A 72,089-nucleotide genomic window follows, 5' to 3' on the forward strand; every position below is an offset into this window, starting at 1 on the left:
ACTTACATTATGAGAAATGGTCTCCAATCCTACCTTCAAATTGAGTTTTCATTCAAAAGATGTGTTTTCCCCCCAAGAAGAATGAAATGCTGGACACATAAAAATGTTCTTGTTACATAGGGGTAACCAACGATTTTTTTGCAAAAAGATTATCCCCATTTTCACTGAATTTTTTGCTGATCACAGGACTGACACACACTTTTTTTTATAGAATGCATATATCCAAGTCACAAGTTATCCTAGAGACTTATGAAATAATTCAATTTCTTAAGAAAACCACTAAAAACATCTTATTTCATCCACTAAAAACTTCATACTTTTATCCAATCAACTTATGCCATATATTCTTACAGTTTTCCCTGCTGTTTTTTCCCAGCCCAACGCTAGCCATGTTAATACGATAGTCTGACCGTAATACAATCTGCATTTCATTTAGAGAATAATAAAGTTTAACACACAAGTACTGACAGAACATGTAGGCCCTCAAAGAGCCTTTATATCAGTTATTATGAATCAGATATATATAGACAGGGGCCTCATATTACAATATGAAATGGAGAAATGTATAGCTTAACAAAGTACAAATCACTAAAACGGGATATAAAATTATCATCATATGAAAACACATATATAATGCCTTGATTTCTTTGTTTAAAAGAGTGTAATAATGAAATATTGCTACATGATGATGAGTCTGACTGACTATATGTAACATATATACCCCATTTATAAAATATACATTTAATCACTAGTACTCAGAATGGGAGAAGGTGCCCTCGTGGTGAAGGTGTTGGGTTCATGGCCACAACCAGGAGTCCTCGTATGTCTCCTGATACCGGTAAATTCCAGGAAGCAAAAATATACAAGGTTTATATAAGTTGCAAAAAATCTGTTTAACAATCTATCTTTTATATCATATATACATATGTTAAAACTAATACTCCTTTTCAACAACTCATGAACATTTGATGACATAAGCCATAGATAAACAAAATATTGTATTAAGCTATCAATCATGATTTATATAGTATATTTAAACAAAACCCTCAGTCATGAATAGGTTGCCTATATTTTATACTCTTTTAAAAACTGAACTTTTCAAGACAAAGATAAATAATAAATCATGAATAAACTTTTTTTTATATTAAAGGCACATTATGCTTCAGAAACCAATAAATTTTTACTTTAGAAAGAGCAAATATGAATTTTATAATGTTTAAATTATGGTTTTAGGGCATGTAAGATACTTGTTACCTGAAGAAAGTAGCTCTAAAATGTGAAATAATTTGTCATTTAAGTAGCAAAATGTAAACAAAGTAGTATTTTGACTTCCATACAAAATACTTAATCACTATAAAAGCAACAGGAGGGAAACGATGGTTCATGTAATTGGCCAATGATTAGCTTTTTGTGGAAAAAACGTTCATCAAAAATAAAAAGCTTAAAAAAATAAAAGTCATAAGTTATTTCAGGGGCATAATGGGCCTTTAAAATTCGTTGTTATTTGTTTAAATACATGCTATACAACCATGGTGCACATAAGTTTCTTTAAAATAATCCTTTGGAATGTAAGTATGCAAAGGGACTGAAAATATAAATGTAAAATACAGTATGTTAGGTAAAGAAGTTAGTTTTTTTATTTTTAGCTAACAATAATGTACATCTTGTCACTTGTAGTATATTACTGTAAATAAATAAAGTTAACGTTTATAAGGTATAATATTTATAAGGTATCTGAACTGATTTTACTGTATAATTTACGGTCACCAATGTAAAAATAAAATCATTATCATTAAGCCTAGTCCACATATAAACTTAACAGTGTATACAGAAATGATGATGTGTTGATAACTTACAAAGGAACACACAAAAAAACAACACAAAAAAAAACATCACAAAAAAAATGAAAGGTGTAAATACAAATTAGAAAAAATATGGACGGAACACTTGTCATAGACTCTGGGACAATCAATAAATACATGTATATCATATAAATAATACAAGGTAAATATACACAAGATAAAACTATTCATTCTACTGAGCAAAATATAAAATACCGTCTTTAAAACATATTCCACATCAATATCAATTTAATAGTTTTTTTGTTACAACAAATGCTTATAAAATTAAATTTGGATCAGATTAACAATAACAGATTATTTCACTACAATAATGCAGGTGTTGGTATAAATCATGCTTAGACAATTGGAATGGGTGTATACCATACCGGTGCCGATGCTTATCATGATCACTGCCTACATTAAAGAATTAATAAACTGAGGAAAAATATTACAGATCACATGTAAATCAAATCAGGTAAAGAGATTCTGTTAGAAACATTTAAATTCAAGAGTACAATTTCCCAGGGTCTTTCAAATAGATTTGGAAGGAATGAAATATCATTCACTTGTTTTTTTTCCAGTGTTTTCTCATTGTCTATTCTGTTTAATTCTATAAGAATTCAGATTAACTTTTCTTTCAATGATTTACAAAAGCTAGGAACTGGTCCAGCTTTAAATTTATGACAATCTACAGTTATATTTAGGGATAATTATATGGACGACCTATACTTAAAGTTCAGTTCTACCTTTATATATACTAGTGGCATTTTTTGCTGCCAATATTAAGATCTTGTAAATCTGTTTAAAAAACAAACCTAAGTATAGTCGAAAAAAGTTTAATAAAGTTATTAACACTTTGTGCTTCACTGATTTCCCGATGCTAATAAAAACAAACAAAAATCATGTGGTAATTAATAGTAAATAAATAAATCCCATGTAAAAACACTGAAATGACAGTCACATCTTATCTTATACATGTATGCTACATCTGATAATGTAAATAGCCAATTAGTCATGTAAATTACTAATTATCTATGTAAACAGACGATTATTCATGTTAATTACTCACACTCTATGAGAACACCCAATCATTCATATAAGATATTTATGTAAACAGACAATTATTCATGTAAATTACTCATTATCTATGGAAAAAACCATCATTCATGTAAGATATTTATGTAAACAGACAATTGTTTACAATTATTCATTCAAATTAGTCATTACCTATGGAAACAGTCAATCATTCATGTATGTAAACAGACAAATATTCATGTAAATTACTCATTATCTATGGAAACAGCCAATCATTCATGTAAGATATTTATGTAAAAAGACAATTATTCATGTAAATTACTCATTGAACAATTAAGGCTAAAGCATGAGAAGTAAGCTAACATTATTCATTGAATTCACAAGTTTCTGGCTGTCATTACAAATAATCTGCCATGTGACTGACAGGTTTTACATTTCACTACAATGCTTCAAGTTCTGGAACAGGTTCTTTGGATTTCTTTTTCTTTTTTCCAGAAAGTTTATCTGCCATCTCCACCTCCTCGTAAGATGGTAATTCATCTTGTGGAGGACTTGGAAGATTGTCAAGGTCTGGTGGAGCTTGACCTTGACCTTGAACTGGTGGTAACTTTCCGCCACCAAGTTTGAATGGTAACGGAGGAATGGTCCTTCCAAATGGAGTAGGCAGTGAGGATAAATCCCCAGCTTTCTTCTGAAGCATAGGTTCTCCAGGTGGAGGGTGGAAAGTTGGAGTCGGTGGTGGTTGATCTGGCTCTTCTCCCGGTGGTAGGTTCGGTAAAGGTGTTTCTGGGATTTCGTCTCTGTTTGCCCGGAAACCTGGAACCGGTGTTTGTGATATATCTGGAGTTGGTGGAATATCTGCTTCGACACCGGTGGATGTTGCTGCACGGCTCAAAGTACCTGGTGCTGGACTTGGACCTACTCCAGATCTGTAAGGTTCCGGTTCCTTCACATTAGCTGGCTGCTTAGCGTGAACGTCCTCGGCTGGTGGTGCTGAAGGTTTATTCTCGGCTTGTTGTTTATCCTTCCATACTAAACTATCTCCTACCTGAAGAGCGGCGGCCATTTTGCTAGCAATCTCTTGAACCTGTGTAAAGTAAATAATTATTGAATTATATAATTCCCAAACCTTAATTAGAGTGCTACTGAGATTAAGTTACATAAATAACATGAACATAAACCCTTACAGCAAAAAGAGTCAACCGCTATAAAAACAAGAGGGCCATGATGGCCCTAGATCGCTCACCTGAATTATCAAACTCATCCAAACAATTACCTAGACAAGCATTCTGACCAAGTCTCATGACAGGTGAGTCAAAAATGTGACCACTACAGTGTTAACAAGGATTATCCATATTTGAGCAGTGCGACCTAGTTTTTTACCCAGGTGACACATATTCAAACTTGACCTAGAAATCATCAAAACAAACTTTCAGACCAATTTCCAGGATACTTGGATCAAAACAGTAGCAACTAGAGTGTTAACAAGATTTTTCTATTTTTAGCTCCGGTGACCTAGTTTCACATGCGATTTCGAACTCATCCAAGCAATTACCTAGACAAGCATTCTGACAAGTTTGATGATAATGGAGTCGAAAATGTGACCACTAGAATGTTAACAAGGTTTTTCCATATTTGGGCGGTGTGACCTAGTTTTTCATCCAAGATGACCCATGTTCGATCTTGACTTAGAAATCATCAAAAAACAAACTTTCAGACCAATTAACAGAATATTTGGATCACAACAGTAGCCACTAGAGTGTTAACAAGATTTTTCTATTTTTAGCTCCTGTGACCTAGTTTTTCATCCGAGATGTCCCATGTTCGATTTATTCCCAGCAATGACCTAGACAAGTTTCCTGACCAAGTTTGATGACAATTGAGTCAAAATTGTGACCACTAGAGTGTTAACAAGGTTTTTCTATTTTTAGCTCCTGTGACCTAGTTTTTCATCCGAGATGACCCATGTTCGAACTCATCCGAGTTATTACCTAGACAAGCATCTTGATCAAGTTTGATGATGATTGATGCAAAAATGTGACCGCTAGAGTGGTCACAAGGTTTTTCTATTTTTAGCTCCGGTGACCTACTTTTTCATCCGAGATGACCCATGTTCAAACTCATCCAAGCTATCAACTAGATAAGCATCCTGACCAAGTTTGATGATGATTGATGCAAAAATGTGACCGCTAGAGTGTTAACAAGGTTTTTCTATTTATAGCTCCGGTGACCTAGTTTTTCATCCGAGATGACCCATATTCGAACTCATCCGAGCTATTATCTAAACAAGCATCCTGACAAAGTTTGATGATGATTGGGTCAAAAATGTGACCACTAGAGTGGTCACAAGGTTTTTCTATTTTTAGCTCCTGTGACCTAGTTTTTCATCAGAGATGACCCATGTTCGAACTCATCCAAGCAATTGACTAGACAAGCATTCTGACCAAGTTTGATGATGATTGGTTCAAAAATGTGACCACTAGAGTGTTCACAAGGTTTTTCTATTTATAGCTCCTGTGACCTACTTTTTCATCCGAGATGACCCATGTTCGAACTCATCCGAGCTATCACCTAGACAAACATCCTGACCAAGTTTGATGAAGATTGGGTCAAAAATGTGACCTCTAGAGTGTTCACAAGGTTTTTCTATTTTTAGCTCTTGTGACCTAGTTTTTCATTCTGAGATGACCCATGTTCGAACTCATCCGAGCTTTCAACTAGATAAGCATCCTGACCAAGTTTGATGATGATTGAGGCAAAAATGCGACCGCTAGAGTGTTCACAAGCAATTGTGGACGGCCGGACGGACGACGGACATTCATCGATCCTAAAAGCTCACCCTGAGCAAGCTCAGGTGAGCTAAAAACTAGATGAAAGTTACCTGAACAACATTTAACATGACTGTGATAACAGAGTGTGTAGTAAAAATATCTTATATATAATTTTCATATAATATTCTGATATGAAATAAAACTTACCTCAGGATCTGTATTCAAAGGGTTGGCATTGCCCTTTAGTCCTTTCACTTTTGATTCAAACTTTGCAAATTGTTTCTGAGACATTTTTCTGTCATTGTTATTATATAGGAACACAGAGTAATTGAGGGAAATCATTGGGTCCTTGCTGGAAATATAAAAATATAGTTTACATTATAATATAATGACTTCTAAAATTGTAATGTACATCAAACAAATTGTGAGACTTTCATTCTTACTGAACATCTAATTGTTTTCTTATGCTTTTAGATATTAAAATATCTAACGGTTTATTTAACTTTTCTCAGTCTTTCATAATAAAATATGGCCACACAGGATATGTTAAGGTTCACAAAAAGGAATATTCATTAAAAATTTATTCTATATTTATGTGTTCGATAATGATCCAAAGTTTCTCTGAATTTGTTTAATTCACTAACTTCACTGATAAGATTTGATGACATTCTGGATCTAAGCGACCTTCAATTTTGATCCCATATACTTGTGCGAGAAATATAAAGTGAATATCCCCAGTGGTCATTGAAATATTTAACTGCATGCAAAACATTAAACAAGTGGTAATACAAATATAACATTAAAGTTTTCATCCTGATAACAAGTTAATAATGAACTTACTCATCTATCTGTAAAGCTTGTTCGTAGGCCTGTCTAGCATTGTCGGCATCTTCAAGGTGTGTTAATGATACTATAAATATACAACATTGGATGTATATTATATATCGGATATTCAATGAATGTAAGTTCAATACTGAATTTATTAAACAAGTAGAATAAATTTGTATTATGTGATCCACGAGCCTCTGGCGAGCATGATATTTTTTTATTCAAATTCAATAAATTCAATGATGAACCTACGCTAATATAGTATTCTATTTATCACATACCCAAAATAAAGACTGTTTAAAGTGAAAAAGAATAATTTTTTTCATTGACATGCCTAACGTGTTATGTTAACATGTAGTGCCTCTTTATGATTTGTTTGTATAACACAAAAGATATCATGTCAAAATATATACACAACTGTGCAATACAATGTTTACAGAGATGTAAAAGCAGCACAGGTATGTGATAAATTACACTAACAATTACCAATAAACCATATACATGCACAATCTATAATTTATAGATGCTCAACATACTAACAAGTAACTACAACTGTAACTGAATAAGACAGAAGTTGTAAATTCAAGTAGTTTGCAGCAAAAACATAAACTGAATCAGTCAACATGCATAAAGCTTCAGGACATCAAGTTGAATATTAAAATGAAATAATTACTACCATAATAATTTAAACCATTTTTAATGAAGAAGTTGTCAAATACATATGTACAATGTACCATCCTTAAATAAAGTGTGAGAGAACTAGATGTTCAATATTGCTGCATTAATTACAAATTTTAATTTCCTTTTCTCCCATTATTTTGTTTTTTAAAAACATACATGCACACACACATTCATGCATGCACTTTATTTTGTTCCTTCTACCTTCTAATTAAATCTAGTATGAAATAAAATTTAAAATTATTTTTTGTTGTCAAGTTTACATAATACAATTACACATACCAGCAAGGAGCATAAATAGTTGAGCCATTTTAGGTCGAAGGTTAATGGCGGCACTCAGGAAGTGGAAAGAGGAGGCATACTGCTGCATTGTCAGATGAACAAGTCCTAGATTATATAATATCTTCCAATCAAACGGTGCCAGGTAATTTGCTCGCTTCAAACAACTGATTGCCTGTAAGAAGAATGATAATTATAGACATCAAAAGTTGTAATTGATTATTGTTATAACTTTTTTCTATCAGCATGTAAATTTGTCCGTTAAGCCCATTAAGCCTCTAATTTGCCTTTTTATTATTTGATAAAACTTTTATTTTCAGTTTCCATATTGGTACTTATAAGCCATAATAGACAAACCATCATATGCTTTTTTAATGTTTCGGCCATTAGTTAAGTAATAGGAAATGAAATTATTCTCGTATCGGATATAGCTTGAATGTGCGTTTATGTATGGTTTCATGGAGTGATACCTTAAATATTTTCTTTTAACGTTGCACCTGTATTTCGTGGGTTAGTGGGGTATATATATTGTGTTTTCGCAGTTTTTCTTCACTCCACGCTTGCATTTGGTAGTGCATCAAGAACTTGTTTAAATACACCCCACCCGACCCCATCCCTTCTTACAACAACCGTTTTTGTAATAAAATATTTTAATACATATTCTTGCCGAATATTTAGGCTTTTTACATTATTATTCACATGACACACAAGAATCGTTTCTTGAAATATAACTTTTTAAAGTTGCATACATTGTAATTTAATGAATTTTCTTTGTTTTAATGAACATAACTTGTTATTAAATATTTTACAGATTACACAATATTACTCTATTTGAAATATTTTGTAACCATGTATTCAGATCTGTTTTAGTTTTCGTTTCAGAGTTTCGGATACAACAACAATGCTATACATCTGATGAATCCCAAAAACAAGAACATAACAGATACAGATAAATACCGATTGATTCTATTGATTTGTAATATGTACTACCAAATATTAAGCGTTATTCCTATGTATTTGTTGTTGTTTCTTGCTACAGTAGATTACAGAATAATTGATTTACTCTCGACATAAGCTATATGAGAGTAATTTAGTTTTGTGAGGAAGTCATAATACAATTTTGTTAATGATTTACTACTTTATGAAAAATTATTTCTCATTCAGGGCTACATTCTTTATGTGATAAAACATCTTACGTTTTCTAAACCCATCATTATAATAATATAAATTGTGTTTTTGCCTTTTTGTGAGAGGAAAATTATAATTATTTCTAAGGCTTTAATGGGCCTTAGGCTGCGAAAAAGAAATTTCATTGTCAATTGTCTTTACAGTCCCACAAGATTTATTGTTTTTTTTTTATATAATAATTTTTCTTTTACATAAACAATCATTTACTTACAGCTACATATTTTTTCTTTCCAAAGAAGCACATTCCAATATTGTTCCACAGTGGGGGACTCTCAGGTGAACTTACGGCCGCCACACGGTACTTGGTGAGAGCAACATCGAAATCTCCGTGACTTTGCATCATACTTCCTGCAGCCATGATGGCCTTCACATGACTGGGGTCATAGGTCATAGCATTACCTAGATTCTCAAAGGCTTTCTGATACTGTCCAACCTGAAACAATTATAATAAACAACTATGGCTGAAATCAGAACTTTTCTATTAAAGGGACTCTACCTGGGTTTTCTGTCATGACGAAACTGGCAATTTTTTTTTGAGAGTTATGTACCATTTGATATAGATCTAGAACAATAACTTGTATGCAAAAATTCAGATCATCCATGCCAGTACCTTGAGAATTTAAAAGTAATAACAACTTTTTTCAATCATTATTACAATTAATAAAATTGCAAGATTTTGTTCTAGTATCATAGTGAATTAATTATTTGAATAGCTATTAAACACTGCTGAGACAAATATTATTTCTTAAAAATCACTACATTTTTGTTTCTTTTTTTGTATGGCTTTCAAGGCAAATACTTAAACTATTTCCCAATAAGGCAAAATTATTGTACGAATAACAAACCTGCATGTAAAGAAGTCCAAGGGTTGTTAACATATCTGGATGCTCAGGTGAAAATCTGGAAATAAATACATTTCTTGTTTTACACATCAGATTGTAAATTGTATATATACCTGATTTATATTACAAAATGTATATTTCAAGTACCATTATTGATGTGTTTATGATGAAATTGACTGATCAGTATTTTGTTTCCAGAGTTCTCCAACAAAACCTTCTGTATCTTAATCATAAATTTTATTTAAAACAATCCAATAAACTTAATACAGTGACTTTCCAACTTTAAAGGGACTCCACTGAGGTTTAAAAGCCTAAAAAACATAACATTTGAATTTCTTACATAAATGAGCTGGGGCACTTTAAACAGAAATATATGCAAAGATAGTTAAGAAATATATGTTGAAATAAATTGAAAATCGTATTTTTATGCTTTTCTTAGCCCTTTTTTGAGTGAAAAGCGTTTAAACGCTTTTCATTTTGTTCTATTTTTCACAATTTAAAAAATTATTCTGGAAAAACGAAGTGCACAAATGATCTGAAATCTTGCACAAAAATTACTGGTTTAAGCCTACATCAAAGGGTACATTTATCTGGAAATATTATTTTCAGTTCCATTATGTCAAAAAACCTCAGTGGAGTCCCTTTAATAATGTATCAATATTCAAAAAAATGTAAAAATTATTTCAAGCAACGCTGGTTCATGTTGAGACCTGAATAAAACCACAAACCATCAGCAGGATGCCAGATGAATGGCTACCTCACAAGAAAGAATCTAAATTATTCAAATGATTCAAACCTCAAAATATGACAACAGACATTGAGTAAAGTCATTAAACATTTGTGGTGATTTTATCTAACCTTATATGAAAACAATTCAAATATATACATAAGAACTTACTCTACTGCCCCCTTGTATACTTCAATAGCTCCTTGTATATCACTATTGATGAGATATACCTTGCCTAACATAACATACGATATCTCGTGCCTCTTAAACCCTATAGCTCGCTGTAAACATTCCTTCGCCTGAAATATAAAATGTTTTCATTTGGGTAAGGCTTCAATCTCTCTAACAATGATATAGTCTACAAGCATAATTTCTTTTTAAATGAAGACATGAGGTGTCCCTTAAAGGGACTTCACTGAGGGTTTTTTAACATCACAGAAGTGGAAAAATGTTTCCAATATTTGTGTACCATTTGATGTATGTCTAAATAAATAACTTTTGTGCAAATTTTCATATCATTCCCTCTCCCCTTTTTTCTATAATCATAATTCATTATGCAAAACAACCTGAAACTGCAAAGCATTGTTAAGTATCGCGCACAAAATAAATGTTTAATTAAATTCTGAGCATATTTCTTTATCATTCTTTGCAGATGATTCCATTTTAAGTGCTTCACATGACCTATGTAAGAATTTAAATTTTATGTTTTTAGGATTTTTGACCTCAGTGGACTAGCACATAGGTAGAATAAATGACATTGTGTAAGCTATGATAGCTTTCTTACTTAAAAATATTTAATAACTTTGAAGAGATTCAAACCAATAATGGTAAAAGGCAAGTCTACAGTCTTTTAATTTATTTTTACCATTTATAATATAATCCTTAGTCTGCTATGGTGGGGAATGGGCCCGTGGGGGGCGTTTGAGGCAGATTCTACCCATGCAATGAATGCAGACTAAGATCAGCTGGCACATCAGTGTCATCTGATCATGGTCTGCAATGATCAATAATTAGTCAGTAAATATTTTGAAATTTGACCTAATATGATGAATAATTTTGTCCCAACTATATTTAACATAGCAACAGTTAATAATTTCACAAGGAAGTTCAGTAAATTATACAAGAAAGATAAAATACATATATATTGTTTACAGTCAAAGAAAGCCAAATAATAACAATAAACCAAGATTTGACAGTGTTATCTCCCATTAGAAAACATCTTACCTTATCCATTTCTTTCAGATACATGTAACAAACACCTTTATTGTGGCAAATTTCCTGCAATATAATTAGACAAATTGTTAGCATCGACATTCTGAAAACTGTAGGTAGAATAAGACTTGTTAATCTCCTAAAACACAGTTTCTACTGTATGCTGTAAGTAGGATTCTTATATACTAGTATATCATTTATTTATAACAACTGTCTTCAATACATGTACCCAATTTTACACTTTTTCAATAAGACACAATATCAGATCATCAGTGATGTGTGATAAATGTTCAGATTTCCACAATGACACTCAGCATCTTGACAAGATTTATTGTCTAGTTTATTTTATATTTATTTTGGTATAAAATTTCATAGTTTCTGATAAAAGCTTGACTGAATTAATTAGAACTTTATAAAGTATTCTGTCACTTAAAGAAGTAAACTTCGACAGAAAAATATTGATATATTTGACGGAATATTATCAAGCGAGCCAGTTGCTGTATTATCGGCGTCCGCTCCATTGGCCATAAGCTTGTGAGGCATAGCAACAATTACTAGGGATTGTGCAATTGTCTGATATTATCGGACAGACCATACTTACCCAGTCATTGACACTCAGTTTCTCAGCCTCATTGTACACATCTATAGCTGCTTTATGTCTTGCCAACAAAAATCTAGAAAATAAATTACAAAGCTTTATAAATCAACTCTAGAAAAATGAGACATAAAAAATTAAAATTTTGTCCTAAATGACATCATTCTTCATTTTTTTGCTACTCTCATTAACTTTCCTTATTTGTTATATTGATATACACATAAAAAATTTGTATAACATAATCAACAATTTATAGCTGAAACTATCTTAAATATCTTTTCATTTAATGTTTTCTTTTCAGTGCTCTCAAAGAAATCTTTGGTGATTTGAAATAAATATATAAATGGTGTACACACTTACAAAGATCTAGCCACTTGTTTAAGGTTCTCCCCAATGCTTGGGTTTAGCAAGGCACATGTTTGAAACAACTCTAAAGATTCTTGAATTTTACCCTCCATTCTTAAAATCAATGCTGAAAAATAAATCAAAACTACATGTAACAAATATGAGACAAAAAAGGATTTTTTACTGCATTTCATCCAACAAATCAAATGTCTATAAATTATTTTATTGTTTACAGCTAAAGGTCCAAATGCCTAAAAACATAAAATTTGAACATCTTAATAGAATAAGCTGGTTCACTTAAAGATATACTATGGTCATCTTTTAGTAAAATATTTTAATCGAAGACATTTATTAAAACCTATGAAATTCTTACTGAATATGTCTTATTTGAATAAATAATGAATAAACTATGTATTGGACGTCACGTTTTTCTATTATAGGACAAGTAAAGTTGGTCTTTTCTTAAAAAAAACCCTGCCAGTTTTTTTAACGACACTATATATTCATATTGTGACCACCTATAGTGTGTAGAGTTTTAAACATGACATAGAAACTTTGTGTGAAGTCAAAACATGTTTATTTCATATTTACAAAGAGACTGTGTAGCAATTATCAATATTTTCTGATATCAAATTTGAGCAAAGTATATCTTTAAAACAATAAGATATGCAAAAGATTATTATAAAATTTACTCAGAAATAAATTGAAAATCGATGTTTTGTGCTAATCTTATTTTGATTTGATCTCTGTTGAGATTTTTTAACATGACTGGAACAGAAATAAATTTTCGATGTTCCATTTAATGTAGGTCTACACCAATAACATGTGTGCAGTATTTCCTATCATTCACTTTTTATGTTTTTCCAAAATCATTTTTTAATAGTGAAAAATAACCCACAATTGTAGAAAAGAGTTGCTTTTCATTCAAATCAAAATAAGATTATTTTTACTGAGAAAAAATATGGGAAGGAGATTTAATATGTAATGAAATAAATGAACCCGGTTATTCATTAACGCCAATCTTACATATGAGTAGACATTTCTAAGGTTTAAAATTTATTTCAGATAAGAACTAAGTTCTAACAGACTTTTACCTGAATTATTTCTTAACAGTTACTGTCAATTTAACCATACATATTAGCCAGGAGATATTTTTGAATGAAATCTTTCTATTTAAACTTCATTCAAAATGTCTTACATTTTTTAAATTGGGTTATTTTCAAAATTTCCAGTTTACTGCTAGAGGATAACCTCATGTGCCCCTTTTCTGGGATAAGCTGGCACTTAAGTTGAACCACAAAATCTCCCATAACCTACATGTAGCTGGACATATGATAAAAACCCACAGCTATAACAGTTATAGTATTTATATATATATACATACCTTGAACATATACAGCATATTCACAAATTCCCTCACAGGGTTTGATATAGTGTTTACATACCTTGAACATATACAACATATTCACACATTCCCTCACAGGACTATAGTGTTTACATACCATGAACATGTACAGCACATTCACAAATTCCCTCAGATTGTTATAGTATTTACATACCTTGAACATACACAGCATATTCACACATTCCCTAAGATGGTTATAGTGTTTACATACCTTGAACATATACAGCACATTCACACATTCCCTAAGATGGTTAAAGTGTTTACATACCTTGAACATATACAGCACATTCACAAATTCCCTCAGATTGTTATAGTATTTACATACCTTGAACATAAACAGCATGTTCACACATTCCCTAAGATGGTTATAGTGTTTACATACCTTGAACATATACAGCACATTCACAAATTTCCTCAGATTGTTATAGTATTTACATACCTTGAACATACACAGCATATTCACACATTCCCTAAGATTGTTATAGTATTTACATACCTTAAACATATATAGCACATTCACAAATTCCCTCCGATTGTTATAGTATTTACATACCTTGAACATAAACAGCATGTTCACACATTCCCTCAGATGGTTATAGTGTTTACATACCTTGAACATATACAGCATATCCACAAATTCCCTCAGAGGGTTACAGTGTTTACATACCTTGAACATATACAGCATATTCACACATTCCCTCAGAGGGTTATAGTGTTTACATACCTTGAACATATACAGCATATTCACACATTCCGTCAGAGGGTTACAGTGTTTACATACCTTGAACATATACAGCATATTCACACATTCCGTCAGAGGGTTGCAGTGTTTACATACCTTGAACATATACAGCATATTCACACATCCCCCCACTTTCTCCAAGCTGCTCTTTGATTAACTGTTTACATTGTTCATATTCCTTCCTCACATAATGTAAGTGAATAAGCCAATTCCGACGCTCAAATATTGGAATCTCAGGGGCTAAATATAGAAACAGTTATTCTTTAGATAATATGTATACTGGTAACATAAGGTGAATGTAAAATTTCAGATGTCAGCAATTTTTTTCCATGCAACTAGTATTTTGATACACTTTACAGCACTAACTAATCACTGTAATCTATAATGCCCATATACAGTATAATGATATGAATCTAGAGCCTTATAGATGCTCTTCAGCATTTATCAGCATTATTAGCATTTATTTATTTTACTTGTAGGCTATTGTAATGCAGTCTACACTTTAATTATCATCTCTTGTTACTGTAAGTGATTAATTTCACAAATAAATGTAGAACACTTCTAATATGCAAACAAAGTCTAGTACTAGCCAACCTTACAAGAATTAACTAACAAGTCCAAACTAGAAATGTGTTCATAGTACATGTCACAGTGCAATATGTACTTACTTATAAATGCATGTTTTATAAAGGTCAAGTGTTATAAAATTAATACATAATGATCTTGATCTTTAACCTTTTGACCTCAAAATACATAGGGGTCATCTACTAGTCATGACTGACCTCCACATAATTATGATAATATCTTAGGACTTTAGGCCCTCTAGTTATTGGTTAGACAAACTTAGACTTGTCTTGACCATTGTGAGCTTTGACCTTTGGCCCAAAAATCAATAAAGGTCACCAAATAATCTTGACCAACCTTCACACCAAAAATTAGGACTGTAGGTCAAAATGTTTCCTTAGTTACTGGTTGGACAAGGAAGAAGGGACTCTTTACGTTCAGATTGATATACAGAACCAACCCATCCTAAGTTAGGGTTCAAAGTAAACAAAATCAAATGGATGATAAAAGAAGCATGGTTTTAGGTGGGAAAATGCCCATTTGTGAAAACTGGCATATGAACACAAAGGTTTAATAACAACCATACCTTTTCTTGGCTTAGGTTTAGGCTGTGCTGGTATCTGAGGTATAGAAGGTGGAGCCCCAGGACCCTCTTGACCAGAGGGTGTGTCTACAGATATAACAGTCTGCCTCTCCTGTAAATAAATAATGAAAGATTTTTTTATGCAAGATACCTTTTTTTGCCATTAGCATCACTTTTATTGTGTCACAATATAAACATGAATCATGAAATGTCTTTTTCAAACTTGTTCATAGCATTTTTTTCAGAAACAGGATTTCAAGTTACAATTGTACAACACTTTATAGTATCATTAAATAAACTATCATTGTGAAAGTAGAATAGTAAACTGACTTTAATATAAGAACCAATGTTACCATCACATAATTTTTATTTTAAAGTGTATTCTGGCTTTTTCTTTCTGCTTTTATTCCTCTGTAAAATATCTTTTTGCACATAGCAATACCAGGCCTTTTCCCCCCTATCCCACAGGTCCAAATATCAACCCCATTCCAATTATTCTTTTTTCCTAATCCAAATAAAAGTATTCCCAATTCCAAGGACGGCGATTTGAAAAAAAAGGTACAACACATTTTTGGTGTTGCGTTAGAATCAGGGTCAGTCTGGCCCTAAAACGGCCTGTGAGTCAGCTCGGCCCTATTCCAACTCGGCACAGGTCAACTCGGCCCATAATTATGTATTACTGGTAATGATTACTTTTATTACTTTAACTTTCATGGTTTCACATTTTCACAGTAACAGATCTCTACTCAAGGATATTGAAAAGTTTAATTGATGAAAGTACCAATTTGTATGTGAATTTGTAGAGAAAGAAAGAATTTACAATTTATATGCATGTTTTGCCAACTCCAGATTTTTTGTAAAAAATATCGTTAAAACACAATGGTTGTATTCAACAGTATTAAATACAATTACATTCATTGTCACAAAAATTCAATCCGAAAATTCTATTTATAGATCAATATTTAACATATATTGTCTTGATATCTCTTGTTAACAAAGATAATTTCAAACTATAAGTACAGGTACACTGCCAACTGTTTCAATTTCTGTTTGTAAGTGATCATACTCCTGAATAACATTATAGTAATTTACTCCTTAAATTTTTTATTAAGTAAACAATCTATATCCTAATATATGTTTTTATAGAGGGCCTGTGCTGAGTTGGTATAGGGCCGATTTGACCCTTTACCTAGTTCTGGCTTCCAAAACTTTATAAGCCGCTATTTAACATTTTTGTTTTTCATCTGATGCGGCATTAAAGTTTTGGATTAGACCCGTTACGAAACCTAACAAGAATAACATAAGTTGATTTATTCTTATTTTTCACTTGCAAATACACTTGACCCAATCAATTCTTGTGCATTTTACGATAAAACAATTATTTTAGTATTGTTCTATACCAATTAAAGTATCAAAATATTAATACCGTCATTAAAATTGCCTTTTTAACTTTAAAACATCAATTTACGCCGACTACGTCGGCCATGACATTCAGGTTCCACGCGAGATCTCGTATGACGTCATTCGCGGGAACAGATTTGAATAGAGTCGTGTACTATATTTATAACATTTTGTTGACATGATTTCGATTTTTTTATTCAAGATAATGTTTTTATTTATTTTCATTAATCTTTTAGTACTTAAATATGATTTTATTGAATATAAAAGTCAGTAAATCACCTTTTTCAATATCTTTCAAAAAAAAATGTATAAAAATATTGGAAGCACATGGGTTCGTAAAGGTCAATCTCGTAATCACGTGGTCAAACATTTCGGCAATATGGCGGCCAAGTGCCGAAATTTTTACCTGTCGGAAACTATTAGGTAGTTCAAGTTCATAATAAGATTTTTATTTGTCCATCCTTGGCTTATCAACAGATTATATATAGTTCTATCAAGGTAAGCTTCACTTTACTTCATGGCATGTTTGGTGAATGAATACGAGCGTGCCAGATTCCTGGCACGATTATTGGTGGACTTTCCCTACAGGGTTGTCTTCAGCGTTCACGTCATGTCATAGTATATAAACAGGTACGCTGAAGACCTTAAGCTACCCTTTACCTTGCGTAATAGTGTTCGGGAAGCTGAACAGTTTAAGTAAGATTTATTTAGCTTTATTTAAGAGTTTAAACATCTTGAATGCTAGCATATTTTCCTAAATTGGTAAATTTGAAGTTGAAAACTGTAAGTTCATAAAGTTAGACAGTTGCATTTTTCATATTATTTTTACTGTTAACTCTAGTCCAATAGATTAGACGTTACAGGCTTGTTATAGTTTTATGTTGGTCAAGCCTGACGTCTAATAGTTATTGCTCTTAAACGCGTAGCATTTTGAAAAATTTAAAAAATGTCTGTTGACTTGCCTTTCAAGCTTTATTCAAAAGCCTATCTTCTGTTCTTTCAATTGCATGGTCTATCATTAACAAAAACTTTCAAACAATGTACTTATCAATTAAAATAAAATATAAATATCAATCTATGTCGCTCATCGGCCATACTGGTTAAGTAAAGTGTTTTACAGATTGATTCCAATTTTTTGAACGGAAAAATATATTCGAACACACTGATGGTGCATGGGCAATTATTTCGTTGAAAAAATATTCCGTTAGACACTTCTGGACTCATTTAAATGCTTGCATTTGAAATTAGCCAATCAGATCTCGCGCACTGTATGGCGGCCATTTGTATATCGGCTGTACAAGGTATTTAATTAAATGAGAGGATTAAATCATGACTTTTCGGATGTGACAGTTCAATTATTTTGTTAAAAGATATTTATTTTTCAGTTTTGTTCATAAATAGGTCAAAATTAATGTAAATACACGCTGTTTCAGACTTCCCGAAAGTTAAAAAAAAGTGTCAGACATTCGGTCTGACAAACCATGAAAATCTGTCGGACCGAAACGAAATATGTCAGACCGGATAAAATTAATCAAAATCAAAGGAAAACTTGTGTTTGTATTTCTTAAACACTTTTCGGATTTAAATTTTTCGACGTTAAAATCGGCACAGTCCGTACAGTGCATTTTCAACTCCTCCCTGTCATACACAAACAATTCAGTCCTGCTTCCATTTTTCATTAAAGTTTGTCTCGGGTCTATTCTTTTCATCCTTTAACTGCTGTTCTGCGCCCTCCTCTGATGTAGATTTTCATTTTTTCCCAGGTTTGGCACCTTTAGCGATGCCATTTTGTATACATGCGACTTGGATAAAAGCTGGACAGTCGGACCGATCCGGAATAAAAAATCGTTGGACCTAATCAAAATCTATCGGACATGTCCATCGGACCGACGTATTTCGGGAAGTCTGTGTTTTAATTGTTTAAATGCATTAGATCTAAATCGATGTCTAATGTCAATTTTTTTGTTACACATTGTTAAGATCTGTTAAGACCTAACGTAACATGGAAAATGAAAAATGTAAGATATCAGATTAATGAATGATAAATACAAGGTATTCAATTAAATGAGAGGATTTAATCATGACTTTTCGGAGGTGACAGTTCAATTATTTTGTTAAAAGATATTTATTTTTTAGTTCTGTTCATAAATAGGTCAAAATTAATGTAAATACACACTGTTTTAATTTTTTTTCAATGCATTAGATCTAAATAGATGTCTAATGTCAATTTTTTTGCTACACGATTTTGCAAAGATCTGTTAAGACCTAACGTAACATGGAAAATGAAAAAAGTAAAATATCAGATTAATGAATGATAAATATGAAATAGGTTACGTATAGGTCTTATAATTAGGATAGTCCAACTTATTAGACTTGTCAAAGAGACACCGAGATAATTTTGGACGGGCGCTGTCTTTTTCCAAGTCCAACCACGAACTGCATTTTTATGCACGGACGCTTCCCAATTAGAAGTTGTTGGGAGCGAAAACTAGAAAAGTTTCAAAGAAACGGTCTACATTACCTGAAAGAGAATCGTTTTTTATGCAAGGTTCCAAATTATCATACTTCAAAGTCGAACAGAAGTCTAAATATTCCACTTTAATTTTTTTTAATCATTGAAAATTATTGATGCGGCCATATTGGAAAGCGGTGTCATGGTAAAATTGTAAACACTGGTAAAATCCATGGTGTAACACAGGTATCGGCGGCAATCGATTGTATTTGCCAAGCTTTATTATACAATTTGTTTATGTTATTTATATGAATTATTGCAGGAAAAACTCTTTTATTCACACACAAATATTTCAGCATTAAAAAGAGAATGTGTAAAGGAAATTATGATAACCTTACTTAGAAATTAAATAGTTTATGATGTCCGATGTCAGATCATACTGCATTTAAGTCCGTTTAAATTGTCAAATTAGATATTATTAAGTTGGATTTTTTAACATCTGTGATCATTAGGTGAAATTTCTGAACTACCTTTTTATTTTATAACCCTGCCATGATTTCCCACATACGAAAATACAATGTAATTGTAGGTACATCTTAATGAATTATAATTATACTATACATGATGAAGCAAAGAAGAATTTCAATTTATATTACACTCCATATCAATTTCTAGTTTATAATCTTTAAAAGAAATTGAGGACGGTTGTGTATGGGAAGAAGTTCAAAACAACCAAAAATAACTTGAAAACTCTGAAAAAAAATCTTAAAATTTCAAACTATAAAATGGAATTTCAGACAGTCCTCAGTAAAATACAATTGTCGCACAGATTTGACGGGTTTTATGATAAAAACACAGCAAGCGGAAATTTAGTGACCGTTATTTAGATGTTGAATAGCATAACAATGTAAGACAGATGGGAGAAATGTTGAAACGACTGTCGCAAAAGGCACCAAAACCTCTGATACCCATTAAAAAATCCATGTTATCTAGTTCCCGTTGAACGACACCTCGAATGTGTCACATTGAAAGTTCCATGATTACCGCCATATTATGTACACATCTGTGGATGTTGATTAAAAATTTCAACATTATTATGTTTAAGTGATCAATTCTGTTTAAACCGGCGAAAGGGAGCACTTGAACCTACCAGAGCCGTCTTTGGCACTACTGTGTATTTATGTTTCGATTTTGCAGTTTCAGGCGTTTTTGGTGGTTTTTATTGGAGGATGGATTCATGAATGTGGATAAGTTTTTTCTGTTTCTTTACATTTCTTTGCTTGCTTGCCAAACCTTGTATTGATAATCATTATCTGTTTGTTACGGTTCGGTATACATGTATACAATATGATAAACAAGATGAACAAGGAAAGGCAGCGTTCAATGAACGCAAACCCCACACGACCAAGGAACATGAACCATTGGCAAGGAACCCAGGAGGATCCTAAATTAAAACGGGAAAGGGCGCAAGGGAGGCTTATCACTAAAATGTAACTGAGAAGGAAATCAAAGAAAATAAATAAATGAATGATTAATAGGACCACTAAGTAAATAAGCACAGGGGAAGGGGATAGGAAATTCGGGGAGGGGGCGAAATAAAGAAATAAAACTAGGGGCAAAGGGAAGATACTTACCAAAGACGAAAAAACAACAAGGGACACAAACAAAAGTGTCACCAAAACAGTATGAAACAGGACCACTAAGTTAACGGGCACAGGAAAAGGGCAGAGATCTGCCAAGAATTTGAAAGTACTGGGCCCTGGGCCCATTTGGTCTGAAAATGATGGGCCATTTTTACCAAAGTATGGGCCTTGGGCAAATAAGTAAACATTGACCTAAATAACTGTTAAAAAGTTAAAAGTAGATAATTGAATTTCCCTGGTAATAAAACTTAATAAATCATATTTTATGACAAGTGGTTCACTTATGAATATGATTCAGTACTTAACCAATAATTAAAAATTATGCCTACATGGTAACTTTCTAATATTAATTGCAGACATATTTTTTAAATGGCTGCTCAAAAATTTGATATGCAAATTTATTCACATAATTGCTGGTTGTCTAATACTGTGCATTATCCATTGAATTATTCCACTTTGCACTAAATGTCCCTTACCACTGTATATTGACGAATTTTATTGCCCCTTGTATGCCTCTGTGTAGACAGCATACATCAAAGACACTTGCCGACAGACCTTTTGATCATGAAAAAAGTCATGCACAATGTTTCACTGATTGGTTAATCACCCTGTCAAATATTCTGATGACGAAATTAGACATCTTTTTTTTTACAAAGCTTGCGTAAACTTGAGTGACCTTAGGGGTGCTCATGTTGTACACCTGTCAGATTATGCTGTAACTTACAGCATTTCTAACAAGAGCTGTCCGTAAGACAGCGCGCTCGACTTTTTTATTGCTTGCCAATAAAAAAAGTTTTTGCAGTAAAAGGCAATACAAGAATCTCTGTATTTTTAAAGTGAACAATGGCCATGAGCATTAAGATATTTAGTGAAGAATTATTTTACTGAATTGTGTGATACCCTTGAACACTGCAGGTTCAGTGGATAGGAATGAATTTTTTTAGATTTTTTAAGTTTTTTAGTGCTTGCCTATAATACAAAACATTGACAGTTAAGGGCCATAATTCAAATAAAATCTTTGACAGAATTACCTTCTCCTGGACATGTTTGGGAATCATGATTGTAAACAAGTATTCCAACTTTCAAATTAATATCTCAAACAGTTCAGTCAAAAAGTGGACTGGTACTAAAAACTTAACCAAGATTCTAAGTCGATAAAAGCCTTAATTTTTAAAACAAATCCTTGACAGAGTTACCTTCTCTTGCGTACAGATGGGGGTAATGATGTGAATAGCATTAAAAGTTTCAAAGCAATATCTCAAAGGGTTAAGGCAATAAGTGGATTTTACCCATATTCAATGTATTTTCTAAGTCAAAAAGGGGCATAATTCTGTCAAAAACCTTGACAGAGTTATGTCCTCTTGTCTGTTGATGAAGGTCGTGATGGTAAACAAGTATGGTCAGTTTCAAAGCAATACCTCCAATGGTTTTGAAATAAAGTGAGGTGGTACAAAAAACTTAACCAAGCTCAATACACTTTCTAAGTCAAAAAAGGGCCATAATTCTGTCAAAAACCTTGACAGAGTTATGTACTCTTGTCTGTAGATGGAGGTTATGATGGTGAACAAGTATGGTAAGTTTCAAAGCCATACTTGTAATACTTCTGAAATAAAGTGGGGTGGTACGAAAAACTTAACCAAGGTGTGACGCCAACGCCGACGCCGGGGCGAGTAGGATAGCTCCCCTTTTCATAGAAAAGTCGAGCTAAAAATAGCAACACTTTTTTTCAGTTACCGATAATCATTTTAAATATTAAGTAGTTGTATAATTTGTTTGTTTGTTATATTGGATTAAATTTACGTAGTAGAAATGAGTATCTGTGTGGGAAAGGAATAATAAGAAGAAATGCGGTAAGTAGATAACATGGACAAAAGCTATAGGGGAATGGATAAACTCAAGAATATGCGTAATTACAGGGGAATGTTGCTGTTGGTACCAGTTTTGACTGGATGACTAAATAAATCGGCAGACAGTTTTGTTTTCTTATAAGTCTGCCACAGATTTTAGATGCACCCATGGCCCTTTGCTGCCGATTTTCCTGCGCCATTCTCATTTTTTTAGCGCCAATGGCGCAAAATCGCGTCCTCGGCAGATCTCTGAAAGGGGATAGGAAATTTGAGGGAGGGGGCGAAATAAAGAAATAAAACTAGGGGCAAAGGGAAAAACTTACCATAGACGAGAAAACAACAAGGGACACAAACAAAAGTGTCACCAAAACAGTATGAAACAACAAGACATACACCTTATACATTTATAAGTCTCTTAATCTGTTCATTTGAAAATTCTGATCTTCTCAATGACTTTTTTTTAATATCCTCTACTTAAAATTTATTTCAATTAAAATATGTGACCCTTCCTTTATAGTTACACAGCATATGTCTGGATCACAATAAAGTTCCTTTTTAGTAAATTAATAAAGTATGTCAAGAACACATTTAACTTTATCAATAGGTTTAATATGGTATTATATATCGGCAATCGTTGAAAATGAGCTCTTGAAATATTATTTGTACAAATACTGAATAATTTGAAGTGTATTTCAAATAGTTTCCTTCAATATTTCTTTTACGTTCTTAATTGTCATATAAATATGCATGTATAAATGAAGTCAGTATTTTATCCCAGAGTGACATTTGGCAGTCATTAGCAGTAAACAAGAAGGCAAACCACCAATTGATAAATGTTGAGTATATATATTAAAATATTTAAAAAATATTAAACAACAGTACTTGTACAGAGCCTATTTGCGACCATTGCATTTTAGGTTAAATACAATGATACTTTTCAATAGTATTTAATAATGCACACATTTATTAAAAAATAATGAATAGATTTATTTCCCCCGATATTTCGTTTAATTTAATCTTCATGCGTAACCCACACTTACCTGCTAGACATACTGGTAGCTACTACCAGCTTTCACGGAATCGATTTTTTTACGATGACGTCATAACATGTCCGCCGAAGATAGAGTAGACAGTACAAATTTGAAATAAATCGCATGTATGCGTTAAGACAGGTACAATCTACTATTTTTTCTAGGAGAAGTTAGTACTAAAATTTATATTCTATTGATCTTTAGAGGTAATTGAAGTTACTTTCAGGTTTAAGCAGTAAAAATTAGTCCAAACTATCGATAGTGTTACCGGTAGATTTTCCGTGCGTAAAAATGACAGTTAAAATTAGGCGTAACGGTTTGACAGTAAGAAAAAAAAAGTCTGTAAAATGGGTCAAACCGTTCACGCCAAATTAATTAGGCTAATAATTAGGACTACTGTTAACTCATGGTTTTTTACATCAAGACTAACACCCTTTTTCAATGAAATCGATTTCAAGTAATGATCTTAACTTCGGAATCGGGAGAATCAAGTGAAGAAGAAGTGAATTTGAATGTTGTAGATAATCATGATAAATTATCGTGATTATCTTGTTACGAAAATTAAATGGGACGAATCAACAGATCAAGCTTCTGGGCATTCAACCATAGTTATCTGAGGGTAGGTAAATATTTCTTTTCAACGGAAATATGGCTGGATCACAATAAAGTTCCTTTTTAGTAAATTAATAAAGTATGTCAAGAAGACATTTAACTTTATCAATAGGTTTAATATGGTATTATATATCGGCAATCGTTGAAAATGAGCTCTTGAAATATTATTTGTACAAATACTGAATAATTTGAAGTGTATTTCAAATAGTTTCCTTCAATATTTCTTTTACGTTCTTAATTGTCATATAAATATGCATGTATAAATGAAGTCAGTATTTTATCCGAGAGTGACATTTGGCAGTCATTAGCAGTAAACAAGAAGGCAAACCACCAATTGATAAATGTTGAGTATATATATTAAAATATTTAAAAAATATTAAACAACAGTACTTGTACAGAGCCTATTTGCGACCATTGCATTTTAGGTTAAATACAATGATACTTTTCAATAGTATTTAATAATGCACACATTTATTAAAAAATAATGAATAGATTTATTTTCCCCGATATTTCGTTTAATTTAATCTTCATGCGTAACCCACACTTACCTGCTAGACACACTGGTAGCTACTACCAGCTTTCACGGAATCGATTTTTTTACGATGACGTCATAACATGTCGGCCGAAGATAGAGTAGACAGTACAAATTTGAAATAAATCGCATGTATGCGTTAAGACAGGTACAATCTACTATTTTTTCTAGGAGAAGTTAGTACTAAAATTTATATTCTATTGATCTTTAGAGGTAATTGAAGTTACTTTCAGGTTTAAGCAGTAAAAATTAGTCCAAACTATCGATAGTGTTACCGGTAGATTTTCCGTGCGTAAAAATGACAGTTAAAATTAGGCGTAACGGTTTGACAGTAAGAAAAAAAAGTCTGTAAAATGGGTCAAACCGTTCACGCCAAATTAATTAGGCTAATAATTAGGACTACTGTTAACTCATGGTTTTTTACATCAAGACTAACACCCTTTTTCAATGAAATCGATTTCAAGTAATGATCTTAACTTCGGAATCGGGAGAATCAAGTGAAGAAGAAGTGAATTTGAATGTTGTAGATAATCATGATAAATTATCGTGATTATCTTGTTACGAAAATTAAATGGGACGAATCAACAGATCAAGCTTCTGGGCATTCAACCATAGTTATCTGAGGGTAGGTAAATATTTTTTTTCAACGGAAATACGTAAGATGATGTAATACAACAATTAATGTTGTTACCTCATCAAGTTCTCCCTTTTCTTGCAAAGGAGGGGCTTTTTCTTCGCTTTCAGCCATACCGGAAGTGTAAATAATGTAAATATTTCAGATTCGCACTGAATATGAAAACAGAATCAATTGGTCATTAAAAATTTGTCTAAAACCCATATTGTCACGTTGTTTTTGCCGTACTGAAAAAAATCTAAAACTCAACTCATAATAATTATTTATATACTCTGAATAATATTAAATCAGATTGGGTTTGTTTTGTTCGAAATAATTTAAATGATCTTGGATTGTCGCATTTTTGGATGAATCAAAATGTGGAATCTCCTGCTTCATTCAAGAATACTGTCAACTTAAGACTGCGTGATCATTTTATGCAAAATAGGAGAAGTACAATTAATAATTCCAGTAAATGTCTAAATTACAGGATTTATAAACAGGATTTTTGTTTTGAGCCATACCTCAGCAAGTTACCTATGAATTTAGCTTTAATTCTCTTTAAATTTAGAAGTATGAATCACAAACTTCCTATTGAAAAAGGAAGGTTTGATGATATTCCAAGAGAACTTAGAACTTGTAACCTATGTACCAGTAACTCTTTAGGCGACGAATTCCATTATCTTTTTGAATGTTCACATTTAGTTAATACAAGAAAGCTGTATCTTGATAAATATTTCTATGAACGTCCAAGTGCTTTAAAATTTGAAAAATTAATGAACCATAGTAATAAAGATATCCTTTTGAAACTTGCCATATTTTGCAAAAATATTATGTTATTATTTAAATAATGTTAGCTTATTAGATTTATGTCTTTTCTCTTTGTTTTTTCTCGCAATGATTTTTGATTTTTCTCTCTCATCCTCCATTATCAGTCAATTATTACTGTAATTTTATTACATCATGGAGTTGTATGACCATTTATAATTTGCCATTTTGTATTATTTTGTATGTATGTACTGTTTTATGTTGTCACATGCCCATATGGGCCCTGACGTATTCAAATAAACCTTGAAACCTTGAAACCATACACAGTGGTCTCCCTTATCTTTGCCCAAAGCAGCAGAGGAGTTTGGTGATCTTCACGAAGTGATATCCCTTTCAGTACTGTACTAATAAAAGGAGTTAATCGCTGTGAGGAGTTTGCAGAAAACGACGACCTGTCTAATAGACTAATAGACAATGTTTCCAGTAGAAGTCTATATCAGATTGGAAATGAACATTTTCTGATCAGTCTACTTTGACGTCAGCTATTTAGATCAAATAAAATACGTAAGGGGCACCTAAATTGTTTCTTCAGCAGTAGATCTTGAAAAGTCGCAAGCTGACCTTCATGTACAGTGTTGGTGCGACGTAAAATCTACCAAACCTGCAAGAGCTCTGAAAGAATGCCATTCGTTGAGTAACATGGTATAAAATGTATGTTATATATCCTGCAATATGTAACACAGGTGGCAGATGAGTTTCAACCCAGACACGTGCACCGTGCCGAACAAAGAACACCGTCAAACGTAACTTTGGTCAGTGTCTTAAAACTGCCAACAACGCCAAGTATGTCGGAGTATAATTGAATAAGCGACGACCATCAGTGGGTATAAGACCAATGGCTTTCCTCGACGTAACCTTAGATATTTTAACAAAGATGTTCGTGATACAACCTAATCACTAGTTCGCGAAATTTTGGAAGATGCTGCTTGGGATCCCTGCAAGATGTCAACCGTCTTTAACTAAAAAGAAACTTGCTGAATAAATACGCTCGATCAACAGCACGTCTCTATTAAACAAAAGCTATAAATACTCTACTGACTTTTTAATGAATGATACTAGTTGGGGTGAAAATTGCGCGTAAATAACTTATCACGGAGTGGATAAAAGTTGATAGGCGGATTTTGTGTGGATACACCATGACAGGGCAGTAACTTTAATTCGCTTTGAGAAACAGTTGATATAAGTTATTGGACATGATGCATGTCCACAAGAAACCAATGAGAAATCCTATATATGGTATACTATATACTACTTTAACAGACCGGTATGAGGTTCGTAATCGTTAAAAATGACCTTATAACAACTAATGATTGGATTTGGTTGGCTAATTGTGAAAAATCTTAATGCTCGTAAAAGTTGATATAATTTATGTAATTTTAACTGACTGATAACCTTTTTATAAAAAAAAAACTTTTGAAGTGTGATGAATTTCTTATTAGGTACAATGTTGTAGTTTAGAGAAAAGGGTCAGTAGTAAGAACTAAAGCTAAGTGACATAACGGACAGGTGTACTCAGTACGTAGTATAAAATTCAAGCAAGTTTAGCTAGTTTTTTTGCAGAGGTCATCTTTAAATAAAAGATTATATTGTCAAAATGAATACTATAAAAATATATATTATAAGGTATACATAAGAAATATTTTATAAGTGACAAACTTATTAAACTTATCCTATATATGATTTGATAACATCTATAATTGTTTGATATGATAACATCTATTGTTTTTGTCGATTGAAATGATAATACATTCTATTTAGATTTAAAGATCCTGTATGTTGTCATCAAAGTGGTAAACCACACTAAGTGAAATTATAGATATGTACATAGTTATGCAAATAAAACAAATTTCAAACATCGAAGAGTATGTAAAATATGTACTGCAAATATTTGTGCATATTATATGTAATCATTAAAATATATGCTTTCATTTCTTATTGATAAATTTGACTTAAACTTTATAGAAAATATTTTTTATTACCTCCCTTTATTTATATGAAATGTTAAATTCGGTAATATCTTTATAAATAATGCTTTATGGAACCTATAATATTGATAAATCTTCATTTGAGCATCATATTTATGATTTAAAACCATAAAAAGTGTTTAAGACACGTTTTCTTGTTTTCTTTTTGCAACAAATGAAGAAACAAAATTCATTTATCACGCATGTACGTGTTTTATCAAATCTCTGGACAATTTGTATTGTTCAGCTTATGTCCAACAATGTAGTCATATTCTTTCAGTATTATCCAATGGTAAGTGCACAAAACAATTATGGGTAAGTGGAGTGATACTATACATGTACATGTACATACTTGTGTTACAATGACACCTTTCATCTTAATAAACATGTGAACAGTTTCTTTAAAATATTGTTTTTTATGTAGTAGAGGCGATACAAAAAGTAGTTCTGTAACTTATGATGTTCAAATATACACATTTATTAACTAAACAATAATGAGTAAATATCAAACACAAAAAATAATAAAGCGGGAAATTATATATAGGAAAGTCAAGTCATGCACCTCTACATCTAACATTGTTGAACGAATATACTGTGAAACATCATCAAATAAACTCATTCTAGAGGTTATTAATCTATCTTATCTTTCGGCATTGAATCAAAAAGAAATATTTAAAAAATGATTCAGCATGATTTTATTGATTCTTTAAAGGAGAAACGAAGTTCCGGAGTTCAATGAACGACCAAATACACGTGACTCCCGCATAAAATAATAGCGTCAGTTTATTTACGTTCATTTTGATATTTCGGTCTTTCATAGTTGAATCTTTCCAATTTTTCAAGATTTGTGTTAAGCGAACAAGGCAAATGGTATTGTCAAAATCGCTAGTAAAGTAAATTTCAGTATAATTCATTTTAGGCCCGATAAGTGGTTATATCATAAGTGCAATACCACTTCGACATTTGAGCCACTTCATCAACTGTAAGATGAAAACGTCATTCGAGTGATTTTTTTTTTTATATAAGTGTAAAATTCGTATTATAATGGTTGATTTATATATTAAACAGTACACTTAACAATATTTCTTCTCTCTTTTAAGACATGATGTGTGTTTTTCCATGAAAATCAGAAAACACATGTCATCTCGTCAAGTGATTTATGTAACAAAACTGTGTGTAATATTTCCTATATATATAAAATCTCCAACAACCATTTGAGTGTGAAATTGAATAGAATATGTTCCAAACGTCCTCAAAAAGAATTTCTAATATATTCTCTAAATGTCCAATATGTCTGTCTGTTCGCGATGTTGATATATGGTCATATATGATTCATAAAATAGATGCAGAAAATAGATTGTTAATATGCCAATACGGTCAAACTTATACGATTATCTGTTACTTAGCAACCGGTTTATCATTTCCAAACGTTTACATTATACTTCTTCAATTTTTTATTTTCGAAGACTTGTCATCACTCATGTAGACCAGATTGGCTTTAATTATAAGAGAATTAAGTCTCTGTATTTCGTATCAAGAAAAAGAAGCAGCCTTGGTAGAAGTGAAATTTGTTTGTTGCATTAAAAAACTAATTATCTTCTTACCCTGAAATCGAAATCGGTTTTTAGTTAATTCTTTATGCAATGCTTACCATGATTTAAGAAACACGTTTGTAGTCATAGTATGAGCACTTGCCTAGATTTTCCTATACATAAGAAAACAGGTCGTTTAAAAATATTTAAAAAATATTCCCTAACTTAATGTAACTTCATATGTCGATCGAGATTATTGTTCAGAAACAAATTATAAACATGTATGTATGTTTTATTCAAAAGTTTTAGTTTGTTTGATGAATTGATGCAGTTTTAGAATTTTATAATTATTAAATTGGAAATTGATATTTAGTATTTAAGCAGTTTAAACTCGACAGCTTATGTTTTCTCTATGAAGAAAAACTCAATGTGAAGTGCCATGCGGCAGTTGCAGAAAGATGCTGGTGTTGTTATACTTTTCTGGTCCTTCGGAAACATTGATTCCAGCGCATTTAGTGTTGAAGAATGAACACCGCTAAAGTCGGTGCGTGGGGGGGGGGGGGGAGTGCTGGGTGGGGGTGGCGGGGTGGGGTCGTGAATGACGTTGCGATTTTTCATTATCTCTAATGAACAGGCTCAATGAAACCGAGTCTGCAATTTTAAATTAATACTGTTTATTCATTGCTTACGATGGATCACCCATTTCTAAGATTTTAATATAAACTCAACTCCTGCCATGATTAGAATATCCTAAAATTAGGAACTGTCTTCTTTATATACAATCATAATACTTATACAATTTAAAAAGGATACCTTTAAAAGTAGCTTTGGTAATTAATGTCGTAACTACATGTATTTCCTATTATTTTTTCATCTTTTTTCGTTCATCGTATCCTGAATGTTCAGAAATAATGCACAGTCATGAAAATTCGGCCTAAAATATGATTATTCAAACAGAAAAGGCATCTTTTTCAATATTTTTTGTATTGTTAGAAACCGGCCCATAGTATGTTTTACGTTAGATATATGTATGGCCTTATAAGACATGTCATAATAGAACATAAAACCATGATATCCACCTGAGAGGAATACATGTACATATCAAAGGCAGGTGTTGTTGCAAACTTACTTAATATTTTATTCACTTTATCTGGGAAAAAGTCGGATCATGCAAAATAATATTAAATGTTATTTGTTATTTTGTTGACGCATTTCATAGGGGCAGTATTTTGTGGCCGTGATAAGTGTTATTTTTGTTTGCCAACATTCCCCTACAGATCATTGTTCTTTTTACATCCTTTTTGTTTATAAGAAAACAATCTATTCAGTCTCCTCATCATAAACCAGTCGTTTAGGAGACACAGATCACATAGTGAGTTTAAAGCGTCTTTTGTACATATTGTTGATTCATGATATAAGCTGCGTAGTCCTTTTGCGACAAGTGCCGTTTTCCGGTTCTCCGTAACCTCGTCATATAGTGATCCACTTGTAAGTACTTACTTTAGAGAATGAAACTTTTATCAGCACACAACATAAAGATTGTTCGTCTAGATATATACATGTACTTACAATGGAAGGCTTGCTTGTTCGCAGTACATTGTTTCAAAATATTCACTCGAACAGGAAATAAGAGATGGATATACAGCATAAAGAAACGGTAATATTTTTATTCTAAACTTTCATTTTATTGCAATATTTTGTTTTTTATGCTTCACTTTCTTCATTGCTTGCAGAATGTATAACGCCGTATGACACATATGAAGTGCGTTCAGGAAAAAAAGGAAACTGTATTGTTTTAAGTTAAGTTGTCATTTCCCATAAAGGCCATTCTGAAAGGGAAACAAGACGCGCCTCGAATAACCGGTCGCTTAGTTTATTAGGAAATCATAAATTAAAAATACGAGCTTTAAGGATGCCAACATTTGTTAATGTTTCCTGCTTCAGAACAGCATTTGCTAAATATTTCCTAAATCATTGAGCATTGGTAATTTATGTCGTAACATCTATTTCCTTTTATTTTTTTAAACTTTTCTCCTTGAGTTTTGCCTTAAATTGTCAGAAATAGTGCGCAGTCATTGGAATTCGGCCTAAATAATGGTTATTTTAACAGATATGACATATTATTTATTTATTTTGGAATAAATAAGTAACTACATTTGTACGAAACTACATTGTATTTGTATGTAGGTAAATAAATTTTGTTACTTTTACTTCTTATGTGGGAAGGTCGCCTTATATTGCTTATTTCTGATACTGTATCGTTTTGTTGTGGGTTATTTTCTCCCCCAAATAAATGTTAGAACATAAATGGAATGAAGATTGAAGTATGTTGAGTGCATTATGAATTTCCGGTGTTTTATATTGGGAGAAAGAAGTATACTGATGCTTTTAAAATTTGCAAAGTTGTTGCAAGGGATAATAATGGAGATAATGATAAAAAGGCACTAAATGTGTTAAATAAATTAGACGGATGACCTATAGAAACAAAATGAGTTCTCAACATTCTTTTTATTTTCCTTCCAAATGATTAACTTACGGAATCTTAGAAGATGTACATAATAAACCGGATGCAGCTGCAAATTAAAACTAGTTTCACGAGTGGGGCACTATATGGTTAGAACTTTGTCAAATTCAGTTGCGATATATTTCATAAAACTTTATTTTTGTGTAAAGGACATGTATAAATACATGTATAAATAAATAAAATTAGGTTCCGACAAAATAACAACTATTGATGAACCTTAAGGAGACGGCCCACTGAATTTTCTTACTATATATCCTACATAGTAAATCCATCACATTTAAGGCTAAATTCTGGACAAAGCATATCCGGTACCGGAACTTCATGGCCATTTGTTTAAACACCAATGCAGTCCAAGTAAATTTTGCACAAAAAAACATAATACATTAGCACTCAGAATTTTTCTGCAGCTTTTAATTTATGTTATCACTATAGAATATTCCAAATAGTAACTGGTGTGTATTCTTGTGCATAGTACCTCCTGAAACCATCCACCCAGAAATGAAATGCTGCAAAAATACATCAAAAACAACCTTTAAAGTACTCAAAAATGAAACTTCATGTACACAATTACTAAAGATATACTTAAAACAGTATCAATTTCGATGACTTAAAATAGGCCATTTCAAAATTTAAAAGAACTACTTTCTAGACTACAGCGGGCTGGGTCTAATTCCGTACTGGGGTGACACCTTAAACAATTTGGATACTATGCGACCATTATATTTGCTCCCAGTATTCGTGTATTATTTATTGTTCCACTAGTACCCTATATTTATGTTGATAAAAATCATTGCATATTACTGAGCGAGTTCAATCATGCTTCACCACACTTTATCACTATCTGCACACAATGATTGAATAAAAGAGAAAAAGTGTAAAGGTTATATTTATATTTCTTTGTTAAAAGTTGACTTTAAAACAATCACTAGGACGGGCATTGTTTTGAAAAGTTCTTGGTGTATTTGTAGGTATTTTCCCAAACAGAGTCAGGGTCTGTCATTTTTGAATCGGTTGAAATTAACCATGATCCTGCTCCGGATGATCTCACAAATCGTGACATAGCTCAATGTGACGATGACGAAGCTGACAAATACAATATTTCAGACCATGAAGTTTCAGCAGACGACACAATTAGTCCAGGAGCAACTGGGAACGATATACTCGCCACAAGCGTTGCATGTATAGATGAAAGCAGCACCTCTGATAAAGCCGATAATGAAACCAGTATAAGTATCAGTAATACGGACGATGATGAACAGCAGAAGACAAACAAAGAACCGTTAGTTGAAACAGGATGTATAGTTGAACAACCATTATGCAACACTTATTCAGAACAAGCAGAAGAGCCTGCTGAAAAAGATAAAATCATAGCGATGGGTGGTGAAGAAGTAAACGAGCAAGTGGGAAATATGATATATGATGATACTACATTGGAAAAAGATACTGATGCAGAAGTATCCCCCAAAGTCCAAGCACGAGATCTACTGCAAAGAGCTTATGATAATAGTATGACAGACACAGAGGTAGGGGAAAGAGTTTATAATGACATAGTTAATGATTCAGTTTCGGAAAGCAATGTACTGTCACCTAGCCCTTTGTCACCAACTCATGAACATACCCATGATTCTTGCGAGAAAACACAAGGTCAGATTTTGACGTCTGGTGGAATATTAGAAGTTCCTAATTTACATTCCAAATCATATATGAAACATACTCCTACACCGGTGACTGAACAAAATGATACCAATTCTTCCCATAGTTCCTGTGGTAGTAGTAATGGATCGTTTCCACCAGGTTATGACTATGCAGTACGCAACGCAAGAATCTACCCAGCGTTCACACAGAACATATCAGAAAATGAAAATACGAATTTGTCCCAGACTTATCAAGAACCTCCGCCTTGTTACCCTCAGGGAACTTTTTCTGGACCCATGGATCAAAAGACCACAGTTTCATACCAATCGCCTGGTGAAGTAAATCAGATTTCAACCGTTATGTCACCAAATAATAGGTCTATAGCAGAATCATATCGTTCTAATTCAGTAAAGTCGGAAACCAGCGACATTGTTACACAAGCACAATCAGGTCCCCCTTCCTGGAATTATTATACACCAGTAACAGGCATTTCAACAGGTGCTACATGTAGTGATTACGCTACCTTTTCATCATATGCTGAATATGAAAAATATGAAAGACAGTTTGGTGTTCAGGCACAAAGCTTTCCTGACACCGAGTCAAGAGGGCCAACAGATCCCATGCTTCCTGTGCAAGCAGATGCTGAGGAAATGGCGGCCTATGAAGCTCACCAGCAATACTTAGCTTCCTGTGCATCTACGTCATATCCTGGAGTAGCCAAACAAGATGGCGCACATACAGGTCAAGGCCATTTCAAAGTTCCATCAGCTACTAATCAAAACCAAGATACTCTTGTTGCTCAGTCTATAAGAAAGCCAAAACGAGTTGTAGTCCCTGCAGGTAATTCTTGTTTTAATATATTTTATTATATTTCGTATGTATCATTTAGCCTCAAAAGCATCTGACATAGATTTCTCATAAATCTGAATTTTCGAAACTTTGTTCTTGTTAGTTATTAAAATATCTTGAATTTTTAGTAAGACTGGCAATATAATATTCTTGCAGCGTTTCACCAACAAACAATTGTCCATAATCATGAAGACTGAAAAAGTTGCAAATCGTGTAATTTTTTGTTTATAAGAATGATAAACAATGAAGCCTTACATATTTGCCGCGTCACGACAAAACCAACATAGTGCGTTTGCGACCAGCATGGATCCAGACCAGCCTGCGCATCCGCGCAGTCTGATCAGGATCCATGCTGTTCGCTTACCAACCCTATTACAAGTGGAGAAACTGACAGCGAACAGCATGGATCCTGAACAGACTGCGTGGATGCGCAGGCTGGTCTGGATCCATGCTGGTCGCAAACGCACTATGTTGGTTTTGTCGTGACGCAGCTCATTTGTCGAATGTTCATCGTGCGTTTTCATTTTAAATTTTAACACATGTAGTTTGGTTTATAAAGAATATATTCTGCTTATTATCTCATTATCTCACTTTGGTCTTTATACATGTTGTTCAATTTTCATGTGTAATCTTTGGTCCCACATAATTATGTTTGGACAAATGGTACATATTTGGACATTGAACTTGAAGTAAAAGGATATAATCACATTTGATTTTTTTTTGTTAAAAATAAAAAACCCAGTTTTTTGTAACGTAATGTTTACTTTATTATCTCGTGAAATGTCACGCAGCAGACTTTGGTAATATTATGAAAGTTGGAAACTCTCCTTTTTTTGGCTTAAAATGGATGAAACATTATTATTGTTCAGAAAACCATCACAATGAGAAAATTAATATTAGTTTTTCACCTTAAGCTAAAACATGTCGTAAATAAAGCTGCACGTTCCGATGTCGCGCTCTAAATGTAGGTCTAACGATATCCATTGTAATGTTGCCACTTTACGGCCAATTTAACAAACACTCACAGATTGTGAGATTTGATAATGGAAATAGAACAAGTAATCGAAAATCTGTTTTGCATGTTCGGTTAATAAATTTGATTGAATTCACTAAAGTGAATTATTCCACCAAATGAGACAAAGTTGTTTACATTTTTTGCCACGTGTTTATAATTGTCAAATGTTCATATAAATCATTAAAGAAAAAAAATTGTTGACAGTAAATTTATGGTACAAATTTGTAATTCAATCAGGAATATTTTTCCAATATTGATTTTTTTATGTTCATCTGGCTTGTTAATTTAATTCTTAATTCTTCACTTTTACCAAAGACGAAAATAGGGTATGATATAAAATGCATTCCTAAACAGGCTAAAACAATTAAGCAATCCTCTTTAATTGATATTTTAAACTTCGCAGTACGTCTTGAGAAATAACCAACTAATTCCCACCGTCTTGGTTATTTTTTATTATTATTCCTGTTTCATACTGACAAGATATTGCTGTCTTAAACAGATGTTTAAAAAAATCCTTTTTATATCACCACTTTAAAATGTACACAAATCATCATATATTCGAACAGAATCATGCTATGAAAAACATTAAAGCTCAGATTGGCATTTGAAAACTTTATATGAATTCGACTGTTTCTTGAAGTAAGGGGTGCATACAATTGTAGCATTTAACAGACATTAAAAAATATGTTGTTTATAAAAAGGCAAATATTATTTTGTGTTTGTCATAACAGTAGAAATAGTTTAATTTATCACTTGAAACTCTAATTGACTGATTTACATAATTGATATAGACCCAATGCGTTGGACAGTTAGTCACGTGAAGGAATGGTTAGAATGGACCATCGGGGAGTACAGTCTATATGACGTCATTGACGTTGGGAAATTCCCAAATGTTAACGGACGCGAGCTATGTAACATGCCACGTGATCAGTTTGTGAAAGCCACTGGTCAATTCGAGGCTGCAGAAAAGCTGATGCATCATTTGGAATATCTGAGAGAATGTAAGTTATGATAATAAACACTACAGCCTGAAATATTTCTTTATAAAGAGACTGAAAAGGTAGATAACCACAATGTGTCGCAAAAATGTTTTCATTCGACATAGTACAATGTATCATGCCGACATGGAACATAATTATTTTTATTCTCTTCAACTGCTCTTTGTTCAACGACATCGTACATCTGGATGTTTTAATGTTTCCCATCCGTGATAAGAAATGTTTTTAAAACGTTCGTTTTGCATTGTAAGCGTCTGTTTTGCCATACGGAGGTACAAGGTATTGGGTTGTCACATAGACTAAGTCTAGTTTCTTACGAAAATCATAATTTAATAGTGTTAGAATTTTTTGTGTGACTGAAAAGTATTGATTTTTCAGTGATTTTTATTCTTATTTTAACTTCTGATATATGTAACCTGACTTTGACTTATTACTGCACACCAAACTATTACGTCTTTTCGTTGAAAGAAATTCTATAAAATTTATATAATCATATATTTTGCAGCTTACAAAGCAGGGAATGATGGCACCTCGCCGTCAACTTCAGGACCAGGTAAGTTTAGCACGAAATGCCTCTGCCATACTATTTTAAAATTCCTATATCTCTGAATGAACTATCATTATTCTATTGGTAAAAAAATCTATCATAAAATGAAATCAAGCTTCTAACTTCTCGAATGTTGTACATATACTTTAGTATTGAATTCTTTATGGCATTATTGATTTATTTCTGTAGATTTAGAATGAGAGCATGCTATGCATTTCCGAAATGTTTTTGGCATTTTCTGTCTCAAATATCTGAAAGGTTACATCGGGTTATTACAATAGTTTATATGTTTCGATTAGATATTAACTATCTTGAATGCATTCAAGTTATCAAAAATCATGTATAAGAACGAAAGACTAAGTAATTTCATCTCAACCTATTTCACCGTGTATATCCAGTGACGCTGGAATGTGAAAATAACGCATGCGGCTATTCATTTTTTCCAGTTTGGTTAAATGAAAATTATATTGACCAGTTTTCTTACCGCGTTGGAAATTTTGCCAGGTATCCGCCATTTATTGCAGAATTCTGCGTTACATTTTGCACGAATTGTGCGTTATTTTCACATAGATATACATGGTGTATTTATTATACGTTAAAAATTCGGTATATAACTCATTACAATTTTTATTTGTTTCAAATAATAGAAAGATTGACCATCGTTAAAGGGACGATGGCCAATATTTATATCACACTTTCAAAAAAAACCCACATTATTTGGTAAGTAGATATATTTGAAGCATATATATTGTATGTATTTGTGATCTTGACCATCCTTTCTATATTTGTAAGTTGTCAAAAGTATACTTTATATGCAAATAAACATGAAATCTGATTTCCGTGTGTAGGTAAGGTGTTTGCATGCTTTTTAGGTCATATATGTATAAACAAGAAACAGTAAATACTGAATAATACGATTTGTAAATAAAACAACACACACATACACACGCAAATAAAGGAAGTAAAGAATAAATTTAGCTCTGTTTAAGTCCTAACTATTTGAAGTATTGAACGAATGATGTAAAATGCGCCTCATAACGTCGAAACAATATCATTAACAAAAAGAAAATGCAACTTTAATTCTGTATTTCTGCAATTTGACCTTATCTTAAGGAACTGAAGTTTTTAATCTGCCTCCTTTAAGATGTAGGCCATTTTGTGTTTTAATCCAGCATTCCTTTAATGGAGGCAAAAAGTCAGCGAGTTCGTTCCACGGAAAATTTTCTTTCAACATGTGTGAAAACGGAAACAGCGGTACTTTAGACAAATAACGGTTCCTTTAACCACAAATACGAGACAAAGTAATCTGAATTTATTATATGAAAATAGGATACATTCCTTAAACTAATATACATAGTTTTAAAGATCCAAGTTAGCGTTATTGATCTTTCTTTGCCGTGATGCAAAATCGGCTTATCGCGCTGAAATTTTGTTTGCAAACCTTCATAATCGGTCCTTTAATTTTTTTCACATCTGTGAAAAATCGAGTAGAGTTAAAGAACGCACAATTTCATGGTGGCAAACTCGATTGAAATAATGATAGTTTGTTTAAGAAACTTTGGTTATTGTATTCATTATATTTGAATAGTTCAGTCTTGTATTTGCATCAAAAGTATCAACTTTTTGATTTGGTATGTTTATGTTTATTTAAGGTAGCAAGGACAAATATATCGTTACTTAAGGACGTGTTTATTTTTTGTTTTGACGGCAAACATGTCTGGTATTGTAAAATTTGTGTTATTGTTGTCACCGTCACAGCTCTGCTTGATTCTCACAGATTTTCCTGAAAGTAAAATTTACCAGCGGAAAGCGGGAAATTAACGCACCACTTTGATCGGAAATGAAACAAAATTGTCATAGATTGATCTGACTTTTGATGTTTGCCGATCACTTATTTAAAGAGTAAATGGGGAAATAAAATTCCAAATGAATATATTAAATAGACATTCACCACATTACAAATAAAATGAAAAAGAAATTGGATGACAAAGTTAGTCGATGAGTAAATAGTTTTACTGATTCACTTTATATGAATTTCTATACATGCTGCTGAAAAGAAAGTCTGATTGTCTTTTTGAAAGAACAAAAATCGAATTGGAAATAACAGATACATTTAACAGAAAAATATCGTTTCTAATGCAAAACATGTAGACAGATCAATATTGAGTCCGAATTTCACTTATATTTACAAAATCAGAAATTGTATTGTTTTTAAGTAAATGAGCAATCACGACACGTAAATTGCTCTTATATTTTATAAAGTAATGTATGAAATAATTTTTGTTTTACATTTTCACTTTTCCTTGATTTTCTAAATGTTTCCTTTATCAAAAGAAGTCCTACACACTTCTTTTTGTTTCTAAATACAACTTGTAGTAGACACAGATGTTTTTCTTTGTATGTCTTCACGTTATGTATGGTTTAGAATAGGAGGAAATCCTAATATTGTTAGAACATGTTTTTATGATGAAAAATAATTGTATTGAAATACTAATACTTATTTATATCAGCACCATTTTTATCTATCTATTATATAACATATGTAATGATTGGTCTTTGATGGTCATTTCGTATTGCTTATAATTTGAAACAGCTAGGGGACGGGGCGAATAGTTGGCGGTTTATGCTATTTATTTTGTTTACAACGTGCATAATTATTTTTTCTTCGATCAGAATTAAGTTGCATGTTGGATAAAAAAGTAGTTCCTCTAATCAATGAATGGCGGAATGATATGTTCTCAGTTTACAAGTGTTGCGCACTAAATTGTTACTGACACCATTTAACCGGAAGTTATTAGAATAAAGTATAGAGTCATTTTATGAACATATAAGAGCTGACATGGAATTGCTTCATTACAATTGCAATCGATGTCAAGCCATCGTTCTGCTACATTGCAAGTAGATATATTAAATAAAAAAATGACAGATATTATCTACAAAATGCATGCTGCTTTAATTGATACATGTGATATATCCAAAAATTGTAATTTTGCATCATATTTCAAAGTTAAAATAAGAATGCTTTTGTCTTAAATGTTTAGTTTAAACAATATTTTATTTATAATCCATACATTTACATAATAAAGTACATAAAATAAAATTTACGGATTGAGTAGGAAGCTATTTGTTCCTTTTCTTCTGTGCGGTCTTTAAACAGAGGTGGTATTAAGCACAGTTTTTTCTATATATCACACCAAAGGAAGTCTGATTGAAATTGTAAAATACAGACAGAAATTTTGTTCCTTGATATACTTACAATGCCACTTAACCCAGAAATCATGAGTTCGAGTCCTACTCTAGTCACGTCCATGTTCGTCATATGACACCAGCACTGGTTAGTTCCATGAAAACTACTCAAATGACAAGTTTTCATCACAATGAAACTAAAAATAAATATATGTAAACTAATATAATTGGAATTTTTTTTGAAGCCAGATTAAAAAATAAATAAAACGTAATATACATGTATTTTTTTAGATATTTTAAACAAATGGTTATAGAAAAATAATGATATTAACAATGGTAATAATGCATTTTTATTTAAAAACAATACAGTAAGAGAAAATAGTTTATTCTGTAGTCAGAGCGTTGTTGTATCATCATACATATGTTTATTTATTTGTTTCATTGCTCATTGTTTTTAAAATTTAATACATATCCTCAGAACATAATTTATCATTGCAAACAATACAAGATAACTTTAAAAGTATCGAACTTTACTTTGAATACTTTTCCCGGAAATATCCCATTAAAATGACAGGGACAGCAAATGTTTCCAAAGTAAAATCAGATAAATAAAAAAAACCATAATAATGTTTAATGCCGAAGCATAAACAAGTCTGAAATTTCTACAAGTTTTTGAAGGGGAAAAATTCAACAGTTTTCTATGAATCACGCAAAATTGACTTTAACGGTGATTTGTTACATCCGCCATTTTCCGTCCCATAGTTCCGCATCTTCCGGATTCCGAGCAAATTTCCGGTTCGACAAACCTCATTTCCGGCACTCTGAAGAGTTTCCATAGAACGAAGTAAAACATTTTGCTTGTTCCTGCACGCAGTTTTATTCTTTATATTGATCATACATGTAAAAATGGCAGTTTCTGAATTTCATAAAGTGACAAAATTTAAGATCAGTCACGAAGACCGCGTCAGTTCCAGAAGTGCGCTAGATAATAGGAACATTCTTTTTTTCCAGGGCTTATCTCATAAGATATACTATCATCTACCACGGATATTTTTCATGATGTTATTAATGAAAATGTACACGTCATAAATACTTAAATATCTTATTTAGAAATAAATGTGTGCAGCAAGGTCTTATCAAAGGATTAACATATTTTTAAGGGCCACTCTGGATTTTATGGTAGTATATATTCGGCAATTGCGGGAACATTAGATGTTTTATACCTAATTGATTTGACAGACATCAGCTGACAGGGACGGCGTTTCGTATAAAGTGTTCCTTTTATTTCGGCAAAACAAATAATTGCGGTCTGCAAAAAGCTGCGAAATCTCTCTATATTGGGCAGTATCGATCCCGCAGTAAATGACTTCTCGAGTAAATATTGGTTGATAGAAACGACTTCCTGACTACTGATTGGATAACTCTTTGCGCGCGACAGAATGCATAAACCTCTCACGAATATGGCCGTCTCGACTAAGTAATAATAAGCAAACGCATTCTTAAAGTCAGTTCTGGTGTGAACATTGATTGTTTCTAAAGGAAATTGACACGTGAATGATTAATTTGTCATCTGCTTATTTTTCTGCAAAACTGAAACTAACTACTGGACTTAGTGTATACATCTTTATTGTTAACATTTGTTAAGGAACAAAAAAAAACGTAAATAGAAAACTTTGAGTACTAAATGAATGTAGACGGAAACATATAATATATCATGGTTGACGACAGTGTCGTGAAGAGTATTAACATATAACAAAATAAATAAACGATGACAATGAAATTTTATGAACGGAAGTTTGACGATTCTCTGCATGTGCATGCTCTATCACCATCCGACTATCTTCGGCAATGTCCGTATACCTCCGGATTTCCCGGACTGATGCTACCTGGTAAGTGCATGAGATTTTCTTCTGTTTAATCTGTTTCAGGAGGAATCGGAATGGTTTAAAATATCTTTTTTTTCCAGTATAAATATAGAATGAGACATTTGCATTTTGTAACTGTAGAAAATTTACAGTGTTATAATTATATCCATAATTATACTTATCTATAAACTAAAAAAAATACCTTGAAAGAAAATATACAATTTGCATAATATAGTTATACTTATGTTCATAAAAACATCATAATTAAAATAATCATTTTCTAAATTTGATCACGTTTTTAGGAATCAAATTCGTTTTATACCGTAGGCTTTTCTAACTTGACATAATATTTCCATCAATTTCGAAAACCTAAAATGCAAAATAAATTTCATTACATTGTGTTGCTATGTTAATATATGTATTATATATGTTGCAGAGCCGGGATTCGGCAAGTCCTGGTCCCCTCAACAAAGTCCACCACCAGGTAATAAACATATACCATACTATCCTCTCATATATTATTCATTTTTAGCATTATATGAGCCGCGCAAACATTATGGGTTTGCGACCAGCATGGATCCAGACCAGACTGCGCGGATGCGCAGGCTGGTCTGGATCCATGCTGGTCACACACCCATTATGTTGGTTTTGTCGTGGCGCGGCTCAATTATATGCTTGTAGTTTAACGACTTTTTTGGTAGTTATTTTCAATAATAACATACAATTTTGTATATACTTTCTCTACTATAAATATTATATGTATATGTTGTTAAACACAGTCTTGTCATTTTCATGGACCATATGGTAGAATAAACCTATCAAACTTATAAAGGTTCTGACAGCAAATAATAATAGTATAAATTAAAAAAATATATATATGAAAGCATTTTTTCTATTGTTGATACAACGTTTTATATGCACATTTACTATTCATTTTTTATGTGATTTAACTTTCATATTATTCATTCATATCTATTGTTTTATACATGCTTATTGTTTATTCATCATTATATGACACCATACTGAAAAATCATATATGATACACACAAAAAAAACAAGTACATCAAAAGAATAAGCTACCCGCGGCGTTAAGTGCTTTTGAAAACACTCGGTAGTTAATATAGTCATCATATTATGTAGTTATTTTAACAGCCCCTGTAAACTATATGTGTGTATTTTCTTCCTTGTCTTAAAGCAGGTTTCATAAAACAGTGTCAAGTGAAACTGAAAGTATGATATTTGTGCGTAGGAAAAAATAGACCTACTTTTTCATGTTACATGTGCTATTGTCTAGTTCACTAAATTCGTTTTCTTTTTTGTATTTTTATATACATGTATATATGCATTTATAAATATCGTGTAGTTTTTATTGTTCATTTAACTTTTTTTCCTGAAAATAATTTATGAGAATTCAGATATTCAAGCCTTGGGTATATTGTTGTATAATGTTATGTTACAACGATGTATGAAGAGTAAAGCGTTTGAAACGCCTTAAAACCATCACACGTATATCAAGGACTTTAATTATTTCAACTTTTGCCATTTTTTCAAAAGCTTACTTTAGAAATTATTTAAATCAATATATAAATTACATTAAAATAATAATAATACATTGTATTAAAAAAAATATAACCGTGACAGCTATGATTCTTCAGCTGACGTTGAAACATAAGTTACACGTTAAAGCACGGATTTATATTATTATTGTAATATAAATCCGTGGTTAAAGTTACGTTTGTCACGTCTTTCACCGTGATGTCAATTTGATTAAAAATGTTACATTTCTATAACATTATTCTGTTTACTGGTTAGTTGAACTTGATATTAATGCTTTTTTCTATGCTGTTTTTTTTTTGGAACTAGTTTTTTACCTGTATGATGTAAAGATTTTAGGTGCCCTAAATCATTTTTATGATTATATGAACATATAGGTCATGATAAAATTGATTTTCTGTATGTAAATTGTAATAATTGGTTAGAAAATCATTATCCGTTTTAAGTCATTTGTAGCAACATTGTACAGATGGTAAAATTTTCGTTATTTTGTTTATTAAAATGGAAACCATTTTGTAAAATGTTGAAAAATTAAGATGCCATCAGATTGTTTATTACGCAGCGCCTCACCCCGTCACATAATTTCATCCCTTCAACCGCTGGATCAATCGCCTTTGCGTTACTTTTCATTGGACCGTTGGGTTAAATAACACCACTTTGTGTCAATAGCGCAAATAAATCTAACATCGTCAATTTTGTAGGGGATATTAGATGGTTATCGGATACTGTTATTAAATTTCTAAACGGTTGATAATTCAAGTAGTCAATTTAAATGAGCAGGCTTTTCCCATTTTTGATTGCTGAACAATTAAATAATAATAATGATATTTTTTTCATGTTTGCCGCTAAAATTTACTTTGTGCCGAGTTTAACTATAGTCCTACTGATTGTTTTTCATTCGATTGCCAGATTCACCTAGATATTCATTGTATAAGATTTTTTTTTAGTGTTAGTATCAATATTATTAATTACATATAGAGTTTACCAGTTTCCTCCTCTTACATATCTTAAAAGTTTGTAATTTATATGTGTCGTGTTGTCTGAATCATTGTGAAAATAGTTTTCAAATCTGCTTCGATTTTAATCGTAAAGTATCGATACTTTCGATATAAGTGCCAGATAAATCATGCGATATAAACTTATCTGAGACTAAAACTATATCAGAAACTCGTCATTCGTAAAAGGAAACAGGAAATAAATGTTTCACAATATTGCTGATGTTTGAATATATATATATTTTCCTTCTCTGAGATGTTCTTTTAAAAAATAATGTTCAGTAAGAACATTTATTTAAGCATACATTTCTATCATTTTTTTCAGGTTATCCAGCAGGCATTGCTGGCTTTGGAAAGGGTGGGTTCGAATCTCCACATGCACACTGGAAGTCTACACAAGGTATTATCAACTTCCTTTACATATCTGATATGCCTTCTGTCACTGTATCTTTTGAAATAATGAGAATAAAAACAAAAACTCCGTAAAAATGAAGAAACAACGGCATTAAATGTTAGCAAACAAATTGAGTGGCGGCGTAGCCGAGTGGTTAATCCGTCGGATTTGTAATCTAACGATTGCTAGCCGCATTGGTTCAAACCCCGTCAATAGCAAGTCGTTGTTCCTTTGAGCAAGAAACTTTACATTCATTGCTTAATTAGTTCTGGTTGGTTCCTGGAACGGATTCGAGAGTGTTTCATATAGATTATAGCTTCCAACACAACCGACCTAAAATAAATTCTTATAAACTAAAGCAAAATAAAATTTTAATGTTAGATAACAACATGTTAGAATAATTTAGTCTGAATAAACCTACGAGAAACCTCTGGAAAGCAAATTTTAGAAAAAAAATCGTCAGATTAAATGCTCTAAACTCTTAAAAATCAATTGTTCATGACACGCTTATGCCTTCTTATCTGACTGACGTATCGGATAGAAACGTTTGCACTTGCTAACTCTGGCTTTTTCTGTACGTCTTCATCATTTCACCAACTGTCATCTTGAATATGTCAAATACCGTTCAACTCCTCGTGCGAATCTTCCTGGAAGCTCTTCAAAGTCTGGAGATATGAAAGGTTGATCTTCATGCGGAATATCTCTATTGTGTTCCGCTTCCGCCCTGTTGGATTTCTGAGATACGATTTGACTGTCGTTGCATTTGTCAGATTTCGCTTAAAGAATTGATATTTACCGTTGTTCCAGAGTCAACAGTCTGTCCTGTTTTTTTCTCAGTTATGAAAAACAATAAAGAAATGGTTATGATATATGGAAACTTGTTTCTGTACTTCTTTAATTAGCATGTTGTTCTGTCTGCAAGAACACGCGTAACGTACCATTTGCTTTCTAGAATAAAACACTTTATAAACTATAAAAATAGCCAGTTCGCTTGGCACGTCGTTGAGAATATTCAGGATGGAAGGTTTTATTTCTTAGACTTAGATAGATATCTTAGCAGATATTTTCCGAGCAGGTCATGTATGGCTATTATAGTTCACTGTCACGCTATTAGTTGAGCTTAAACATAATTTAACTCAAGCTCGACTGTGAAACAAAGTATTGCAACTTTCGTAACTTACCATTCTATTGGTGTCATATGAGGAAATATGGTCGTGCCCGAGTAGGGCTCGAATCTACGATCCCAAGGTCAATCACTCGACCGCCGTTCTCTTTCGTGGCTTATATGGAAATATTAGATAAGCCAAGTGACATATTTGAGGTTGGTTCCCTCACTGTCTGACAGGATGGACAGGCCCTTATTAAAATTGAATATATTACATTATCCACTTTTAGATAAAAGACTTGTCGTTGTTATATTGAACACTGTATCATGTCCTTCTATTCGTACAGAAACAAGAGTTCCTTGTCATTATTAATGATTAGCATTAAGATAAGAAAAAAACAGTTTCGTGTAAAAAGTTGCGTGCATTAAAAAGTAACTAAATCCGACATCAATCTATCGAAACTTATCGAAAGTTATCGCTTTACGTAATATGCTTATTATTAACTTTTATGAAAAATCGTAAAGAAAAATATGGCTAATTATTGAGAAAATAAACAAAAGTTGTAAAATACAGAAAATTATTGCCGCGGGTGTTGTCATACGGTGCCATGTTATTTTACGCGTCCTATAATTTTTAGACTTAATTTACTGGACTGATGTGTCATTCAGTTTCGTTTCTGCTCCATTAGCAAATGTTAACATTGGTCAGTAGCTGGAACAAATATCCATCGGCGACAAGTGACCAACGCTTTCACGTGATCTTGTGAGAGCGCGTGCAGCTGTTGTTATTCTCTTTATATCAAAATATTAAGAAAAAAACCGGAGAAAGCATAGAAAAGAAACGGAAAAAAAATGAAACGTTAAAAAAACATTTATAATGACGCAATTAGACAAAGTTTGATTTCATTTTGTTGTTTGTCTTTGAAATGAATATTCTTTAATGCATTTTAGCTTATTTACTCTTAGTATCTTAGTATCTTTACAACGAATATAATATTCACTGCAAACAGCGCTTGTAAATTACATAAAAATGTACATATTACAAGGACACTAAACTTTATATGTATTTCTCGTTCATCTACATGTTCTTTCCATATGCACAAATATTTGTGCGCATCTATAAACATAATTCATGTACTTATTGATTTGTTCAGATAACAATTTGAAATATTTTAAGTTTCTTCCACTTATAACTTAAACACTTTAGAATAAACGTCATTGCTTACAGTAAACAAAGTGATTCAGGATATAAAAAGAAAAGCGGAAAAGTTGAAGCGGCGTTATAAAGTCGTAAAACTTTATTAATAATCATATCGATATAATTAGAAAGGCGAGCGTCTTTTACACGGCGAATTAAACTTTTTAAATGTCCAGTCGGACGTTAAAGTCCTTGCCCATGGTCCATAAATCGCATGTTTATGGCAAAGTGACCAGCCGCATCGATGTCTGTAATTGGTCAAGCGCGACCTCTGACCTGCACGCGAGTAACTCTCGGAGATCATTGCCCAGTTCTCGTTTCACTCGAGACTTGGCACGTGCTAATTTGAGTTTGACAGTTATGATTGGGGTGCTAATAAGTTATTATTTCTGTGCGCATGTCAGACAATAATGATTCGCAATGCAAACATATCAATTATCATATCCAGATTCTTTGACACCGATTATCGCAGTACAATGGTTAAGGTTTCATTTAAGAAGACAAAAATGTTTCGTTCTTAACTCTGATGTCAGTTGTTCATCTATCTTGGATTCATCTGAAATGAAAAAATAAGAAAGAAATGTTTTTTCCCCAGTCTTTACCTTTTTTCCCTTAACGTGCTTAATATCATCAATATGAACTGAAACATTTAAGGGACAATTTCAAAATATAAACTGACTGAATAACGAACGGATTTGCCGAATGATCTTGGTCTGCAATGGTCGCATGAGTACAGCAGGGTTTAAGTCTCAAAAGAAAGCTCGCTATTAGATTGTATTATCTATATTATTATAGATATTTATTTAAGACAGATTTAGAGTACTTAGCTTGCGGTTGTCGCAAAAAATGTTTCAGACGACGGATTCAAAAACATTCCAAACGATGCGTTTCTTGCAATTATATCATTCTTGTAACTACCGCGAGACTTGCACTCTCGTGCAGTACTGTAATTCACGAACCGTACACACTGTAGTTATTGCAAATTCATCGCTTAAATTTGATTGTCCTCATTTTTACATTGAATGTAATCACCTTTGTGTGCGAAGAGGCTCTAACCGAATATCCTCGCCGACAATCGAAATCTCGTGAGATGTCCAAATAATGATTGTTCATCTCAATACATCCTCAATACAACTTAATAAACGGATCTTAAACCGACATTAGCTCGCCATTACATCTCGTGGACTCACGCGAGACTTCAAATGAGATTACACGGAATAAGTGGTCATTTCTTTTAAGATTAATCTTTTCCATTGAGTTTTTACCGCCTGATTTAGCGATTTTTCTACCCGTCTATAGAGATTTTCTGGATAATAAGTTCTCGGGAATAGTCTTGAAGATAATTATTAAGACTTTGAAAATGTCTTCTAAATTGTGCTACGAAACGATATTCTACAGCTGAAGCATTCACTAGCATATAATACATTTTTATGAACTGTTTAATGTCAATTCATTGTAAAACAAAGCGCAAAGTTTAGTGGTCAACCTCCTGAATATGTGTAATTGATTTGCACTGTTTTGAATTTGAAACAGTACTGTATACATGTATTTGAATTTTAATATCAAAGTATAAAAATTAAGCTACATACGGTAAAGAGCCTATGTGCAAGCTAGTCTGGCTCTTTACCGGTGGCAAAGGGCAATCACTTTCTAAACTAGCATGTTAAGGACGAAATAAATAAGTCATTTTTTTGCATATTTATGAAACATGTTGCCTATGTAAGCAATCGTTGCTAAAAAAACAAACTTATACATAACATAAAAATCGGTGGCATTTGGAATATTCAAAATGCAACATGTATTTGAAAGTCTAGCAATTATGATTCACTTCCGGTAAGTAAAAACATGATTATTTAAATTAGCTGTCTAATTTTTAAACTGTTCTCTTTTTCCAGATGCATATCAAATTCTTGGGCCTATTTCAGCGAGGTTCTCAAATACTGGTAAGTCTTAATTAAACATATTCTTTATTGAAGAACTAAGTAAAATATCTTTTATTTTAAAGACATGATTTTACAGACATCTCCTTCCCACTGATAAAGTTTACAACATTTTATTAGACATAACAATTATTTAAGTTTGCATTTGTATGTAAATTTAATTCTAATGGACACATCGCTTGAAATATTACTTTGTGTACGACAGCAAATTACAAGTCACGTTTTTGTTTTGCAGGCGGAGGTCAAATACAACTATGGCAATTTTTGTTGGAACTACTTTCTGACAGCCAGAACGCTCAGATTATTGCGTGGGAAGGGACTAATGGCGAGTTCAAACTTTCTGATCCGGATGAAGTGGCGAGAAAGTGGGGTGAAAGAAAGAGCAAACCTAATATGAACTATGACAAACTAAGCAGGGCGCTGAGATACTACTATGATAAAAACATCATGACTAAAGTTCATGGAAAGAGATATGCATATAAATTTGACTTTGCAGGGCTAGCCCAGGCTATGCAACCCTCAACACCGGATCACACTGCTTACAAATACCAGCAGGACATGCTAATGTCCGCGTACTCGTCACCAAAATTAAACTTTATTTCCCCAACACACGGCCCAATATCGTCAGCTCCTTCTCCCGGTATATTTGGGACGGGAAATCCGTACCCTTGGCCAGCTACAACAACCGGGTTCTTTCCATCGAGTATTCCAAATCACGTGATGTCTCACGGGCACCTGCCGTCTCATATGCCGTCATATTATTGATTAAGATTCATTATTATGCATTTTATATAGACGTAAATCCTTGAGAAAGCAATTCATGTGTAAGTGACTATGTATAAACATATCATTTCATACCATGTCACGTGGAATTTATGCAGTCTTTTGAAAAGTTTATATCTTTTGGTTCATTTGAAATAATTTGCCAGTTTTAAACTGACTTAGACATTAACATAAAGCATGCTATATAGTGTTTCATTGCAGTTGAAGCGACTCAAACTTGATTGTTTAAATGTGTGTTCCAGAATTCCATGTTTAAGAAAACTTGAACATGCCCATTTATCTGAACCAATATCCTATGATATTTCTATAATATTCTAAACTTAATCTTGTTAAAATGTGATATAAGAATATAAATTCTGTAAGAATATAAATAAACGAAATTTATAAGCTTTACAGTGAATAGTGATAATGAACTAATTTTGTCAACATTGTCGATTTTGTCGTAAGTTAACATGATGCAAAATTATTAACAAAATCTGGGACAGTGCTAGTTAATTTGGGAAATCTTCCTAAATAAAGCTACGCTTTAAAATAAGAAGATTCGAACTTTAAGCCAGATTTTTCACTTTGATTTCACATTCCATAACGTTAAAACAAGTGACGTCCAGTTTTACTGAAACGTGTACGTTTACGTATAAAGGTCATGTACAAAATCTATTGTAGTAGGAAAAATATGTTTTTCCTTTATACAATAACAATGTATGTGTATATAGAAATAATTGTACATATATATGTTAAAATGTAATTTTTTGTGCTAATTTTTAAATTATTTGAATATTTAATTAAATTTGATATTTCACAGAAATCCCGCGTTGTTATTTTTCATTACAACAGTAATATGTGGACAGATATAAGACCGCCATTCAAATATTTAAATCTGCCCCTTACTTACGAGCGGCCGTTGTACGCATGTTTATTACTAAATAAAATCATTGAGTAAACTTTTTAAATAATGGTCTTTAAACATAGGTGGTCATAAATACATATTCGACACACAACATATAAGCTTAAAGGTAATTTTTCGAACGAAACATTGCCATGTTAGTTAATCTAGGCATGATTTTCTAGTTTAAATTTTCAAGTTTACTTTCTGTAATTGTGCCCGCAAATGTCACGCAAATGAAGATTTTTTTCTTATATTAGAAACGGTACGAGTTTGAAGTGTTTTGACAGTAACTTGCCTATTTAGAACCAGGTATATGTTTTATCCTTGTAGAACCATGTTTAAAATAAATTAATAGATACGTTCTTTAACCGGATATTAGAAGCCAGAATTCCGGATATAAATGCAATGTTTGCAGACGACTAGAGGTTGACATAACAGTATGTAATGATGTACATTGGACCTTTCTCCAAATTATTCACATACAATCACGAGATAGATTCGGAATAAAAATCCTTGGTATCATATTTTATTTAAGTTTTATTTTAGCGAATCGGCTTACGGCTAGCACAATTTCCTCATCTTTTATGCACAGATTTCAAAGCGTGTGTACATACATGTATATTTTTTATGATACAATGTACATGTATTAAAAATAAATCGCAACATAATAAAACATGAAAGCAGCAACTGGTTTTTTGGCCAACTCACTCAATAAGAACGAATACTTATGAGACAATTTGTACAAGAAAGCGCGCGCTAAAAATCGGGTTAATTTTTGTCAAGTTGCCGTAACATACTTTATCTCGTTCTCAGTTTCTTTTGTTGATACATTATAATAATAACAGTAAATCGCTATAAGTCATAGTAAAAACGATCTAAATATACCCTAATAATTTTCAACAAAAAAGAGAATGTTTTATTGCTCTTTCAAAAAAAAAAAAAAGTCGTCTGCGTGTTAACAAATAACAAGCGATATAACTATTACTGTATATAGTCCGTGGTCGTATCGATTACCGGCCTTAGTAATACGATCTTCTACATTAGTACAAGTTTATGACATTGCGAACATTTCCTCTCTGTAATAGATTGTTCCTTATTTTTGATATTATCATTGTTAATCTCGAGGACAAGTAGTTTTCAATAAAGAATATGGTTAGATTGCTCTGCTGTGCAGCTTGGCCTAGCTGTGCACTTGTGACATAATTTTACCACTAAACTCGCTACCCCGACATTTCAACTTGCATCAAAAATGTATACATGTACCCTGTGAAGTTTTATAAATACAATGTACCATCAACATATCTGTTATCAATAATAAATATATATTATAATTCGACAATGACGAATAGTTCCATTTTTGCTTTTAACGTTATCTTTATGATAGATAGATAATCTATTGACTTATACATTTAATACATTGTCGTTTTGACTTACATTTGTATAGCATATTGGATAAACAATATCATGGTACATGAACAAAAGTTGTAGCACAAAATATTCAGTTTACATTGAATTTTATATAACTTGTATTATATATTTACAATATAAATAATTAAGCATATAATTTACTGATATATTTCAAAGACAACTTCTACAGTCTTTATAAATCTTTTTTAGATTATAAGAAAATCTAATAAGTTAATTGAATTCGATTCTAATTAACAACTGATATACTGTTTCATTTGTGTATGTATTAGAAAATATTAAAACATTTATGATATTTTTTCTGATATTTAGCATGTAAAAAAACAATTAAAAATAAATTAATAAAATAGAATAAAAAAGAAAGAAATAATACAATATACCTATATGTACATGAAAATAAAGTATACTAATAAATGATGATTTACATATTTTTATGAAATGAATAAATTGATAGTAGCGTAAACAAAACAACACTTTTATCACACCTGTGACAAGGTAGGTCGCCGAAAGAATTTCCAGTGTAAGTAAATTAAGCTAATAATTCCCAGTGAATCATTCTATTTTAATTAACCCCAAGTATCAGCATAGCCTTTTTCAGTTCCATTTATAATCCCTGAAATATGCAAATAATTGGACGGCATCAGACAAAAACATGACACTTATTGACTTTTAACGACGCTCAAAAGAAACATACCATAAACGAATTGATCAATTTTCCCGTTTGATATTAAGTTAGCAGTCAAAGGAAGTGAAATGGATTATTCATGTCGTCTGCGGCAGTTATGGAAGAACGCTCTATATAACCGGAAGTCGGATATAGAATGAGCCCGGCAAATGTATTCCAACATCTCTTTTCAACATAAAATGCAAAAGCCTTTCGATTTCCAGGCACGCAACACTGTTTGATGGCTTTTGATACGCTTAACGAACTTTTCTGTTAGGTTTGTTCTCACTTCCGGAACGCCATCAGTCGCTATGACGACGCGCGATCTTTCTGACTTAATGAAAGTTTCCTATTGACAAGGCTAAGAATAAATGCGTTAGTTACATATTGAACCGTATTTCCATAACTTTCCTGTATATAAATTAGTACCGTATTATTCCTGTTGTAAAAACAAAGGTTTAAATTATATTTTTAATTTTTGAAGTCTTTGCAATCTTAAGATATAAAAGATACGCGATTTCATTGGTCATGTCAGGAATCAGGAATGCCTGTATCCTGCACAGCAAAGGTCCTTCAGTAAAATGAAAATAACAAGAGGTATAAAAGAAACATTATAAATATTTTTTTTAAGACAAAGATGAATTTCAGTGGTCAACAGTCACACCTGTTGTAGGCTTAAGTAATCCACTACACATTTTATATACAATACTAGGTATTTGACAGTAACTAAAATTGCATCAAACATTGTGATTAATACTATATAGTTATTTTTTACATTATGAGTTTTACAGGTAGGTTGTAATTTCCGGTAAAAAATTTGTTTGTAGAAATATGGAGGGTAGTAGTACCAAATACAAATGTACCTATTCTACATGTAAAATCCCTAATAAGTCTACATGGAATTGCAGCTGAAGTCATTATTTTAAAGGTAAGATTTTAGCTTATTGTATATTTATAAATAAAATTTTGTGAAATACTAATGCAGTAAAATGCATATTTTCATTTTCTATATCTTCTCTTCAGTGAAACATATTTTCCATATTTTTACTGTTGTCTTCCCGGACTACTTCCTTCATAATTCAGCCAATACACAAAATCAAAAGGAAAGTCGTTTAAATCGTTAGTTCAAAAAAGTAAAAAGTTATAAAATATACAGAAAATTCAAGTTTTTTTTACCGCCACTCGTAATATTTATTTTCTTACCACTCGATGAAAATAAATCTTGCATTAATGGGAATATCTTCTATTTATTATTTTGCCACTCACCGCTGTGGGTTCGAATCCCGACAGGGACTTTGGATTCTTTCATGTGAGGAAGCTATCAAGCTAGCTTACGGAACGTCGGTGGTTCTACTCAGGTGCCCGTTCGTACCTGAAATAATGCACGGAAGGGCACCTGATGTCTTTGTCCACCAGTAAAGCTGGAACGTCGCGATATGACCTATAATGTTTTGGTGTGACGTAAAACCTAATTACAACAAACAAACTATTAATTATTTTTCTATTGTTTTAAAAGCAATAACTATCTATTCTTTGTTGTCTAGTATATTGTCAAAAATTATAACAATTTTTAAAAGTTTTATTCCATGACAAAATTACAAATATTAAAAATTACATGGCAACGAAATAAATCAAGACTTAAAAATATATCTTAAAATGTGCTTATTAGTCTGGGAGCAGCGCCACTAGACTATGTCGCTGTTCGCTCCCCGTAATATAGTCACATTTTAAGATATTTTTTCTTAAGATCAGCTACTTGATTGTACTTGCATTAATTTTAGTAAGGGTTTCCCTTTTGGATGTAAATCATTAAAATACTGTATATGGTTTTCCAATATTATACTAACAGAATTAGTAGAATATCTATCCTAGCGCCAAGTAGATTGAAGAGTATTTACGGTATTAACCCAACGTCACATAAATGTTGTAAAGGAAATTTAGATTTTCCTGCCAGGTTCCTGCAAGGTTCCTGAACAACTACCGGCGTCGGGAACTGAACAGTCGGTTTGTTTCCTGATATTATAGACATAGCTATACAAATGTTACAGACAATGGGTAGACATGATACATACAGCAGACGATAATGATATGACACACATATACAATTAGTTTTCCTTACTCGTTTGTTTTTAAAAATGTTTTTTTTTAATGTTTGTAAATGTTTGACTGTAATTATGATAGAGACGGATGGTGTGAAGTTAACTTAAATGAAAATGACGTCACACTGTCAGCTGAATGATACCCGGGTTTGCAAGTTACTTGTCGATTGCCAGTTCCTTATCATATACTTTTTTCATAAGCTACATATAAAAAATAAATAAATAAATAAATAAATTTCAATAATGTTGACGACTAAATAACGATCTACGATGCATGATTGAGTGGTCTGGTTGTATACAGAGTGCATCGGTCAGTATAGCCTGGGATTCAGGCGTTGATATTTTTTTTATTTATTCATAACTTACGCGCTATTTCATACTCGATCGTCATAGATAACTAAAACGATCTATGTGCATGATTGATGCCGCAGAGTATGACAGAGTGGGAAATCGGTCAGTAGTGCCTACCGGGTCACAATAAACTCTACCGAGATAAAACTTCCTGATGAGTCTAGAGTATGTTGAGGGATGAGTCTTCAGAATGCAACCGTGTTATTTTGCGAACTTTTTTTTACTATGATTTAATTCCATTTCGGGGCCTAAGAGTTACCAACACTTAAAGGGTATGAGATAAAAATGTTGCAGGGTTGTCATCGTATGGTATGTTATTCTTTATCATAATTATCGACGAAGAAGTAGAAGCTTTAGGGCGTAAGATTTTTATCTTTTATTGGAATTATAATAACAGATACTGTATAGCGAAGTTTATTCACAGATTTTTGAATAACTTGCAGCGTAGCAAGCTAAACATATATACGGATTGATATTTGTGGTGTATAGATAGTTAAATGTTGTATAAGAGATCATCTATACATGCGGCATTGTAAACTTGTTAGCATTTGAATTTTTCCACAACAAAAAAATTCTCTTTTTAAAATTATAAGTTATCAATCGAAATCAGATGCAAAAGAATTCAACGACTCAAAAGTTACGTTTCAAAATGTGCTAGTATCTGTATATTTAATGTATACTGTTTGTTTTATGTTTATATAAGTTCGCTGACTATCTCAGATATATATGCACTTTTCTTTATACTATACTATCATCATTATTACTTTTAAGTCTCAGCCGGAAGTTCCCGGTTCCGTCAACACAAGACGAAATCTTCACTCGGAATTGTCACTTTATTAACGTTCTATACAAACTGATTAAATCCTCTCTAAAAGAAACAAGATTTAAGGTTCTCATCAGATTCATTATTGTGAAATCAGATCTGAAGACGGACAGTACTTTATGTGATTTGTATCGTAAATTCAGTTTCTAATGAGCTAATGCCTAATCTAGCTGCATTGTCAACATAACGACAATTCTCGCAAAGTCTTTTTAGTCACGCGATCCCCGAGACTTTTGTTTTAAGGCGAGAGAAAAAAAACCAAGATGATTTTATGTGGACCGCAATAATTTCTCTTCCAGATAGTGTTATTTAAAGGAAACAAATCGACATATTCAACAATCTGAATTTATTAATTTTTAATTCAGTTTTTCTATTTGTTAGTTTCTAACTGCATGGATAACTTTTTACAGTAAACAATATCTTATTCTGTTTTTGTACAAATTTCAAAGTATTGATGGTATAGTGGAATTCTTCAACATCTTTTAAATAGAGCCTCAGTTGACGTTTAAATAGATAAATATAATAAAAAAAGAATGGAACGGAATATTTCCTACCTCTTAAAGTAACGGGAACGAAAGCCGTCCTATAGCCATATTAGCCCCTAAAGATTGAGGGAGCGAAAGTGGTCCTATGGCTTGATTAGCCTCTACAAGTAACGGGAACGAAAGCCGTCCTTCAGCCTAATTAGAATCTATACGTAACGGAATGAAAGCCGTCCTTTAGCCTTAATTGCCTCTACAAGTAACGTGAACGAAAGTGGCCGTAAGTATTATTAGCCTCTATAAGTAACGGGAACAAAAGTGGTCCTATAGCCTAATTAGCCTCTATAAGTAACGGGAACGAAAGCGGTCCTATAGCCTTATTAGCCTCTATAAGTAACGGGAACGAAAGCGGTCCTATAGCCTAATAAACCTCTATTCGTAACGGGAACGAAATCGGTTCTATAGCCTTATTAGCCTCTATAAGTAACGGGAACAAAAGTGGTCCTATAGCCTAATTAGCCTCTATAAGTAACGGGAACAAAAGTGGTCCTATAGCCTAATTAGCCTCTATAAGTAACGGGAACGAAAGCGGTCCTATAGCCTTATTAGCCTCTATAAGTAACGGGAACGAAAGTGGTCCTATAGCCTTATTAGCCTCTATAAGTAACGGGAACGAAAGCGGTCCTATAGCCTTATTAGCCTCTATATGTAACGAAAACGAAAGCGACCTTATAGATACTGCTTCTTCGGCATATTCAATATTTAAAGTCGGATATTTTATTGATTTGATTTGAGAGAGAAAACAACTAGATTTACAAGATGATCTTAATTAAGCTCTCGAGCTTAGCTTCAAATGTGATAGTTATCTCCTCGATGATTTTATCATTCTCGTTTATAATACAAAGCGAGACCTCTTTATTATTTGCCACTATAACTACATCGGGCATTTTCATTGCGTTATAACACGTGTAATATTTTATACTCCTAATATTTTCACATCAAATAAAAACATTATAAGGGTTATACTAGTATTATTCCGATTTTTATAGCTAGAACCACGTGTGTTTATGTAACTTAACACACGTTATTCTCGCGGGAAACGTGTTTCCCTCACAATCCATGCTTTAAATGACTTTCGTCTTTTATTGCACGCGCGCACGTGCTGACACATAATTGAACGTACATAACGTGTAATCTTCTAAGAATGATCAAAATGTAAGCAATTTTTGTACACGTGTCAGGGTAATTATGCATACACATTAAAACGATAGTAGCAACAAAACATAAAAAAGACTTCATCGCACGAAAATCTTGTGCACGATATTTTTAAGCAACGATTCCGTACGATCGCGATGATTTCTTTGGTATTTATCTTTCATTCTGTCATAATGTATATCTAATTTATTTAACGCGAATCTGATAAAAGACAAACAAGCTCGCCCGTGTTATAATCTAGTATTTTTGTCTTTAAGACCATAGCTGTTGCACGTGCCAATGTTTAAACTCAGGAAGAATAAAGATGGCAAAGTCACATCTTTGTTTCAAAAAACGGCTTTACCCAGAGTCTTTAAATCTGAAGACATTAGAAAATATCATTTAAATCTCACCGTTAAAAAGTACACACAGCAATACGCATAACAAAGTATAATTAAAGACATGCTTTAATTGATGCCTGAATGTCTAACATTTAGAAACTTAATGACTTTATAAACAATAAAAATGTTTAACATGTGATATGCTATTTATTTCAGATTCATATAGCATTTTGTTCTCTGTATTACAATATTATTCATTATTTAAACCTGTTTAATGCATACATTTTAAAAAATTGATTTAAAAGTCTAATGTACTATATAGAAAGATATATGAATATGTAACAATATGACCTCTATTCTATTATATCGGACCTTTTTCAGATACCGGCCTCTTCTGGAATATATGTAGATGCCTTTTTTGTTAGGTTGCTTTAAAAATGATGATGATGATGATGATGATGATGATGATGATGATGATGATAATCTTTTTTTATTAGATCTAGAAAGCTGGAAACTTACAATTTGTCATTTCTAAAGATTCTGAATAATTTTTACCAGTGTCAAAAATACAATACTATGAGATGTTACACATTGTTGAGTACGATACTGAATTTTGTTGGGCGTAAAACCTGATGCGCCTCGTCCAATATAGGTTTTGCAGCTCTTTACCAGTTCAACAGAATCAATATTGTACTTACCTCTTTGTTTCACATAACCCATTTTCAACAAAAAACACACTTATATTAAAGAAAACCCTGAAAATCAACATTTGTTTTTGTATTATATTGATAGAACATTTTCTAAGAGATCTATAAATATATTTGATATGGATTTTCTGGAAACAAGGTTATTTAGAGAAAAATATTAATCACTCTTGTGACTTAATTTATCAAATTATTTACATACTAGATCACGATGAAAAATAATACGTTAAGCAGTTGAGTATTGTGTTTTAAAGGTAAAGGCTAAAATTTTACCCCAAAAAATTTACCCTAAAAAGTTTTCACGGGTTACTAGAAAGAGAATTTTTAAGTTTGTTTTTCGTAAAATTACTCAATTTATTTTGTTACCTTCAGGACTACCAGCGTCACTAATTTGTCGTGTGGCAATATTTGTCAAATCTAAGCCTTATTTAATCACGATCGCAAAACGATTTTGTGTCATTGAAGCTGTATAAATAAACCAACAAAGTCCGTGAGAAATGCAAACACGTTTGTTTACATGATTTATTGACCAATAGAAAATTGGCTTTTATTTTGCTATTGTATCCGCGTAAGTTGACGTTATTGGCCAATCACAAAGCACCTTAATTGATTTAATTTCAACTGTGACATTTTGTAATGTGATATCGGACAGTCGCCGTTCGGACTTAGAGAGCCTCAAACAAACGCGCGGAAAAGTTGACACGGTCTTTGTATCATAGTATATGAAATGAAATAATATCTAACAGCGTGTAATTAAACTGGATAAAATTGATCGTGTGTCAATATTATATGAAAAATGAAAAAATGTCATAAATGTGCTGCAAATGAAAAATGTAAACACGATTATATCAGAAATAAAGCGTTATCGCTGTGTCATAATAGCTAAAAGATGTTAGGACACTGGTATAATTTATTTTATTATCTAAGATAAGGATGTCTAATGTTATTTTATAATTTTACGTATGTATGGATAGACAATTATATCAGCTTTGTTAGACCTAACACTAATCAGTTTCGTGGAAATACGCATGAAATATTATCTTACATAACTAACATAGATTTGTGCTATCATATTTAGTATGTATGTACAAAATATTGACACATTTTCAAGCATGATATAAGATATTTCAGTTGTACAGCCACATACCAGCCTCTCTCCTCTCGCCCTGCCCCACCCCACCCCACCCCACTCACACACAAACAAGCACGCGCACACAATGTGTCCAATAAACAAAAATAACTTAAGTTTACGTAATACAAAAGAGTACTATTATTCGGTGAACGTGATAAATTCGTAGATTTTTGTTATAAAATGAGACGGTCAACTAACACAAAAAATATCATTGTTTTAAAATATCATACGAGTACCATTCTTTTTTGCAAAATAATGCATAAATATAATTGTCGAAATTATTTTAGAAAGTTTCCTTTAAAAATGACAGTGTGAAGGGAAGTCAATAATTTATTGTCTAAAGTACATAAGAACTCCTGATATTGAAAATTTTAAAATATGTAAAGACAGATAAAGCAGCTGTATCTTATCAATGTGAACAGCTTCGAAATGCATACTTTCAGAAGGAAATGTGAAATACCACATTGCTCACATAAAAATACAGATAGAAAAATAACCTGGTGATCTTTTTTATGTTGACATAATTCAAAATGTTAACAGCATGGCTTTGCAAAAGACATAAAATGTTACCAGTGAACATGAAAATGTCGTTCATTCTTTACTTCAGTGAAACAAGTGAGAAATTCGCGTGTGTGGACCACATCAAATTTCTAATACTTTCCTGCTAAGGGATGCTTCACTTTCAGTTCGGAGGAAATTTTACATCAAAACACTAAAGTCAGAAAAACATTACTGAAATCTTAGCCAAATGGAGGTATGCCATTACCACATTAGCGAATCACGATATACGTAGACCAATCATTCCTCTATTTCTCGTCAAGCTACGTCGAGAAAATAGTCACGTGACAGTCATTTCCGGTAGTTGGTTTCGAATGTCGGCCATTTTCCTTAAGTTTTGCCGTAAATCGTTCTGCACTCCATTAAGTTGTCGTATTCAGACAAATATTTAGACATGAAACTCGCTGATTTTAGAAATTGCATAGCTACTATTACTTTCGGAGAATCTGAAATCAAAACCTTCCGTCGAAAGAATGTTTGTATATATGTAGCATCTCCCGTCATTACATAAAGTCTGAGGGTCTAAAATGTGGGTGGCAGTGCATGCTCATATAAGCGTTTGTACTTTTATAATGTCTTGAAAATTCGCTATGTCAATTTGTATATCGGCATATGAAAATTTGTAACCTGACGACTTTTAATTGACATAAACCATTTCTTAGAAAACAACTGGTGTCGTCTTAGAGGTCTAATTTCATAAAAAGTAAATTTGACATTTTCTGTTTCCATGTTTGAGCTATACTTGGTCCGATTGTGATAAGATTAAATATAGCACTCTTCCGGGTTCGCTCAACAGAAATAGTTTCTTAGTGTATTAACATTGCGAAAACCCATCTGGAACTATTCACTGGTCTGAAAAAAAGATACTTCAAAATACCCAAATAAACAGTTTTAGTACCACGTATTGAGAAAACAATGCACTATTATTTTTCTGGGAATAAAGAAAGCTAGAGGGACACACTTAACAATCCTGTAACGACGGAATAAAACACTCCGGAGCGGTGATATTTTTTCGTCGAAACCAGAAAAAGATATGAAAATTATAGTAATAAAACGTGTTCGTCGGCCAAAATATAACGTTAAATACGGGAAGATGTTTGCCTTTAATGATTCCACATCTCCTGTACCAATTTTCTTAGGTAATTCGATACAACATAGCTCTCTTTGAACAAATAACTCAAAGGTCTATCCGTCGAATTTAAGACGTGACGCGCGTGCGCAGCGCAAGTACTTTGCATAGATCAAAATAGCCTGACAAGTAAATAGGTCCGTGACAGTGAACCGGGGTTAACAACAATAAAAACAAACGTGCGTTTTAATGTGTTAGCCATTACATAAAATATTTTAATGTAAAATCCATCGAATAGAAGGATTTCTACGGTTGTACATTTGTCAACCAGCGAGCAATTATTCCTCTCCGCACCATAAAACACTGAACCATGCAAAGCTAATTCCAGAATTGCCCGCGATATATGACTTAGGCGTACGTCCACTGATTGCAGGGACCGTTTACAATCAAAGATGAAACTAAATTGGGATATTTAGAAACGTGACTAAGTATTATTTATAACTAGAAGAACAGAGGGTGGTTGTCTTATAAATATAAAGAGTAAATTGTCCACAAAATCACCATTTACATATTTTAGTGGTGTGATTCTGTTAAAAATCGTGCTTGCGCACCGGGATAAAGACAAAAGCATATGTAACTGTATTTGATGTCATGTAATAACATGTTTAAGTAACTGGTTAAATAAACTGAAACGCATGAAAATAAAAAGTAATAAAAAGTTTATTTTTTGTAAATGAAAAAATCGGATATATGTTAAAAACATACGTTTGCATAAAACTTATATTTTAGACGTTTTTTCAACGATTCATAAATGAATCAAATAAAGTAAATTATTATCCGGTTAAAATTGTTTTACACTAAGATTATTTATGCTAATTTTTTACATGATAAATTCTAGACTATTTATGCAAGATTTAGCGACCTGAGATAGTATTAGACAAAAAAGAAAATGAAAAAAGAAAGAAACACCGGGAAAATCTTAATGCTAATCTTTCAGGGTGTAAGGGTATATTTTTTTAAGATACTGAACAAATGTTTTAGTTAAAAATCTGTATTGTTGTCTCCTAATATATGTATTACATTGTCCAGGATGCACCACAGTGACATACCTTCATTACATGTTCACATATTTGTTTTTCTTGTGTTTTTGTTAATCATACAAACTGGGAGTTATTGTAAATAAAATTAAATTGAAAATCAAATCGCGTTATTTAAATGTATTCGAAAGAGTAATTGAAAAAAAAAATTAACTTGATTTCGGAGAAAAAGTTATTACAGATATGATTTGATTAATGTTAAACTAAGGTACATTTGTTTAAAACTTAATTAGTACACTATTTCATATAAATTCCTTACAATAATGCAAAGCTAGTTTTAATATTATACATTAATCATAAAACACAGATCAACGAATCTGAATCATGCTAATATTTTTGTGTGTTTGTTTCTGAGTCCCAGTGTGACCAGTCAATAAAAATGTAGTTAAAAACCGCGACAAGATTAAAATCTGTTCATAAAATATGCTGGGTTATTGTTAGCCTAGATCAATTAGACATAAGCCACTTGTCTTCAAATTGGTTTTAAAGTGCTGATCGAGTCAGTAGCTCTGTTTCTGAACAAAAGCTTGATCTTCTCTAAGCCTCTGTGTCGATTTTTCTCCCTATTATTGCATTTTGGGCGGAAAAACTAAACAAATAATGGGGGACGAAGTGTTCTAACTGACACATAATAATGTTGTCAAGCGCAGTTTTCGTTATCTAGTGCCACTCAAATAAATCCTCGATCAATACATCACACAGCTGTTTTAATGTTGCTAGGGTCAACGATATGTATCATTTCAAATAAATAATAATAAAACATAATTGTATATCGCATTCTTAAATTATAACAGATAATTTTGTTAAATAGTAAATTAAATTTCTATTCATACAAATATGGGAGCTGATGAAGTTACGTTAAAGGTGACTGACTGAGATAAAAAAAGTCCTTAAAAGCACACAATTTAAAAATCTTACATAGATCAACCGGGGAACTTCAACTAGAAGTTATGAAAACGGTAATAAATAATTTCAGTCAGATTTAAATTGAAGATTTAAATTGAAAATCGACATTAAGTGCGATTTTTAGCCCGAACTGTGTAGAAAAGCGTTCAAACTCTTTTCATTGTTAAGTTATTTGCACAGTGAAGATTATTATTTTGGTAAACACGTATGGAGCGGAGGAAAAAAGATTTTAATGTTTTCAATTCCAGTCTTGCTGCCAATCAGTAAAATGTTGAAAGGTTGGTCACTGGCTATATACAATACCATGACTAACACGGCTTTCAATAAATAATAATATTTACACCTGAAAACATATTCAGTGTTTTATGTATTATATATTTTTTTGGTCCTTCGGTATCAAAGATTCCAACATATCAGTGTTGAAGAATGAATACTGTACTGTACTAGTTGGTTCCAGGAATCGAGAGTATTTCAATAAGCTTATAGCTTTCAACACAATCGTACTAAAATAAATTTGTATAAACTAAACTTAGAATGAATACCGCTTAAGCCGGTGCTGGGGGAGGGGGCTTGACATTTACATTATCTCTCATGAACAGACTCAATCAAACCGAGTCTACAGTTTTCATATCATGTTGTTGTTTTATTGCTTCCGAGGGAAAACCCCTTTTCCTGATTTTCTATTCCAAAACAAAATGTATGAAAAATTTACCGCGACAATACTGGTATTTTCAAAGCTCTTAAACAGAAAAAAAATGCATGTTACTGTATATCTTGAATGAATGTGTTTTTTCATTCCATTCGTGACCATTCCTTTGTTCATTTATTTATCGGAATTTTATCTAAAGGGCCATATTCAAGTTTTAACTTAATTTTCGTATTTATCATTTTCATTATAACACAATCGAAGTAAATTACTATACATGTAGTTTTAAACAACAAACGTTAAGATGACTTTTGAGCACTAACCTAGTCATAAACAAGACCAAGTTATTTTTGTTCCTTTACATTTTTTCGCGATTTCATCAATGTGACAATTTTTTAACCCCATTGATCATTTGGTTTACGAAAGGGTCGATATATACAGGAAAAAAGAAGATAAATTGCAACTTTTAGCAGACGATAATTAAAAATGAGAAACATGTCGTCTGCCGTTAAAACAACACGATGCTAGAGAACGTGTAGGTAATGGGCCGTTACAAACTAAAAACTACAGTTTGACAAGTACAACATATAGTGAGGACATTAAAGTAATGAGGGTTAATGAATGATCACTATAGAAACGGTGTTAGAGATTTGTATCCCCAACAATAACATATAGCATCATGATTTCTTTATTTCTACAATGTTCTAAAGTTTGATACTGTCTTACGTCATCACATTTGGCTAGAATTCTGCTTAAGCCGGTGCTATGGGGTGTGAACGGTAGCTTGAAGTTACCACTATTGTCCATAAACATTCTCAGTCAAACCGAGTCTGCAACAGGTTTAATTTTGCCGTTTTAGGCGTTCTTTAGGGATTCTGTTTTTTCCTCTCTATTTTGAATAGCATGCATTTGAATGATCTAATAGCTGGCATGTGGTCCACTGGTAACATTGTTTGACTACTAATTATGAGCTCGGTTGAAATTACTAATACATATAGAGAAAATCAGTACCGCCTAATCATTGAAAGGTACCAGCCATTACTTTTGGACCGCAAAATCTCAGTACTTCTGCCATCCGAAAATCTCAAATTGGCTGAAAACTTGGTACTAAATGATTCTTATGAAAGATTTCGTCATTTTTCATGACTGACACACTTACTGATTTTGAAACTTGCAAATAACTTATACATGTTTTTCAATTATTTATATTTTTACAGTTTTATAGTTATGTCATTCTTTTAGAAATCTGAACTTACTAGTGTATGTACTATACAAAATGTAAGAGGTGTGTAATTATATAGCAGCATTTGTTAAGAACATTGCTGTTGATTTTTTTGTCTTGGAAAATAAATAATAGATTATATGGGGTAAAAATATTAAGGTTCAATGATTCATATTTTTTTACATTTCAATTGTCTTTTTGAACATCAGAACACAAGTAGGGCGTTCCAAGATAAGTTAAAGTTGTTCAAATAAAAGTGAATGTTGATGAATTTTGCTCCCCTGGCTGTTCTTTCTTACACCTTCTCGGTATTAGGCTTTTCTTTGCTATAAATGCAAATGTGATGGATGTACGAATTGGCCGTATATTTCACGTTCAGCGACAAAAACTAAACTAAACATTATTTTAATTTATTTATGTGGCAATGGTACAGTAAAGCGTTATTTTACCTTTTATAGACTTTGTGTTTTTGATCACACAATTTCATACAATGATTTTGTGGAAAAATCAGTAAAAATTTAGATCCTTCCATTGCTTAGCTTATGTAATATTCGTATGTTTATTTTATTTCAAATATCATTAGCATTACATAACTATAAACAAACTGAATTATAGAACACTACATGTATAAATGTTTCTCTGTTTATGCTTTTTATGCATATGTTTGAAAATATGTTGTTGAATATATGCTGTGTTGCTATGTAGGCTATTATCCTTATGGAAGAAATAAAGTTATTTCATATCTTGTTATTTATTTGTTATTAATTGTTTTTTTTTTAGATAAGCATAAAATGGAACTTTTTGAGACTTTTGAATTGAAGAGTATATTAACAAAAACGTACGCTGTATATTGATAAGACAGCCTGTGATATGGCGGGTGTTTCAAATGTCAATACGGTAAACATTTTGTTTAAATCAATAGTATAAATAAATGAAGCTTTAATATGTTCTGTACTATATAAGAAGAAACGATTTGCCCTAGCCAAAAGCACACGTGGAGCAAATGGCATGCTAGTCCCACGTAATTCATTTGTGCGCGCGCGCGTTGTGGAAACTGAGAATCAGTTTGTCCGTTATGGTGTCCTGATCGCTCATTTTTCATCTCGACATTTGACAGAGTAAAGATGCGATAGCAGCGACATTGTAATAAGTCAAAATAAAACGAGCGATAATCTGAATTCGCCGGGGCGAGCACAGAAATTCTATCTATCAGGCATACGTTCCAATTTAAATAATGGCCGCCATAACGGAATATCGGTGTGGTGGAGTGAGCCGGTAAAGTAATTATTTCGGCAGCTAATGCATAACAAACTAATTTAGCTGTTATAGCTTTATTCCTACAAGAAGAGTTGAATAAACGTTTTATTGATTGTAATTTGCAATTGATATTGTTTACGAATATTGTATTTTATGAACATACCCAAATTTAATTAGCAGTAATGTGATTTGCTTTGGTTGACAGTGATGTGGTTAAAACCCTGAAAGAAACCAGGTAAAAAGCGGAAAGTTAAAATAATGCTTAGATTTAGAAGCAAACTTTCTAATTTGATGTTTATTTAAACGTTGGTAGAGACATAAGGGATAAATCTTTTTATTTGGCATAATAAATAAATAAATAAATAAACATACAAATAAATAAATGAATAAATAAATAAGTAAATAAATAAATAAATAAATAAATAAATAAATAATAGAAAGAAGAAAAGAAATACTTAGTGGCTAAATATTTACTCATGGCTGGTGAGAATAATATTGACTCACTGAAAAGTGTTGATTTTAGGAAACCACTCACTACTCCCAACCATTATACAATTGTCCTTCATTAATACTGCCATGTATACCATAAGAATGGTCACTCTCAGCTATTGTTCAATTACTTAGTATAATCCACATTTGTCGTGCATTTCATGCAATCTCTTATGTTCGGAAATGGTGGATACTCGACTGTTTTTATTCATAACACGTTTTCATTTCATATATACATATATAAAACACTAATCTTAAAGAAAAATATTAACAAAATAAAAACAAATTTTCGAATTTCTTGTGAGAAACGATTCTTCCAAGTATTACAGTGACTGTAATCGGGCAGTAAGTAATGTACATGTACTAGTATATTTGTTCCATAGTTTTGTCATCACAGCTATACCCATCAGAACCGGTGAGCAAGTCATTCAAATTATTATATTAATTGTATGGGTGATATGCAAATTACGTTGTACAACATTTTGTCATCACTCATACCGTCTTTCTTTCTTTTATGAAGTCATGACACTTATTTATGACATTGTTTACATCTGATATTTTGTACTCAGCAGTCCTATCATGCTCGTCCGGCCATCTTGAATGTGGCGCGTGTAAGTCACGAGCCGCACATGCGCATAATAAACCAAAATAAAGAATGAAGAAAGTATTTTGCATAATGATGATATTGTTCTAACAAATCAAATAAGGAAGGGACTATTCATTAGATTTGACAATATGAAAATTTATTGGGTTTTTGTCGGAAAATTGCGGAATCTTTGCAGGTGTTCGCCAGAAATCACGAGAATTCACAGAGACTCCCTAATCCGTTATCTGTACAATTGTTTGTGTTGGAATCAAATTGAATTTGCTCGCGTGCCGGGGCGAACTTCGTCAATGGCGAAATTCCAGCTCATTTCAAGCAAAAAAGACTGTGGTTTAACTCTCCGGGGAGTGTTCCATATTCTTTTGTGCTCTCTTGGTCTCATAAAGGAGACATTTATCTCATTAGCGTAAATAAAATCACTTAATACGCTTCTTCTTTAGTTAACTAAACTCCAAAGATAAGATCCTTGGCCGTCAATAATGTTCCTACTGTCTCCTCTTCGTGCGTAGAAATATCATTATTAACGGACGATAGAGAATCATTCCTCTATAAAGCAACTCTTGCATGGGCCCTATCTGATGCCAAAATCCAATTTTCTAACTGTCAAATATCAACACTATTGTAGACGGGAAAAGTGAAGAGAGAAATTAAACACGCCGGGAACACGGACTTCTTCCTTCCGATGTTGATTGCTCGTAATATAGTCCGGTGATCGGCGGAGTGATTTTTGAGTTTATAGACATTTCGAGACGTAATCGATCAACACCATATTTATCTTATGAGCTATAAAACAACATTTCCTGCGGAAGGGTGTAATGCATCTATGCCTTATTTATTACCATTTGTGAGTAATTGGTGCCCAGTCCATCAGACCGTTTCTAAATATATGTTAACTGTGTTTGGTAAAGGAAATACATGAATATATCTTTTGATAGCTTTGTTTAATATGAAAGGTCTGAATTGGTCAAGAACAACACACGATACATATACACTGTAATATGAATGAAATTTAAGCACAATTAAAATGACGTCTTAGAGTTTATCTGGTTTTTATTTGGTCAATATCTTTTTGTTTTAAACAAAGCATATATGATAATTCTCATTAATTTGGACAAAAGTGAAAAAAAATATAACACAAATTAAACCTGATGCAATTAAATGAATGCAAAATTGTGGCAGGTTTCACAAATAATACAGTTAATCGAAAAAAATGTATTCTAAATTTACACAAAAGTTACAATTACAGAAACATAAGTTAATTATAAATCACATGTATAATATAAATATATGTATATATATATAATATTTCAAGACAATGAAACATTTTATGATCACAGATATTATTCATTATCAGAGCTGAAACGGAAACTAATATGTTGTTTACGTCACTTTTCATACCACGTCGATTATTTATTAACTTTCAAAATAAACATATAAGTACACATACTGCAGTAATCTTTTTAATTTGTCCATCCTCCAACGGATGTTATCAAAAATTGTGTCAGATATGAACAATTTTGAATGCTACTTTATAATATATATGTTTAAATTATAAAAAAGCATAACATATGGTCAAATTATTACTATAATTATCAAGTTATTTTTGAAGTTTTTGGACAAAGTATTATTTCAAAAGTTTATGGATTATATATTTACAATTGAAATAATTGTTGGTTTTTGTTTAAATTCAGCGCTTAGTAATGTATACATGTATATAGTATACATGCAGTTTAGAAAATTAAAACATGTTCAAAGTCATCCGAGTGAATATTAAAACAAACATTACATTTAAAATATACATAATGTAATATAATTGTCAGAATTTTACGGACGTTGAAGTACACATGTTTCTAAATTATCACGTTTCAGCTCTGTTGAGTAGTAGTGTACATGTTTTTGAGTCATGTATGTATGTTATGTACATTATTTTGGTCATGCACATATACGACTATATATTATTTACATGTATTTGAGTCATGCACGTGCACATATTTGAGTAATGGACATGTATATAAGGCAATATCAAGAACATTGTCTCAGAAAGCGGACTAGAAGAACATTACAATATCAGAACTGCTTTTTGGCAATCTCACTTGTTATATAAGCATTCCGTGTTTTAATTTTTCTCAATCGAGAACCCATTTCATATTTTATCTTTTCATATAGCGTTAACGATCGCATGAAATGTCCAGCATGCATGCATCACAATAAGCCAAGTTCTAAAAATAACAAACAAAACAGATCAGTCCCGAACAGTTTTTGAAGTTCAAGACTGTTGAAAAGTGACCGTGGTGTTCAGTAATACATGGCTTTCCCGCGGCGCCAACGCTTATAACGACACAGCCTCGTTTCCATCTATGATGTTCGTTTTCTCGTCAAATGATCCCGCTTCAAGCGGAGTGATACAGAAAAAATATCACTTCATTGAAGTTTGAATATTTGGATTAAAATTGAACTATATTCAATAGTATGTCCCAATATGTGGAGTAGGTGGCATCGGTGCGGAATGATGTGTCATGTGGGGACTGGAAATATTCTGATAAAATGAACAACTCCCGTTTGATGGCGACCAATAACTTGACGGTGGCGGGAACAAACTTGGCGATGACGTCATTGGAGTGTGCGCATTTAAGTAGTTGAATTTAGAATTGTGATGATAGCTCGACATAAACAAGTCTTGTTGGTATTTATACGCTGCCGGGTCTGGCGCACTTGGCTGCATTGCTTGTGCTAGTCCAGCGAAATCAAATTTGTATGCGTACCTCTTTCCATGTACTTTGGTCATAATGTTTTTATCATAGTAATATCTTAGTGCACGGCTTAGTTTATCATAGTTCATATTTGGCTTGCTTTTTCTCTCACCCCATCTCCTCGCAACTTCGTCAGGATCCACGAGTTTAAATTCCCCATTCGTACCTTCCCATAATATACAGTTTACATTACCGCTGTCGGAAAGTAGTTCTAAAAGAAACTGCCATAATTGTATTTGTCCGCTACCTGAAGAAAAAACAAAAAGAAAAAATACACAACGTGAATTAAAGCATCAAATATTACCCCTGAAATAAAATCCTTGCACACAATGGGAAAGAAAGAGTCCCAATACAATTGACATAAGAAAATTGTTCCTGGAGGCATCATTATTCATTTTTTGAAGAGCTACTTCAGCATTCAGCAATCATTTCAAGAACTTGTCAAATATTCCATTAGTCAATTGTGAATTATTTTCTTTCCTTGGAAATTTACGCTCAATTATATCGATGGAATAATCATCATGATTATGGGGAGTAATCATTAAATCCTATTTCCGGAAATGGTCGGCATGACGCCATATTGGATGTCTCAGTGTAAGAATAATTTACGTAATGTTCCCGGAATATTAAGATATTTCGCCGCCAAAAAATCCCGCCATTAAGTTAAGACAATTTCCGAAGAAAAAAATCTATAGCTCACGGGCAATAAAAC

The 72,089-nt window shown here is 32.3% G+C and overlaps 3 protein-coding genes across 5 annotated transcripts in view; 1 reads left to right on the forward strand and 2 right to left on the reverse strand.

Annotated features, from left to right (window-relative positions):
- Nucleotides 1–917: 917 nt before the first annotated feature.
- On the reverse strand, nucleotides 918–25,979 carry LOC132734749 (Bardet-Biedl syndrome 4 protein homolog). 3 transcript variants are annotated; one of them, XM_060721594.1, is made up of 13 exons: nucleotides 25,845–25,979; nucleotides 15,639–15,747; nucleotides 14,585–14,728; nucleotides 12,357–12,468; nucleotides 12,003–12,075; nucleotides 11,414–11,467; nucleotides 10,361–10,488; nucleotides 9,466–9,520; nucleotides 8,832–9,053; nucleotides 7,436–7,607; nucleotides 6,488–6,557; nucleotides 5,855–5,999; nucleotides 918–3,963 (listed from the first exon to the last, which is right to left on the reverse strand). In XM_060721594.1, exons 1-13 carry the CDS (start codon nucleotides 25,899–25,901, stop codon nucleotides 3,316–3,318), a joined length of 1,989 nt encoding a protein of 662 aa, XP_060577577.1. In that variant the 5' UTR covers nucleotides 25,902–25,979; the 3' UTR covers nucleotides 918–3,315. The 3 variants fall into 3 exon arrangements, with proteins under 3 accessions (XP_060577577.1, XP_060577578.1, XP_060577579.1); XM_060721595.1 differs by lacking the exons at nucleotides 14,585–14,728; nucleotides 15,639–15,747; nucleotides 25,845–25,979 and adding an exon at nucleotides 14,414–14,442; XM_060721596.1 differs by lacking the exons at nucleotides 14,585–14,728; nucleotides 15,639–15,747; nucleotides 25,845–25,979 and adding an exon at nucleotides 13,726–13,751.
- Nucleotides 25,980–31,584: 5,605 nt separating this feature from the next.
- Nucleotides 31,585–51,483, forward strand: LOC132734759 (DNA-binding protein D-ETS-4-like). Its single transcript, XM_060721605.1, has 8 exons — nucleotides 31,585–31,747; nucleotides 33,583–35,089; nucleotides 36,905–37,114; nucleotides 37,617–37,664; nucleotides 43,146–43,193; nucleotides 45,584–45,658; nucleotides 49,851–49,898; nucleotides 50,131–51,483. Exons 1-8 carry the CDS (start codon nucleotides 31,724–31,726, stop codon nucleotides 50,658–50,660), a joined length of 2,490 nt encoding a protein of 829 aa, XP_060577588.1. The 5' UTR covers nucleotides 31,585–31,723; the 3' UTR covers nucleotides 50,661–51,483.
- An 18,192-nt stretch (nucleotides 51,484–69,675) lies between these two features.
- The window catches only part of LOC132734756 (transcriptional regulator ERG homolog), a 7,281-nt gene continuing 4,867 nt past the window's right edge, over nucleotides 69,676–72,089 (reverse strand). The window contains exon 4 of the mRNA XM_060721602.1: nucleotides 69,676–71,624. Within this exon, the coding sequence (XP_060577585.1) occupies nucleotides 71,089–71,624 (536 nt within the window). The 3' untranslated portion in view covers nucleotides 69,676–71,088. The remainder of the gene's footprint in view (nucleotides 71,625–72,089) is intronic.

The sequence above is a fragment of the Ruditapes philippinarum genome, unplaced genomic scaffold (assembly GCF_026571515.1).
Source record: "Ruditapes philippinarum isolate M1 unplaced genomic scaffold, ASM2657151v2 ctg3287_1_1_1_1, whole genome shotgun sequence".
NCBI lineage: Eukaryota > Metazoa > Mollusca > Bivalvia > Venerida > Veneridae > Ruditapes > Ruditapes philippinarum.

Bases quoted from the DNA above. Each gene is read 5' to 3' on its own strand.
- LOC132734749 (XM_060721594.1), bottom strand. From the start codon at position 25,901: ATGGCTGAAAGCGAAGAAAAAGCCCCTCCTTTGCAAGAAAAGGGAGAA. The intron at 7,608-8,831 runs GTAAGTAAATGA...TTCTTCTTACAG, and splicing joins GAAAGAAAAAATATGTAGCT to GCAATCAGTTGTTTGAAGCG. The intron at 6,558-7,435 runs GTATGTGTAATT...GTATATTTATAG, and splicing joins ACTATTTATGCTCCTTGCTG to TATCATTAACACACCTTGAA.
- LOC132734759 (XM_060721605.1), top strand. From the start codon at position 31,724: ATGGATATACAGCATAAAGAAACG. The intron at 43,194-45,583 runs GTAATAAACATA...CATTTTTTTCAG, and splicing joins TCAACAAAGTCCACCACCAG to GTTATCCAGCAGGCATTGCT. The intron at 49,899-50,130 runs GTAAGTCTTAAT...TTTGTTTTGCAG, and splicing joins AGCGAGGTTCTCAAATACTG to GCGGAGGTCAAATACAACTA.